At 41.8% G+C, this 72089-nt stretch overlaps 1 protein-coding gene across 3 annotated transcripts; it reads right to left on the bottom strand.

The window, feature by feature from the left end:
- Positions 1 to 35437: 35437 nt before the first annotated feature.
- Positions 35438 to 65071, bottom strand: PLEKHF2 (pleckstrin homology and FYVE domain containing 2). 3 transcript variants are annotated; one of them, XM_044928546.2, is made up of 3 exons: positions 55708 to 56017; positions 44888 to 45198; positions 35438 to 37995 (listed from the first exon to the last, which is right to left on the bottom strand). In XM_044928546.2, the coding sequence occupies exon 3, from the start codon at positions 37979 to 37981 to the stop codon at positions 37232 to 37234; it is 750 nt and encodes a 249-aa protein (XP_044784481.1). In that variant the 5' UTR covers positions 37982 to 37995; positions 44888 to 45198; positions 55708 to 56017; the 3' UTR covers positions 35438 to 37231. The 3 variants fall into 3 exon arrangements, with proteins under 3 accessions (XP_044784481.1, XP_006076317.1, XP_025120839.1); XM_006076255.4 differs by lacking the exons at positions 44888 to 45198; positions 55708 to 56017 and adding an exon at positions 65050 to 65071; XM_025265054.3 differs by lacking the exon at positions 44888 to 45198 and having other exon boundaries at positions 55708 to 56015.
- Positions 65072 to 72089: the final 7018 nt, after the last annotated feature.

Raw genomic sequence — 72089 nt, 5'->3', positions numbered from 1 at the left:
GATTTAACCTGAAGCCCGTGTACTTTCCACTGCCTGACACGGGCCCTCTTACCAAGGGAGCTTGTCCGTGTGGAAGGTCCCCAGACAGAACACAATGCTAGTTGCAGCCAGCTCTTCCACACTCCTCCTCCACCCAGATAAAGGAATCCATATCAAAACACAGCCTCACTTCCCTTCAGGGGCAATCCATCCTGGAATAAAAACTTCAAAACAAAGTCTGGGCCCTATAACGCCTCTGGCAGATCAATATCCTTGGGAGTGCCTCTGTGATCCCCACAGTTTCTAGCCTCTTCATCCATAAACCAGCCTTAGAGAGTGCCTGTGTGGTCTGGTTTGTACCTTTCTGTTGAGATCAATTTCAGCTCCATGCCCTTTGACCGAATTCAATTAATGAACTAAACATTATGACTGAGAAACCCATCAGTTCAGTTCAGTTCAGTTCAGTCGCTCAGTCGTATCCGACTCTTTGCAACCCCATCTATCGCAGCACACCAGGCCTCCTTGTCCATCACCAACTCCCGGAGTTCACTCAAACTCATTCCATTGAGTCAATGATGCCATCCAGCCATCTCATCCTCTGTCGTCCCCTTCTCCTCCTGCCCCCAATCCCTCCCAGCATCAGAGTCTTTTCCAATGAGTCAACTCTTCACATGAGGTGGCCAAAGTACTGGAGTTTCAGCTTTAGCATCATTCCTTCCAAAGAACACCCAGGGCTGATCGCCTTTAGAATGGACTGGTTGGATCTCTTTAAAGTCCAAGGGACTCTCAAGAGTCTTCTCCAACACCACAGTTCAAAAGCATCAATTCTTTGGCACTCAGCTTTCTTCACAGTCCAACTTTCACATCCATACATGACCACTGGAAAAACCATAGCCTTGACTAGATGGACCTTTGTTGCAAAGTAATGCCTCTGGCTTTTGAATATGCTATCTAGGTTGGTCATAACTTTCCTTCCAAGGAGTAAGCATCTTTTAATTTCGTGACTGCAATCACCATCTGCGGTGATTTTGGAGCCCAAGAAAATAAAGTCGGACACTGCTTTCACTGTTTCCCCATGTATTTCCCATGAAGTGATGGGACCAGATGCCATGATCTTCGTTTTCTCAATGTTGAGCTTTAAGCCAACTTTCATCTTCATCAAGAGGCTTTTGAGTTCCTCTTCACTTTCTGCCATAAGGGTGGTGTCATCTGCATATCTGAGGTTATTGATATTTCTCCCGGCAATCTTGATTCCAGCTTGTGCTTCTTCCAGCCCAGCATTTCTCATGATGTACTCTGCATATAAGTTAAATAAGCAGAGTGACAATATACAGCCTTGACGTACTCCTTTTCCTATTTGGAACCAGTCTGTTGTTCCATGTCCAGTTCTAACTGTTGCTTCCTGACCTGCATATAGGTTTCTCAAGAGGCAGGTCAGGTGGTCTGGTATTCCTATCTCTTTCAGAATTTTCCACAGTTTATTGTGATCCACACAGTCAAAGGCTTTGGCATAGTCAATAAAGCAGAAATAGATATTTTTCTGGAACTCTCTTGCTTTTTTGATGATCAGGTTCCTAAAAATGAGAAGCCAAAGTTTCAGTCTTCCCAAGTTAATTTATGGCTTCATTAATCCCATTCAAAAATCAAACAGGACTTTTTGGTAAAACCTCACAAATTTGAAAAAACAAATGACCAGGGAAAACCAGGGCTTCCCTGGTGGCTCAGATGGTAAAGAATCTGCCTGCAATGTGGGAGACCTGGGTTCAGTCCCTAGGTTGGGAAGATTCCCTGGAGGAGGGAACAGCTAACCACCCCAGTATTCTTGCCTGGAGAATCCCCATGGACAAAAGAGCCTGGAGGGCTATAGTTCATGGGGTCCCATAGAGTCAGACATGACTGAGTGACTTTCACTTTCTTCTCTTAGGGAAAACCAAAAAAAAAATTTTAAGGGAAAAATAGTAATAATTGGGGACTGGTTCATCTTCATTTTAGCACTTCTTATTAAAATATCAAGTATATGCAAGTTATAAGCAAACATATTAGCAGGGAAAAATTAAGAATCCAGAAACAAACTTTATACAAAGAACCTGACAAAGGACACACCTCAAATATAAGGCTAATGGATAGATTACTTTAAAAAGATTCTGAGAAACAATACAATGGAGAAAGGAGTCTTTTCAACAGATAGTGTTGGAATAACCAGACATCCACCTGGAAAGGAAAAAAATCTAGACAAAGATCTTACATTCTTCACAATTCAAAACAAATCAAAAATGCAAAACTATAAAATTCCTAGAAGATAACAGGAGAAAATTTAGGTGACCTTGGGCACGGCAATGATTTTTTAGACACAACACCAAAGGTACAGCTCATGAAATATCTGATGATAAGTTGAACTTCACGAAAATTAAAAATCACATGGTGAAAACGACACTGTCAAGATAGTGAAAAGACAAGCCACAGCCTTGAACAAAATGCTTGCAAAAGACATATTTAATGAAGGATTGGGAATCTAAAATGCACAAAGAACTCTTAAACCTCAACAATGGAAAAATGAGCAACTTGATTTAAAAGCTGGCTAAAGCTCTGAACAGACACTTTATCAAAGAAGACAGAAGATATACAGATGGCAAGTAAGTATATTAAAAGATGCTCAACAAAAACAAAAGGATGGGGGGACTTCCCTTGTGGTCCAGGGGCTAAGACTCCACATTCCCAATGCAGGGGGCCCAGATTTGATCCCTGGTCAAAGAACTAGATGTCACATGCTGCAACAAAGACCCAGCACAGCCAAATATATGTATACATATGTACGAAAGATGCTCAACACCATATGTCATTAGGGAAATGCAAATGAAAACAGCAACGAGATGCCACTGTACACCTATAAGAATGACTGAAAACCAGAACACTGACAGCACCAAAGGCTCACGAGGATGTAGGGCTGAGAACGCTCTTCCCTTTTGATGGGACTGCAAATTTTTACAGTCCTTTTGGGAGGCCGTTTGATGGTTTCTTACAAAACTAGACATACATACTCTCACCTTAAGATCCAGCAGTTTTGCTGCTTGGTATTTACCCGAATGAGATAAAAACTTACGTCGTGACAAAAATCTGCACGTGGATATTATAGCAGCTTTTTTATAATTGCCAAAACTTGGAAGCAACCAAGATTTTTCTGCAGGAGAATGGATAAACAAACTGGTACATAATGGTCAATACAATGAAATATTATTCAACACTAAAAAACAACAACAACAACAACAAAAACAAGCTACCAAGACCTGAAAAAAATACACAAGAAAGTTAAATGCACATTACTATGTGAAAGAAGCCAATATGAAAAGGCTACAAATGGGATGATTCCAACCTCAATATAGGATTCCAGCTGTATGACACCTTGGAAAAGGAAAAACTATGGAGACAATAAAAAGATCAGTGGCTGGGGATGGGGAGGGATGAATAGGTGGAGCGCAGAGGATTTTCAGAGCAGTGAAACCACTCTGCAGGATGCTATAAAGGTGGGCACGTGTCATTACACATGTGTCAAAACCCGTAGAACCTACAACACCAAAAAGAACCCTAATATAAACTATGGACTTTGGATTATAATGTTGTGTCAATGTAGGTTCATTGATTGTAACAAATGTACAACTCTGGTGGGGGATTTTGATAGTGAAGGAGGCTGGGGGTAGGGGGTGAGGGGGAAATAAGGGAACTCTGTGTTTTCTGCTCCATTTTGCTGTAAATCTAAATCTGCTCTAAAATATAAAGTCAATTTTTTTCTTAATTTAAAGTCATGGGGAAATGGAAACTTGGAAAAATATTTAGAACACCATGTCATTTCATACTCAAAAAATTTTTAAGTTAAAATGTAAAAAAAAAAAATTGACACCAAATATAAGAAAATATGGTTACTTCATCTTATACCTGGATAGGGAAAGACTACATAAAGCATAACATCAATAAAATAAATTATAAAGGAAATGATCAATCAATTAAACTACTTAGAAGGCTGAGCGCCAAAGAACTGATGCTTTTGAACTGTGGTGTTGGAGAAGACTCTTGAGAGTCCCTTGGACAGTAAGGAGACCAAGCCAGTCAATCCTAAAGGAAATCCATCCTGAATATTCATTGGAAGGACTGATGCTGAAGCTGAAACTCCAATATTTTGGCCACCTGATGCAAAGAACTGACTCACTGGAAAAGACCCTGATGCTGGGAAAGATTGAAGGCAGAAGGAGAAGGGGACAACAGAGGATGAGATGGTTGGATGGCATCATCAACTTGCTGGACATGAGTTTGAGTAAGCTCCGGAAGATGGTGATGGACAGGGAGGCCTGGTGTGCTGCAGTCCACAGGGTTGGAAAGAGTCAGACACAACTGAGCAACTGAACAACAACAATTAAACAACTTAAAGTGCAAGAAAGTGAAAGTGTTAGTCGCTCAGTTGTGTCCAACTCTCTGCGATCCCATGGACTGTAGCCCTCTAGGCTCCTCTGTCCATGGAATTCTCCAGACAAGAATACTGAATGGGTTGCCATTGCCTTCTCCAGGGGATCTTCCTGACTCAGGCATTGAATCCAGGTCTCTTGCATTCCAGGCAGATTCTTTAATGTCTGAGCCACCAGCGAAGTCCAAACAACTTAAAACTCAAAAATCTTACTATTAACTCAAATTTTAAAAATATTACTATGACAAAATATTACTATATCTGTAACAGTTAATTAAAAGTTAAACAGCAATACTTTAACAGAAAAATGCATATGATATGACTAAAGAATTTACAGAAGTATCTTCTTGAGTGACTAATCTGTAAAAAATGAAATTCAAATAAAAATAGCAATGGAATATCATTTACTCCCATTAATTTAGCAAATATTATCCAGAGTAATAATACTCAATATTGATAAGGGTGTGATGAACAAAGCTATTCAAATCATTTCTCAGAAATGATTTAACAATACATATCTAGGGCTTTTAAAATGTTCATACCTTTGATCTAGTAGTTTCACTCCAAGAAAATAATCATAAATATGAACAAACATTGTGCACAAAAAAGTTCATCACAGCGCTATTTGTAACACTGAAAATTTAGAAAAATGTAAATGCCTAACAATAGAGGAACTGTTATTATTTTACAATGATTAAAAATATTCGTGAATAGTTTTCCCCCAAGGAAAACTGTTATTTTGATGATAAAAATAGTCTGTGTTCATCATAATTCCAAACACTAAAAATGATAAGCAAAAAAATAACAACTATGCCAAATTCTATCATCAACAGGCAATCACTACTAATATTCTAGCAAATTATCTCACAGACATCTTTCTGGGCATATAATTTTACAAAATGGAATCCTGATATCCATTTTTTTCAAATGCTTATTCCACTGAGTCTCTAATAGACATTTTTACATAATAATAAATAGACATATCTTTGGGCCATTAATCTGAATGGCCATATTGTATTCCAGAATACAACTCATTTCCTACTGGTGGCCATTTCCTACATTTTTTGCTATTACAAAAATGTAGGAAATATCACAAGGAGCACACTCATGCAATCACCTTTACACGTATGTCCAATTATCTCCTTAGACACAATCAGAAACCAGCCTCAAAGAATATGCCTGTCCTAATAATAACACATACTGTCAAGCTCCCCTCCAGAAAGTCTGAACCAATTACACCCCCAGAAAGAGTTTCAAAAGCCCATTGCCCACCACCTAATACTGTCCCTCTGCAGTTTGCCACCAGTTACCACAAACAAGGACTATCTTTATTGCTTTAATTGGTATTCTTTTAATTATGAGTGAGAATGAACACATTTTCATATATTTACTTCTCATTTGCATTTAATCTTTTGTGAACTGCTGTTTATGTCCTTTGCTCATTTTTAAAGGCCTTGCCTTATTCATATGAATTTGTAAATGTCCTTTGTATCTTAGAGATATTAACTCATTGTCATAATTGCTGCAAACCTATTTCCTTCATTTGTCATTTGTATTTCAACTTTATTATTCTTAATCTTCAAGCTGTTTTATTTAATTGTATGTACCTGAATCTATAAAATATTCCTCTATCATTTCCCTTTGGTATCTTACCTCCTGCATTTCAGGACAATAAAAATAGTTACCCATATTTTAGTATTTTATGGTTGATTTTTAATCTTTGAATTTTTAGTATTTACAACTTATTTTGGTATAAAAATTGAAGTAAGGATCAAGCTTTATGGTGCTTCTGCTAGGTAGCTGTCAAGGGTTTGAAATGCCAGCTTTATCTCATACATATAAACACTGTCCTAGCTTGTTAGGGATAACAAGCGGCAGACTGAATGGTTTAAACAACAGAAATTTCTTTTTTTTTTTTTTTAACACCAAAAACATCTTGTATTGGAGTGTAGCCGATTAACAATGTTGTGGTTGTTTCTAGTGAACAGCGGAGGGACACAGCCGTACATATACATGTGTCCATTCTCCCCCAAACCCCCATCCCATTCAGGATGGCACGTAACAAGAAATTCATTTTCTTATAGTTCTAAAGCTAGCAGTCTGAGACTGAGGTGTCAGCAGCGCTGATTCTTCTGAGTCCTCTCCCCTCGGCTCTAGACGGCGGTCTTCCTGCGTTTTTGCACGGTCTCCCCTCTGTGCACAAGGTCGTGTCCCAATCTGCTCTTACACTGACACCAGTCATATCGGATTAAGGTCAGCCTAACAGCTTCAGATTAACTCAATGACCTCTTTAAAGACACTCCAGTATCTCAAATCCATCACATCCTGAGATACTGGGGGTTAGGACTTTTAATTTTGAATGCTGGGGGGACATAACTCAGTCCACAGCACACACACACACTCCCGTCTGCACTATCTTGTTTCATTGATCTGTCTGTTCCAGTATTGATATCATACACGTAGTTGCTATAGCCTTGTAATACCTTCCAACCCACTCCAGTATTCTTGCCTGGAGAATCCCCATGGACAGAATATCCTGGCGGGCTACATTCCATGGGTTCACAAAGAGTCAGACATGGCTGAGTGACTAAGCACAGCACAGCACAACACCTTTTAGTACTAAGTGGGCAAGTACCTCCTCGTGACTTGCTTTTTCCAGAATTATCCTGGCCATTTTCTTATTGTTCCTCTCCCCCTATGAGTTCCAGAATTCATTTGGAATCACTTGGGATTTTTATAGAGATTACATAGGATTTACAGATTGGCTTAAGAATGTGCATCTTTCCATGTGTCCCAACCTTTTTTCTCTCAGCAGAGTTTCATACAGATTTTATTCTATTTTGTTTGGGGTTTAGTTACATGTATTCCTAGGTATTTCATTTTCTTGATACTTTTGTAAGTAGAATATCTTTTCCATTACATTTTCTAAATGGTTGATGCTGAGATATAAGAAACCATTCATTTTATATATATTTAACTTGTAAACTACAGGGAATTCTATTACTTCCAAAGCTTTATAATGATTCTCTTGGTAAACAATCATATCTTCAAATGAAGACAATTTTGCCTTCTTCTCTCCAATATTTAGACTTGTTTCATTGTCTTGCTCACTATATTGACATGCACTTTTAAACAAGGAGAAAAAGGTACCATTTATTTTTCTTTGACTCTAGCAGAACTGTTTTCTGTGAGTATGGTTTCAGTGTGTTTGTCCTCTGATGCCCTCTTGCAACACCTACCAGAGGAGGAGAAGGGGACGACAGAGGATGAGATGGCTGGATGGCATCACTGACTCGATGGACGTGAGTCTCAGTGAACTCCGGGAGTTGGTGATGGACAGGGAGGCCTGGAGTGCTGCGATTCATGGGGTCGCAAAGAGTCGGACACGACTGAGCGACTGATCTGATCTGAACAGAACTGTGTCCAATCAAGGTATTACTATTAATTTCAGATTTTTAAAAATCATGTGAATTTTCATATGACTTTTCAGTATCAAAATGATCATATAAAGTGCTCACATAAGACTGAGTAACAGATTTCCTAATATTCTTTATCTCTGCATTCCTGAAATGAAATTCACTTGCTCATGCTACATTTCTTCAAGCAGACTGATAGATCTTATACCCAATATTTTATGATATTTTCCATCAATGTTTATAAATAAGACTGAAATGCGAAATATGTGTGTTCCCCATGTGCTATCATTTCTATCTAGTACAATTAAAGTTTGTGCTATGATTTTTGTTTGGGAAAACGCATATTCATTGCTTGCCTATATGTACAGGGCAGAAAACAAAGGTAACAACGTGGTAAAGTAATAATGGTAACACTGGTTACCTTAAGGGGGAATTATAAAGTTTTTTCCTTCGATTTTCTATAACAATTGAGCATCATATTTATAACAAGATGTTTTAAATATATGCCACTAAAAAAGAGTGGGTGAAAGTGTATCAGCAGTTATCTCTGGAAGGGGGAATGAAACATGATTTTTATCTTCTCTGTCCTGCTATGAATCTGTCTATCCATCAGTATTCCCCCTTTCTGTCCATGCCCCGACCCTGCTGATTAAAAAATACAAATATACATATTTGCATTATTACTTTCTTTTTTTAAGAAACTACAATGAACTTAAGACTACTCAAATTATAGTAAACCAGTGCAAATAGATGTAAACTCTCCTCAGGATAAAATGAATAGGAAATTACATGGCTATTAAGTAGGGTCTAGGAGAAGGCAATGGCACCCCACTCCAGTACTCTTGCCTGGAAAATCCCATGGACGGAGGAGCCTGGTAGGCTGCAGTCCATGGGGTCGCACAGAGTCGGACATGACTGAGTGACTTCATTTTCACTTTTCACTTTCATGCATTGGAGAAGGAAATGGCAACCCACTCCAGTGTTCTTGCCTGGAGAATCCCAGGGACAGAGGAGCCTGTTGGGCTGCCGTCTATGGGGTCACACAGAGTCGGCCACGACTGAAGTGACTTAGCAGCAGTAGCAGTACTAAGTAGGGTCTAATTAGAGAAGGCTCTCAGCTGTGACTATCTTATTTTGGTAACTGGAGTCAGGTATGAGCTACTTCTCTGCTTATATGAAAACAGTTGATTTGTCTGGGATCTCAGCAAAACGAGGACGTTTTGCTCCTTTAGGAAGTTAGCATCTTAGCTTGAGTGGTACAAGAGGGACTTTAAACAGCCTACAGCCTCACAAACGAAACCTTCAGTCTCACACAAGGCACCAGCGCATGGATATTGGCATCCTTCTTCCAAATAAGCCTAAGCACTCCACCCACTTTGACTAGAGTTCTTAAACTGTCTTTAAAAAAATGGCTGGGGACGTCCCTGGTGGTCCAGTGATTAAGACTGGACCTTCCAATGCAGGGGGTATGGGTCTGATCCCTGGTAGGGAAGCTAAGATTTACACATGTTCACAGCCAAAAAAAAAAAAACCCACAAAACATAAACAATATTGTTACAAATTAAATAAAGATTTTTAAAAACATGGTCCACATAAAACATCGCTGGAATTTATGAGGGAAGATGCCTCACTCCATCCGCCCCGTGGCCGCCTCAGGCTGTTGCGCCTTCCCAGCTGAGGTCCCAACGCTGCAGGACAGACAGGGCGGCACAGACCAGCAGACAGAACCCCGTCGGCCCTCTGAGTCACAAAGCGGGGGACAGTGGTTACACGGCAAGAGATAACTAGATGCTTACTCTAGGTTTATTGGAAAACAAGCTGTCTTGCAACTGCTCAGGATAAAGGATTCCCCACAGCACTGCGGAACTTCGACAGGAATCACAAGAGCCAGATAAGCCTCAAGGCCACACGCATCCTGCTAAACAGCCGCACCCCGGGAAGCAGGGGTTCAGCTCTGACTCCTTTCGTAAGAGCCCAACAATGGGTCCCCATTAATCATCAGGTTTCTCAGAGATTAGTGGCGAAGGGACAAATCTGGTGAGGGTTTTCAAAAAATAAAATAAAAGATTTACATCATCCTGCCAAAAAAAAAAAAAAAAATGATCAGAGTTGTGAGTCTTGGAAAAGTTTCATATTGTCTTCATGCAGTGATAGGTTAGCCCTTGACTGAAGGCAAGAGCAGGGCCTGGACCAGTGGGGGCTCTGGCCCCTGAGGACATTTCATCAGCCAGCCATTGGCTACACTGACTGTTAAAGGAGAAAAATTAATCATTCAATCAACAGCGGAATTCAGTTTCCAAACAATGATCTTGTATGTATGCCCATCTCCAGCTTTCCAAGTGCTTTTGTAAACCTTGCTTCATTTGATCCGAAGACCTGCTTACAACAGAGATGACAGATACCATCATTCCTGATAAAAACAGCTTCCATCTTATGCGTGACTGCTATGTGCCCAGTACTGGCCTAAGAACTTCAAAAACCTTGTTTCATTTATCCTCACAACAACCCTCTGAGGTTAGAACAATTGGTTTTTGTTTAAAGGGTTTGTTTTTTTGCTTTGGGGGTTTTATTTATTTATTTATTTTTGGCTGTGCTGGGTCTTCGTTGCTGTCCACGGGCTTTTCCTAGTTGCAGAGATCAGGGGCTACTTTCTAGTCGCAATGCTCGGGCTTCTCGTCGTGGTGGCTTCTCGATGCAGAGCACAGGCTCTTGGCATGCAGGCTCAGTGGTCTTTGAGGAGGGGCTCAGCAGCCCTGTGGCGTGTGGAATCTTCCCAGATTCCTAGGGTTCCAACCCACATCCCCTGCATTGGCAAGTCAGATTATTAACCATGGGACCACCAGGGAAGTCCCAGGAACTGTTGTTATCCCCAGTTTACAGCTAAAAGAACCAAGGACTTGAAGAAGTTAAGGAAATGCAAATTCGGTTAAACACTTATGTCCCCAATTTCTGAAGGAAGGAATCGAGGCCTTAGCAAAGTCGAGTGACTGCAAGTTCACAAGGTTCGTAACAGTGCAAACTGACTCTTAACCACAGGTCCACCTTATTCCAAAGACCACAATTTTAACCGTTTGGCTGTCCACTCTCCTGGGGTCATCGTTAAGTAACCACAGGGACGGGAAGCCTCCGGTCAGCAGTCAGCGTGGCAGAAGAAGCCTCACCATTCCTGTGTAGACACCATGCCGCTTCCCAGTTAGAACCATCACTGCTGATTCTGAGACTTTGGGGGAGAGTTTTTACATTTTTTCCTGTGAAAAGTTTCCCTTGGGAAAAGTCAGATGCTATCACCTTCCTCCGCCGAAACGGTCTGACTCTAAGGGGCCCATTGCTACTTCCTCTGTCAGGCTGCCTGACTTCCTAAGTGGATTTAAGAACAGCCCCCCCAGAGGCCAAACCAGCGGCACAAAGTGCCAGGGGTGCTGGCATGTGGCTGAGAGAACCAGTGGGAGCAACCCAGTCCATGCTGTGGCCAGTAAGCCTCAAAACAAGGCCGCAGCAGTGGGGAGCTGTGCCCTGGCCTCAGCCCCCGAACAGGGAGGTTTTGCTTGCAGTCCTTCCAGCTGGCTGGTGGGGACCAGCCGCCTGAGTCACACGGAAGGGACTCAGTGGCCTGGGCTTACCACGTTCCCCCCTCAGATGTGTCCAGAAACGCCTCCACCTACAGCTTGCAAGGAACCCTGGGCCAGATGTTCTGGAAGGCCTCCCAAAGCCGGAGTCAGCATTTATTTATTTCGCAGGCTCAAACGGATGACAGACAGTGACACCAACGTGGAACACGCTAAGCTGGGATGAAAGACAGGAAGCAGATCAGCAGGGACAGATCTCGTGATAATGGCAACTCAAGGATAAAAACGAGCCCCACCCCCAGGGGTCCACCGCTCCCGCTCCGGCTGTGACCGCCGTGGAAAGGGAGGTAGGCCGGAGCCCCTGGAAGAGCACGTGCACCCTTGGTTGGCCAGGCTTCGGGACGGGGGACCTGAGACACAACTTCACCACTCTGTTGTGGCAGGTGGATCTGTATCTGAAAGACTTTGATCATCCCCTTTTCTTCCCAGGCAAGAACTGAGGGTAGAGGGACCTTAGAGGGGTCACCTGGGCACCCAGAGCAGAGGAAGACACAACAGATGAACACGGTCCAGCCCCAAGTCTTTCTGGTATTTCATCTCCTCCTCTGAGAGCCAAGTCAGTATATTTGTTTCAGCAACAGGCCTGAAGCTACTTTCGCATAAATAAAGTGGGACCAAGCTACTGCAGTTGGAGAAGGAAATGGCAACCGACTCCAGTACTCTTGCCTGGAAAATCCCATGGATGGAGGAGCCTGGTAGGCTGCAGTCCGTGGGGTCGCTAGAGTTGAACATGACTGAGAGACCTCACTTTCACTTTTCAGTTTCATGCATTGGAGAAGGAAATGGCAACCCACTCCAGTGTTCTTGCCTGGAGAATCCCAGGGACGGGGGAGCCTGGTGGGCTGCTGTCTGTGGGGTCACACAGAGTCGGACACAACTGAAGCGACTTAGCCGCAGCAGCAGCAGCAAGCTGCTGCAGGGGAAAGAATATCTCAAGCTTTTCTAGAAAGAAAAAGAAGTTTGAACTTGTTTCTGGCAGTAAACCTATAGGAGAGAAACTCTCCACACTCAGTCCTCTCACCCAAGAGTAACGGTGGGGCCATGGCCAGGGTAAGATCCCCAAACAGATCCCTTCAACCTTGGCTATGTGTTAACTTTACCAGTTCAGTTCAGTTCAGTCACTCAGTCATGTCCGACTCTTTACAACCCCATGAATTGCAGCACGCTAGGCCTCCCTGTCCATCACCATCTCACCATCCCCCGGAGTTCACTCAAACTCACATCCATCGAGTCGGTGATGCCATCCAGCCATCTCATCCTCTGTCGGCCCCTTCTCCTCCTGCCCCCAATAAATTCTGATATCCAAGCTCACTATTGGATAGTGACTATTAAACCTCAATCTCAGGGGTAAGGCCTCAGTGTTGGTTATTTTTAGAGAAGCCTCCCTTCCCCATCCTCACCCCTTGTGTGCAGCCCGTTGTGTGCAGAACTTCTGGCCTGAAGGCTAAGAAGGAAGAGGCCTCAGCAACCTGGAGTGCCTGCAGCAGCCACTATAATGTTCAGACACAAAATACGTCCGCAGCATCCCCAAGCTACAGACCCCAACTTATGAAATCATGCCCAGGGGTGTGGTTAGTTTCATGTTGCTTTCCTCTCCATCCACCCCTCTAGGCTACTCCGAGAGTGCACAAGCAGTGCTGGTAGATGTCTGTTGCTTTTGGAAACAAACGTCTCCATGTCTCTTTGTGGGCAGTGCTACTGTCCATCAAGGTCCTCAGCTCCTGGCTGAGGAAGCGGCATGCATGTGTGCTCAGTCACCCAGTTGTGTCTGACTCTTTGCGATCCCGTGGACTGTAACCCACCAGGCTCCTCTGTCCATGGGATTCTCCAGGCAAGAATACTGGAGTGGGTTGCCATGCTCTCCAGGGGATCTTCCCAACCCAGAAATCAAACTCACGGCTCTTGCGTCTCCTGAACTGGCAGGCAGGTTCTTTTGTGTTAGGGGAAGCACACTCATTGGAACCTCCCACCCTGGCCAGGCAGCATAGTAACCATTTGCATGAGTTATGACAGGAGATCCTGATAAGGAACACAGGAACCAATAAGCCACCAGCAACCGGAAGAGTTCGGGAAAGGTCAAAAGGATACACCGCATGTCCGTCCACTTCCCAGAATCCCTCTCGCTAGCATCCATCTTGGCTGAGCGATGCGTGCGCCACCAGCAAAGACTCTGAATTAGAATGATTGGCCAAAGACCACCCGGAAACTAATCCCATCACCATAAAACCTGAGACTGCGAGCCACGCCCCAGAGCAGTTCTCCTGGGTTCCCTTACCCTACTGCTCTCCACCCGGGTGCCCTTTCCCAATAAAAATCTCTTGCTTTGTCAGCACATGTGTCTCCTCAGACAATTCATTTCTGAGTGTTAGACAAGAGCCCAGTTTCAGGCCCTGGAAAGGGTCCAGGTGCAACAATTGCACCACCTGGGAAGCCCCAAGCGAGGGGGCAGATTATCCAAACTAAGATGATCCAGCTCTCTCTCCCAAAAATCTGACTCTTGGGTGGGGTAACAAAGGAGCAGAAAACGGCTGGAGCTGAGTTGTGCTGGTATCAGCCTAGGAATAACCAAGAGTGTCCTCGTGTTGTCTCGCTGCCTAAGACCCAGACTTTTCTTCAAGTCTGTGAGTTGCCCCCAGAATCTAACAAGTGCCTATTTGCTTTAGTTAGCCAGAACTGGCTTCTATTGCTCACAATCAAAGAACTCTAATTGACAACTTCATTGATCAGAGCAGGTGAGGTTATGCTCTGATAAAGTTCCATGCCATCCCAGTCCACAGAGGCCCTGCTGTGTCACCCCCTCCCTGGTACCCAGGCTGATGGGGAGCCATTCCTGGAATACTGCCAGTCACTGTGGCAGAGTTTCCCTCAGAGGATCTCACACTGTCTATTAGACACTGGCCTTGGGTGACACGTGCCAGGGCTCAGGGTTCATTGGCCAGAACCAATCAGAATTCACACGCTCCACCCAATAACTAAGTGGAATCCCACAGTGCAAACAGCACTAATTGTCTTTAGCTCCTCTAATCCAACAGCTCAAATACACTGAAGACAACCTGCCAAATTATTGTTTCAGTACATTTTTCAGGTCTAGCTTGGAGAGCCGACCGTGATTCAAAACAATGTTCCCATGAGAAATTAGGTGCCAAGTTCTACGTAGTTGACTTGTAAAAGAAGATGGATTCTTGACTGGGAAATCCCATGGACAGAGAGGCCTTGAAGACTGCAGTCTATGGAGTCCCAAAAGAGTCAAACACGTCTTAGCCACTAACCAACAACAACAACAGAAGGCGGAACACAATCTGCTGGTAACTTTGGCTACCTGCTTCTCAGGTTGCTTAGCGCTAAAGCAGAAGACTTGGGTTCAATCCCTGGGTCAGGAAGATACCCTGGAGAAGGAAATGGCAACCCACTCTGGTATTCTTGCTTGGGAAATCCTATGGACAGAGGAGCCTGGCAGGCTACAGACCATGGTGATGCAAAGAGTCTAACACACTAAGCGACTATGCACAGCACAGCACAGCAATTAAACAGCAGTGGAAACAATACTTACATAATTATTTAAGAAACAAGACCCCAAAATTTGATAGACGGGACTGGATTACTCAACCATAGCCGTGACAAACAGGGCCAGCTAATTCATTTGTGGGACCCACTTGTGGGTTCCCATGTTCAGCACCGAAGAATTGATGCTTTTGAACTGTGGTGTTGGAGAAGACTCTTGAGAGTCCCTTGGACTGCAAGGAGATCCAGCCACTCCATCCTAAAGGAGATCAGTCCTGGGTGTTCATTGGAAGGACTGATGTTGAAGCTGAAACTCCAGTACTTTGGCCACCTGATGCGAAGAACTGACTCATTTGAAAAGACCCTGATGATGGGAAAGATTGAGGGCAGGAGGAGAAGGGGACAATAGAGGATGAGATAGTTGGATGGCATCACCGACTCAATGGACATGAGTTTGGGTAAACTCGGGGACTTGGTGATGGACAGAGAGGCCTGGCTGTGGTTCATGGGGTCACAAAGAGTCGGACATGACTGAGCGACTGAACTGAACCGAACTGTACTTGTTCAAAAAGCAAGAGAAAGTACCATTAAATGTACTAAATGTAAAGCTTTTTCCTTTCTTCCCTGGATGTTTTATTTGCTAGCTAATGTTCTCAGAAAAGGTAAGGTAAAATTTTAAAGTATCAGCATGAATTTTACAGTTTACAGTGTGCAAAGTCTGTTTTAAATGCAAACACAAGCCTGTTTTAAATGCAAACACAAGCCTGTTTTAAATGCGCCTTGGACAAAACTCCCATTTCAGAATCAGTACGGCATATGTCTTGTGTTCTTGACAGAACCGTGGCAATGCTGCAGGTCACTCACTCAGCTAATCTTAATTTTCCTTCGGACTCGACTGAGCGACTTCACTTTCACTTTTCACTTTCATGCATTGGAGAAGGAAATGGCAACCCACTCCAGCGTTCTTGCCTGGAGAATCCCAGGGACAGGGAAGCCTGATGAGCTGCCACCTATGGGGTCGCACAGAGTCGGACACAACTGAAGCGACTTAGCAGCAGCAGCAGCAGAGTGCCAGCCCGGCCAGTCATCTGACTGACAAGTAAGGACCGGTGGCGTGGAGGGCTCTGTCTCCATTTCCTTCCACGGTGTCATTGTCAGAGCAAGCGGTCAGCTCACCAGGAGACGAACAGGACTGAGACAGGATAACCAGCGTGTTCCTTGCCTTTTTGCTTTCCAAGCAGGTTCTGATGCAGACGGCTTCTCAGGCGGTGGGAGCCTCTGCAGGCCTCGGCAGAGATGCCACGCGCTCAGCCCGCCACGGCTCGCATCTTACCAAGCGCGCATGCGTGGCACACCGGTCCACAGGCGCCCGGGACCCTGCAGAAATGTGCGACAGGCACTCGCAGTGCACGGGCATGCTCCGTGCTCCCTTGGGACTTCCCTTACAAAGCAGACGTTCAAAGAAAAAAATTATTAGCGATTTTGAGAACGGTGACCACAGAGCGTCAAAGCAGAGGCCACTTCTGAGCACAGGTCCCTGCGATGGCACAGCACACGCCCAGGGAGCCTGCCCTGTGATGCCACTGCCTTCAGCCTTCGCTCTGCCACGAAACCAGCGAAGCCCGTGTTCAGCGATTCTGAGCCAGTGTCCTTAGAGCTATGAAGAGGGCCTGAACGGTAGGGCCTGCCACTATTCTTTTCAGGCCACAGATGTTTCAGTCAGTTCAGTTCAGTTCAGTCGCTCAGTCGTGTCTGACTCTTTGCGACCCCATGAATCGCAGCACGCTAGGCCTCCCTGTCCATCACCATCTGCTGGAGTTCACTCAGACTCACGTCCATCGAGTCAGTGACGCCACCCAGCCATCTCATCCTCTGTCGTCCCCTTTTCCTCCTGCCCCCAAACCCTCCCAGCATCAGAGTCTTTTCCAATGAGTCAACTCTTGGCATTAGGTGGCCAAAGTACTGGAGTTTCAGCTTTAGCATCATTCCTTCCAATGAACACCCAGGACTGATCTCCTTCAGAATGGACTGGTTGGATCTCCTTGCAGTCCAAGGGACTCTCAAGAGTCTTCTCCAACACCACAGTTCAAAAGCATCAATTCTTTGGCACTCAGCTTTCTTCATAGTCCAAATCTTGCATCCATACATGACCACTGGAAAAACCATAGCCTTGACTAGATGGACCTTTGTTGGCAGATGTTTACTCAGCAGCTATTATGTGCCAGGCACTGTTTTAGGTGATGGAGATAAGACAGTAAACACAAAGGAAAAGCCCTGACCTCAAGAAGCTGACTTCCAGCGGGAGAGACAACAAACAAAATGTGTAAACAAAGTCAAATAGTGTGTTGGATGGTAGTTAAGGGCTAAGGAAGGAAAAATAAACCAGGGAAGGGGCAGGAAGGATGGGATTGAGGGTGTGGATACCTAACATTTTACAGCCGTTTACTGTGGTAGTGAAGAACAGAGAAAATATTACAGGAGAAAGCTGATGGGGAATTGGCAGGTGCTGGCAGTCAGAGACAGGAAAGGTTTTCTGAGGAGGGGCTGGGTTGTGCTCACGCAGACCCCACCCCCAACCCCCATCCCACTCCACCCAGCCTTGGGCAGGGAACCTGCACAGGGAGCTTCCTGCCACCTCCAGCCGAGCTGGTCTAGTCTGTGCAAGTGTGAAATGAGGTTCATTAAAGGACTGTTTCCCTGAATGCAACGGCTGGACAGAGGATGAGCTCTTATAGCCTCAGAAAGTTTAGTAGCCCACATTTAAATCAGCTTTTCAGTCAAAGCTTTCACATTTATGGTTAAATGAGCCGGTTGACTAGGAGCCATAACTTAGGCCGAAAGTGGAGGGGATTCCCCACCCCCAGCCCGTAAATCAGACGTCCAACTTGCCTAAGTGAAAGCGAGAGGGTGAAGTATATTCCCCCAGGGTTTTACTATGTCAGCTGAACCCAGACCAACACCAGGCCTTCCACAACACTGTACTTGTCAGCCTATCTTTTTGAACATCTCCAGAAACCATTCAGTTTCCTCTCCAAGAGAATTGCTTCCTAACTTCTGATCACTTTTAAAATGAATTTGTAATGCATTTCCTGACAACTATAATATTTGACAATAGGCATTATGAGGGCTTCCCTGATAGCTCAGTTGGTAAAGAGTCTGCAATGTAGGAGACCCTAGTTCGATTCCTGGGTTGGGAAGATCCACTGGAGAAGGGATAGGCTACCCACTTCAGTGTTCTTGGGCTTCCCTTGTGGCTCAGCTGGTAAAAAACCTGCCCGCAATGCGGGAGACCTAGGTTCGATCCCTCGGTTGGGAAGATCCCCGGGATAAGGGAAAGGCTACCCACTCCAGTATTCTGGCCTGGAGAATTCCATGGACAGTCCATGGGGGTCACAAAGAGTCAATCACGACTGAGCAACTTTCACTTCAGACATTAAGATGGAAAGGTTTAGGAAAAAATGAAGATATTCTCTTTATCCCTCGCTTGTGTGATGTTTGTCTCCCTCTTTCAGTAAATCAACAAAGATAATCAGGAGGCTCTCGGGACCTTGTTCTTGAGTCATTTTCACATCCCAGGTTCAAATTCCACTTCTATTAATTTTTAAGATGTCCATTGGTTTGGGGAGAAGAACTTATATTTTCACTTCTATAACTAAAACATGGTGACCGTGCAAAAAAAAAGTCAGCATCAAATATGCTAACCATCCAGACACAGAGCCACGTGTCCCCTTTTTAATTTGGGCAGAGTTTAATGTGAAAGTTAATGTCTAGCCAGATCTTCCTGCCTGGTTTTCCAAGCATGTCCGCACAGGCTGGCAAGGGGAGCAGAGTGGGTAGCCTGGTTGAGGAAACAGTAACGGGAGGCCGGGATGCTCCCCAGCCCGGCCTGGTTGGCTTTGGACTCCCAGGCAGAATGAAGAGGGCTGGTGGGGACGCTCCTTACCCATTCACCACTCCCACGCGGAACTCCGTCTGAATGGCCTCTGGTGTTATTATTTGTTGGCGGATTCTGCCCACGTCCCCTCAGCATTACGCGCTGGCGTCTCTGAAGCTGGCTTTGTCTCCCACCCATTGTTGGGTTTGGGCTGCGTTTCTGCATTTCAAGGCCCTTAAAGAACCTCACGAAGTAGAAGAGAAAAGAAAGGGAGCAGTCAGACAGGATACACTGGTTGTACTATTCTTACCATCCATCCAGTTCCAAGAAGCTCCTGCATCTTGAATAGATAATAAAAGGTTGGTGTGCAGCTGGGCCCCATTGACCCGCTACCCTTCCCTTAAATGCCAGATAAGGGAGGCTTTAGGATGCCTCATGGAACACAGAAATGACTACCTTAAGAAACAATCTATACTTACAGGTAACCTAGTTAAAAAAATAAAAGGCCAATGTGGGTCCATCAGCTGTAACAAAGATACCACCTTGGAGCTGGATGTTGAAGGTGGGAGAGAATGTGTATGGCGGGGAGAAGAGGGCATATAGGAACGCACTGTACTTTCTCTCAAATGTTTCTCTGAACCTAAAACACTCCAAAACATAAAATGCATTAAAAACTAAAAGCCATGAGGAGATCTATTTATTTAAAATAATTTTCTTAGCCAAACCTTATTCACATATACTGTGGGAATGAAACAAAGTGAAATTTAAATGAATAAAAGTATTCTTTATCATTAGGCAGCAGATATTTGCATGTTATTTAAAATACAAGTACTAAATTAAAACACTGATCATCTCGTGCTTAACTATTCATTAAACATCTGCTGAACGATGAACTTCTTAAAAACAACTCTGTCCAGAAAGTGCTATTATTATCCCTTCTTCCCACAAGAGGAAACAGGTTGAAGAAGGTTAAGAAAATTGTGTCCAGTCACACAGCCAATAAATGAGCAGCTGGGAAATTAGCATCCACTGAAAAGAGGAAAAAATAAAGGAGAGGGCATTCACCCAATATTCTTTTGCCTAAAAAGACACAAATTAAGCACATTAAAAAAATTTAAGTAAAAAAAAAAAAAGAACCTTATCCTTACATCTAAGAGATAAGCTGTAATTAATAAGTTTGGAGGAGCAGAGTGATAAGGAAAAAAAGAGGGATATAGAAAATGGATACTATTTTTAGGGGTTTTGTTGTTCAGTCGCTCAGTCGTGTCTGACTCTTTGCAACCCCATGGACTGCAGCACGCCAGGCTTCCTTGTCCATCACCAACTCCTGGAACTTGCTCAAACTCATGTCGATCAAGTCAGTGATGCCATCCAACCATTTCGTCCTCTGTTGTCCCCTTCTCCTCCTGCCTTCAATCTTTCCCAGCCTCAGGGTCTTTTCTAACTTTCAGAGGAGAGAGAGTTAAAAGAATTCTGCTGGGGCAGGGGGTGCGGAGGGTTGAGGAGGGAAGCTAAGTTTGGAGACAAAAAGTGAAGTGGGGAAAGGGAGAACGTGAGAGAAGGGAGGAAGAAACATATTAAAGAGTGGGACAATTTAATTTATGTGACTGTCATATTGGAATGAATTGGTTTCAACAAAATGATAGTCTATGGTGGCATGACATAGGCAAATATGCTTTCAAATGAGTCAGAGTCAATTGTGACTCAGTTAAAGACCTTTAAATAGTTTTCCATCTTTGTTGCGTAGAGATGCTGCTGCCTCTCTAGGACCTGAGGCTGCTGTCCCTTGTTCCTCAGGCTCAGACCCCTGAGGCCTCTCATGGGGGAACATCTCATGATTCACTATCTTAAATATGTGTTTGGGGTACACCATGGCCCCCAGAGTGCAACCCAGGGACTTCATTTAGTGCTTAAAAGAAGAAGCAGCCAATGGCGGGGGAAACTCGAGCCTGTTTGTCTTGACTGAGAGCCTGTGAGCCAGTCTCTTCCTAAAGGATTTTCAGAAGAAGCCTTAAGTTTGCTGGACATTTGCCTCATGTGCTAGTGTAGAAATTAACCCCATGCACAGACACACTCGAGGGGCTGCTGTCTCTCTACACCCCCCCCACCTGCACCCAAACCCCAGAACCATCCAGGTGGGGGAGGTGAGCCGTTAGGAGAGGCCGCTCCCCAGTATCAATGATGAGTCCTCCTCCTGCACTCTGTCCTCTTCATTAAAACATTCATTGTAAATGAATGACGCATCTTCAAGTCAGCATTTTTTATATCAAGGTTACACTGGTGCCTGAATGATTGATCCTGACTGGCAAATGGCTATCACGAAACTAGGCAGCTGAGTTCTCCGTGGGCCTCCAGCTCATTGCTCTGGGCGACCTTGGGCAAGTCCCCACCAGGGCCCAAATTCCTCAACTTGACAGAGTAAGGCAGATGACCTGACCCTTCCAGCCACAAACTTCCATTATCCTGCTCACCTGCGGCCTCACAGCAGGGGCAAAATTGGAGTTTAAAAGAATCGATCTTGGATTCTGACCAACGCATGAGCCACACTTACGTGTTAGAACACACATTTCTGTGTGCCTTTATCTCACATACCATATGCAGGCTAAGGAAGGCATATCTCACAAACAGGAGAGAGCGAGATAAACAGTTTTTATCACTGCATGGGACTCCCAGGGAACATCCAAGGACAAGTTGATGATAAGGAGGTAGAATAATCCATCCTTTACCTAAAATATGACCGAACTGCTCAATATCTATAGACTTTTAAAAGGGCAAAAAAAATTGAAGTGATGAGTTAATATTTAATTGTTGAGCAATCATAAAGAAACCCAGGGAATATTGAGAATGATTAAACATCCAAATGGTGGACCACTCTGAAATTGTCACATCTAATAACCAACTTGTAATGCATCTGACAGAATGTGGTCCACTGGAGAAGGAAATGGCAAACCACTTCAGCATTCTTGCCTTGAGAACCCCATGAACAGTATGAAAAGGCAAAATGATAGGATACTGAAAGAGAAACTCCCCAGGTCGGTAGGTGCCCAATATGCTACTGGAGATCAGTGGAGAAATAACTCCAGAAAGAATGAAGGGATGGAGCCAAAGCAAAAACAATACCCAGCTGTGGATGTGACTGGTGATAGAAGCAAGGTCCAATGCTGGAAAGAGCAATATTGCATAGGAACCTGGAATGTTGGGTCCATGAATCAAGGCAAATTGGAAGTGGTAAAACAGGAGATGGCAAGAGTGAACGTCGACATTCTAGGAATCAGTGAACTAAAATGGACTGGAATGGGTGAATTTAACTCAGATGATCATTATATCTACTACTGTGGGCAGGAATCCCTTAGAAGAAATGGAGTAGCCGTCATGGTCAACAAAAGAGTCTGAAATGCAGTACTTGGATGCAGTCTCAAAAACGACAGAATGATCTCTGTTTGTTTCCAATGCAAACCATTCAATATCATGGTAATCCAAGTCTATGCCCAACCAGTAACACTGAAGAAGCTGAAGTTGAACTGTTCTATGAAGACCTACAAGACCTTCTAGAACTAGTACCCAAAAAAGATGTCCTTTTCATTATAGGGAACTGGAATGCAAAAGTAGGAACTCAGGAAACACCTGGAGTAACAGGCAAATTTGGTCTTGGAGTACGGAATGAAGCAGGGCAAAGACTAATAGAGTTTTGCCAAGAGAATGCACTGGTCATAACAAACACCCTCTTCCAACAACACAAGAGAAGACTCTACACATGGACATCACCAGATGGTCAAGACCAAAATTAGACTGATTATATTCTTTGCAGCCAAAGATGGAGAAGCTCTATACAGTCAGCAAAAACAAGACCGGGAGCTGACTGTGGCTCAGATCATGAACTCCTTATTGCCAAATTCAGACCTAAATTGAAGAAAGTAGGGAAAACCACTACACCATTCAGGTATGACCTAAATCAAATTCCTTATAATTATACAGTGGAAGTGAGAAATAGATTTAAGGGACTAGATCTGATAGACAGAGTGCCTGATGAACTATGGACGGAGGTTCGTGACATTGTACAGGAGACAGGGATCAAGACCATCTCCATGGAGAAGAAATGCAAAAAAGCAAAATGGCTGTCTGAGGAAGCCTTACAAATAGCTGTGAAAAGAGAAGCAAAAAGCAAAGGAGAAAAGGAAAGATATACCCATTTGAATGCAGAGTTCCAAAGAATAGCAAGGAGAGATAAGAAAGTCTTCCTCAGCTATGAATGCAAAGAAATAGAGGAAAACAACAGAATGGGAAAGACTAGAGATCTCTTCAAGAAAATTAGAAGATACCAAGGGAACATTTCATGCAAAGATGGGCTCAATAAAGGACAGAAATTGTATGGACCTAACAGAAGCAGAAGATATTAAGAAGAGGTGGCAAGAATACACAGAAGAACTGTACAAAAAAAAACTTCATGACCCAGATAATCATGATGGTGTGATCACTCACCTAGAGCCAGACGTCCTGGAATGTGAAGTCAAGTGGGCCTTAGAAAGCATCACTATGAACAAAGCTAGTGGAGGTGATGGAATTCCAGTGGAGCTATTTCAAATCCTGAAAGATGATGCTGTGAAAGTGCTGCACTCAATATGCCAGCAAATTTGGAAAACGCAGCAGTGGTCACAGGACTGGAAAAGGTCAGTTTTTATTCCAATCCCAAAGAAAGCCAATGCCAAAGAATGCTCAAACTACCACACAATTGCACTCATCTCACACACTAGTAAAGTGATGCTTAAAATTCTCCAAGCCGGGCTCCAGCAATACGTGAACCATGAACTTCCAGATGTTCAAGCTGGTTTTATAAAAGGCAGAGGAACCAGAGATCAAATTGCCAACATCCACTGGATCATCGAAAAAGCAAGAGAGTTCCAGAAAAGCATCTATTTCTGCTTTATTGACTATTCCAAAGTCTTTGACTGTGTGGATCACAATAAACTGTGGAAAATTCTGAAAGAGACAGGAATACCAGACCACCTGACCTGCCTCTTGAGAAATCTGTATGCAGGTCAGGAAGCAATAGTTAGAACTGGACATGGAACAACAGACTGGTTCCAAATAGGAAAAGGAGTACGTCAAGGCTGTATATTGTCACCCTGCTTATTTAACTTATATGCAGAGTACATCATGAGAAACGCTGGGCTGGAAGAAACACAAGCTCGAATCAAGATTGCCGGGAGAAATATCAATAACCTCACATATGCAGATGACACCACCCTTATGGCAGAAAGTGAAGAGGAACTCAAAAGCCTCTTGATGAAAGTGAAAGAGGAGAGTGAAAAGTTGGCTTTAAGCTCAACATTCAGAAAACGAAGATGGTGGCATCTGGCCCCATCACTTCATGGGAAATAGATGGGGAAACAGTGGAAACAGTGTCAGACTATTTTTCTGGGCTCCAAAATCACGGCAGATGGTGACTGCAGCCATGAAATTAAAAGACACTTACTCCTTGGAAGGAAAGTTATGACCAACCTAGATAGCATATTGAAAACTAGAGACATTACCTTGCCAACAAAGGTCTGTCTAGTCCAGGCTATGGTTTTTCCAGTGGTCATGTATGGATGTGAGAGTTGGACCGTGAAGAAAGCTGAGTGCTGAAGAATTGATGCTTTTGAACTGTGGTGTTGGAGAAGACTCTTGAGAGTCCCTTGGACTTTAAGGAGATCCAACCAGTCCATCCTAAAGGAGATCAGTCCTGGGTGTTCTTTGGAAGGACTGATGCTGAAGCTGAAACTCCAATACTTTGGCCACCTCATGCAAAGAGTTGACTCATTGGAAAAGACCCTGATGCTGGGAGGGATTGGGGGCACGAGGAGAAGGGGATGACAGAGGATGGGATGGCTGGATGGCATCACGGACTAGATGGACATGAATTTGGGTGAACTCCGGAAGTTGGTGATGGACAGGGAGGCCTGGTGTGCTGCAATTCATGGGGTCACAAAGAGTCGGACACGACTGAGTGACTGAACTGAACTGAACTGAATGCATCAATCTCTGTTGCACTTCAGAGCCTCAAATCCTACCTTGGGTCCATACTTTCTTCCTTTTCTCTAGTCTGTTCTTGTGTTTCTGAATTACTTATTCCCAGGATTTTTAATTAAAGAAGTCCAGGCATGAATGTTTATTAATTAATAATATCAGTGTCTCCTTTGAGGACTGTCAGGTGGTGAAGCCACAGCAACACCAACAATGTGCGTATATTCGGTGTCTAAGTGAGTCCAGGATCTTAGATTCAATTGCTAATACAAGAGATTTATCACAGTTGATCAGTTCAGTCAGTTCAGTCGCTCAGTTGTGTCCTACTCTTTGCGACTCCATGGACTGCAGCATGCCAGGCCTCCCTGTCCATCATCAAGTCCTGGAGTTTACTCAGACTTGTGTCCACTGAGTCAGTGATGCCATCCAACCATCTCATCCTCTGTTGTTCCCTTCTCCTCCGGCCTTCAGTCTTTCCCAGGATGAGGGTCTTTTCAAATGAGTCAGCTCTTCATATCAGGCGGCCTAAGTGTTGGAGTTTCAGCTTCAACCTCAGTTCTTCCAATGACTATTCACGACCAATTTCCTTTAGGATGGACTGGTTAGATCTCCTTGCTGTCCAAGTGAGTCTCAAGAGTCTTTTCCAACACCACAGTTGATAATCACCATTTATAAAAAGGAAAGATAACAAACAGCGACTACATCTACTTGCTTACGTTGAGTCCTAAAAAAGCAAAATGAACAAAAAGGTCTGTTCCTTAGTGTCCATGTTAATATTTACCTCTTCCTCTTGCAGGCTGGGGTCAGTGCAACAAGGGTCAGAACCTCATGTTCTGAAAGTCTCCTCTCTCTCCCCACCTTCTCTCTCCTCCTCTCTCCTCATTACGTCCCATTCCCACTGAGCTACTTAATCATGGCCCCTGGAGCATGAAGTGTCCTCTTCTCTGTATCTCTGAACATGCCCTTCCCTCTGGCGAAAACTCTTCCTTTCCCGTCCAAGGAAGGTTGTCTCCTTCCAGAAAGACCTAAGGCCCCCTGCCATCTCCTAGGGGGCTTCTGGGTTCATCCTTTGGATCACTTGCAGTCTGCCACTCCCTCCAAGCACCAGGTTTTCATCATCTTTGGTCAACAGCCAAAATGGGAGTCCCTTTGTCATCTCTTCAGTCAGTTCAGTTGCTCAGTCGTTTCCGACTCTTTGCGACCGCATGGACTGCAACACGCCAGGCCTCCCTGTCCATCACCAACTCCCAGAGTTTACCCCAACTCATGTCGATCCTGTTCGTGATGCCATCCAACCATCTCATCCTCTGTCATCCCCTTTTCCTCCTGCCTTCAATCTTCCCCAGCATCAGGGTCTTTTCCAATGAGTCAGTTCTTTGCATCAGGTGGCCAAAGTATTGGAGTTTCAGCTTCAGCATCAGTCCTTTCAATGAATATTCAGGACTGACTTCCTTTAGGATGGACTGGTTGGATTTCCTTGCAATCCAAGGGACTCTCAAGAGTCTTCTCCAACACCACAGTTCAAAAGCATCAATTCTTCAGCGCTCAGCTTTCTTTATGGTCCAACTGTCACATCCATACATGACCACTGGATCTCTTAGACACACTCTAACCTCCAAAGAGCTCTCAGTTTCCTTGTCCTTGATCACCTCCTCCGCCTGCTCCCTTCTCTCCATAACCTTTCCCCACGAGTCCTCTGGAACTTCATTCCATGATAAACTCTCTCTTGTTCACAACCATGTCACAGTGGGTCTCCCCTTCACCTCTTCGGGCTAAATGAGTCCCAGCTCATCACTGCAAGGCCACCACTCCTCCCCTGTCACCTTCCCAAGGAGATGCCATTCATGCAGACTGGACCCAAGAGCGGGAGGAGAACCACAGTGTCGGCTCCCAGTGACAGCTTATGCATTCATGCTGATGCGGAACTAGCCTGTATACTGTCCTCTGTCTATGTCAGATGCCAACCCGCATCATTCTTCGTCCTCATTTAAGAAGCCTTTGGCACCTTGCTCAATCTTCCTGTCCACCCCTAGTCCTGCCATTGTCCTGAGTAGCTTTTAGTTCTTTGCTCTCAAAAGAGAATCCGCTCCATGGCATTTAGGCTGCCCTTCCCTTGGCCACCCCTGGACCTTGCCATCACCCTGAATTGTTCTACCTATGACATCTTAAATCTGATAGCTTACTGTGATCAAAGGACACCATTTTTCACTCCAGCCATCATCATCACATCTGTATTTTATTTCAGCAAGACCTTCTGTATCTCAACTCCTCTGCTTTTTCCTTCTCTGTCAACCCAAGCCTGGTTTCACTTCATCCCTGTCAAATCCCTCCCTTCCTGGGTTTCCCTAGCAAACCGAGACTCCATAACACATCACATCACTGTCTTACAGATATCCTCGCTCTTGGCTTCAGGAACACTCTTAATTTCCCTCCCCTAAATCCCCTTTTCAATATGTCTTTCTCCTTTCCCTTAAGTGTCAGTTTTCTTGAATGCCTACTGGATTCTTCCCACTCTCCCCTGATAATCTCATGTACACTGCTTGCCTATTTCTGGCAATTAATTTTTTTGTCTAAGATTCCAAGTCATTTGCTTTGCAGTTTCTTTTCACAAGGAGACTACACAAAATTGGCCTGTATGCAGGTCAAGAAGCAACAGTTAGTACCGGACATGGAACAACAGACTGGTTCCAAACTGGGAAAGGAGTACATCAAGGCTGTATGTTGTCACCCTGATTATTTAACTTATATGCAGAGTACATCATGTGAAATGCCAGGCTGGATGAAGCACAAGCTGGAATTAAGATTTCCAGGAGAAATATTAATAACCTCAGATATGCAGATGACACCATCCTATGGCAGAAAGTGAAGAGGAACTAAAGAGCTTCTTGATGAAGGTGAAAGAGGAGAGTGAAAAGCTGGCTTAAAACTCAACATTCAAAAAACAAAGATCATGGCATCTGGTCTCATCACTTCATGGCAAATAGATGGGGAAACAATGAAAACAGTGACAGACTTTATTTTCTTGGGCTCCAAAATCACTGCTGACGGTCACATGAAATTAAAAGACACTTGCTCCTTGAAAGAAAAGCTATGGCAAACCTAGAAAGCATATTAAAAAGCAGAGACATTACTTTGCTGACAAAGGTCCATATAGTCAAAGCTATGGTTTTTCCAGTAGTCATATGGTTTTTCCAATAATCCAGAGATTATTCCGTGCTTGTGCCAGACATTTTAAAATATTATATAGTTTCTTTTATTGAAATATATTATATCCAGATTTTGTTTATGAAGTTTACTTGTAAGGAAATCAATCCTATTGAGTCAGTTCTCAACTTTCTTTTTTGCCTTTAGAAACAAGAGTGACACCAAGTTTTAAAACTCCTATTTTTCAAACTCAGATCACTGCAATATTTTGTGAAAAATTTATAAGATCTTGAATTTTTTTCAGCCATACAGCCTTCAATGGAAACTGACTAAAACTTAAAAACCTGGGAAAAGATGGTATTTTTTTTACCATACATCCCTATACGTGCATGCTCACTCATTCAGGTCCAACTCTTTGGGACCCCATGGACTGTAACCCACCAGGCCCCTCTGTCCATGGAATGGGTTGCCATTTCCTACCCCAGGGGATCTTCCCAACTCAGGGACCAAAACTCGAATCGCTTGCATCTCCTGCACTGGCAGGCGGATTCTTTACCATTGTGCTACCTGGTAATCCTCAATACATCCCTATAATATGCCATATTTTGAAGATATCAATTGATCACAGTCTTGGCCTCTGCTGATCTAAATCCAGCCATTGGCTTCAATAAAGAGACAGCTCTTGGTCTCTCATTTCATAGGAAAATACAGCAATATGTCCTCTAAATTTAAATACATATTCAAATTGTTTCCAAAGAAAAGTTACTAGGAAAGTTTTTCCTGCTGAGAGGCAGTGGAAGTCCACCAGAAGTCTGCCTGAAGCTTAGTATTTATCCTTAGACTGGTTTGAGAAAGGATTTGAGTAACTTCAGAGATTAGCAAAGAGGTCATAATGAGTAGGGGCTTCCCAGGTGGCTCAGTGGTAAAGAACCTGCCTGCAATGCAGGAGGCTTAGAAGACTCAGGTTTGATCCCCTGGAGAAGGAAATGGCAACCCACTCCAGTATTCTTGCCTGGAAAATTCCATGGACAGAGGAGCCTGGTGGGCTACAGTCCATGGGGTGGCAACAAATTGGGCCATGACTTAGCGACTAAACAACAACAGCAAAGATAAGTAGACAAGTTCTTCACCTTTACTAGAGCAGATTCGATTTTCAAAGCTCACTTGCAAAAGGAAAAACTTATGTGACTTTCTTTTGCAGAAACGTGAAAACCAAGAAAGGCTCTTGCTCAGCAAAGGCGGGGTGCAGACGGTGAAGAGGCACAGACTCCTTTCCCAGGGCAGCCCCACGTGGGCTCGTCCTGGCACTGGAGCACAAGCCAGGCCGCCCCCCTGCCGGCGCACCCTCAGAGCCAGCCAGTTCAGCTGGAGCAGGCGGCCTGGTGTTCCTGGGCACACTCAGGAAACATCCTCCCAGGAGAGGATGCTCCAGGGGAGACATACCGCAGTCAGTTCAACAGGCAGGGATGTTGAGCGCTTACTATGTATCAGGCACGGGGTGAGACATGAAAGGCTGAACAAGGCCGCCTTCTGCCCTTAGCCAGTCCCAACGAGCCCAAGAAACAGGCAGTGGAGTCACAACTGAGCTGGGTTTCCTCCAAACCTCCAGAGCCAGGGAGCAAACCCCCATCTTTTCTTCCAAAGCTCGCTGTTCTAAGAACTGGCAAAGGCTTGGAAAGAGCTGCATTCTTTAGATACATAATGTCCTAATTAGTGGCTATCCTCCAAGGCCAAACAAAGCAGCCTGGGAGCAGACTTCAAAGCCACTCATCTGATGACAGATCAGGCCACAGAATGACTTGAAATAAGAATAAGCCCTGGCTGAGCTACATTTTGCCAGCCTTCCAATTATCACCGCTGCTGGCATGCCCGATTTATTCACTCAGAAGAGCTTTCTTCTCTTTGTCATCCCACAGCAAGATAAACTGTTCTTCCGTAGACCCCAAAGTGAAATATTAACAAAATCAATAATTAAAAGATGTGTGTAAATTTGACCCTGAAAAATACCATTCTCCTTGAATTCAGGAAGAGAGCTTTTAAAAGCTAGAAACCTGTGAAACTGAGTCATTATATCCCAAAATATGCTTTACTATACCAAGTTAAAAGTAAGCTGGTCTTTTAAAAAATCCAGATATTCTAAAAATATAATCTCTTTTAAACTCATTGTCCTTGCCCCCGGCAGTTTGCACTGCTTTTCCTATTTCTTGATGACATATTAATTATTTTCATTTAATTAGCAACATTACCTTTACACATGTGACTCATGTAATTTTCTGAAATTATATCATGGTTTACCATCCTGGCTCACATATAAATATAGAATTGTGTATAATAGTAGCCACTTTTTTATATCAAAGAAATACATTTTCAAATAATTTCTGGAGAATTGTGTGCTTCAAACCCATTCCTCTGGTTCCTTTCACTAAAGCTCTCTTAAAATTCAATATATTCCATTGATAGATTCTTCATTGAAATTGAGGTCTTAGGTCTCCCTCAAGCTTGTTCTAGGTTTAGGGTCACAGCACTGTTAAAACAAGTTGATTATTTATTTATAAGTTAAACTAAAGCCCTGAACATTTGTTGTTCAGTCATTCAGTCGTGTCTGACTCCTTGCAACCCCGTGGACTGCAGCACACCAAGCTTCCCTGCCCTTCACCATCTATCGGAGCTTCCTCAAACTCCTGTCCATCAGGTCGGTGATGCCATCCAACCATTTTATCCTCTGTCGTCCCCTTCTCCTCCCACCTTCAATCTTTTCCAGCATCAGGGTCTTTTTTAATGAGTCAGCTCTTTGCATCAAAGAGTGGCCAAAGTATTGGAACTTCAGCTTCAACCCTGAACACAACTTTACAATTTTCCAATCATCATTAAATAAGAACTGGAAACCACGTGGGTTATCTTGGGCAACATACAAATGTCAGCTGACTTGGTTTAAAGCCAGGGTTTGCAAATCCCCAGGGGTCTTAGCAAGGTGGCGGGAGGGCAAGCCAAGGGCTGGACTGCTTCTTGGCTCCACACCCCGTCAGCCAGAGCAGCTCAGAGTTCTTATCTGTACATCCCATCGGGTGAGTTGTTTCAGATATCCCCCTGCTCGCTTGCTTGCTTGCTTTCACCACCACCCCGCCTTTCTTCTTTTTCTAGGAGGTGTATCGTGTGCATAGGTCCTTCCCTTCTCCTGAGCATTCAGTCTTAAGCCACTGGATGGACCACAGGGAGGGAGGGGTCTGTACAGAGGAGCCTGGTGGGGGTAGGGGGTCAGAGCCAGAGAGGAGAGTGCACTGGGGAGGGTGGTGATGGGGTGAGGAGGGTAGGCAGCCTGGTGAGGTGAGTCAAAGCCCAGAGCGGGCAAGATGTCCACATGCAGGGAGCTGGAGCCTGGCATGGGTGCGTCAGTTGGAGCCGGAGTTCCTAACCCAAGCACACTGAGAAGGAAGGGCGTTCACACAACGGTAAGGCTTCAGGCCTGGTGTCAAAGCACGATGGAGGGTGCTCGGTCAGGAGTGGGAGTGACCCAGGGAGGGAGTCAGAGCCCACGCGGAGTCAAGTGTCCCTGTGTGTGGATGGCTCAGAATGGGATGGCTAGGCAGGGTGAGGAGGGCATCCTCACAGGTCCCCTGAAAAAAAGCAGGTCACCAAAGACCACATAATGTATGACCTGATTTGTGAAATGTCCACGCAAGGCAAATCTATACATAGAAAAGTAGGTTAGTGGTTGTCTGGGGCTGGGGAGATTGGGGAGTTAAAGGGGAGTGACTGCTAATGTGTACAGGGCAACTTTTGAAGTGATGAAAATGTTCTGGAAATGGTGGTGATGGTTTTAAGATTATAACAAAAACCATTGAACAGTATAACTTCAGCTTATTTTTTTAATTGTATGCTTTAAATGGATGAACTCTATGGTAAGTGAATCATATCTCAATAAAGCTAAAATTAGAGTAAAGCACATTATTTCCTCAAAACATTAAGCTGACTGGAGTGAGTCTGATTAAAGCAATACTGACTACAGTACTCCTTTTTTCTTGATAAACTGTTAGCTAATACCATCAAAGCTTTACAGCAATCATTTCAACTAATGTGAATAATCAAATTTAACAATGGTTTGGATGGTGAAGACAACATAGCATTAGCAATGTCATCAACCAACTTCCACTACCTTTTCTATTACTACTCAATTAAAAGGATAACATTATCAAGCCAAGCAATTCTGTTGCCAACTTATTTTTGACAAACACTACATTTAGAGTGGATGCAAAGTGCAATACTGTTGGTTAAAAGGCTTAAAAATTCTTTCTAGGGTTGAAATTTGGTATGATATTGTTGCAAAAAAATTTTCTTACTTCAGATGCCAAAGTAATTTTTAAGAAATTTTATATTTTTAAGAGAATGCCATTAAAAATAACCATTATAGAAATGACCCTTAAGTTTAAAGTATAACAGATACTTAATAAATATTGTTGTTCAGTCACAAAGTCGCATCAGACTCTGCAGCTCCATGGACTGCAGCACACCAGGCTTCTCTGTCCTTCACCATTTTTCGGAGTTTGCTCAAACTCATGCCCATTGAGTCGGTGATGCCATCCAACCATCTCATCCTCTGCCGACCCCTTCTCCTCCTGCCTTCAATCTTTCCCAGCATCAGGGTCTTTTCCAATGAGTTGGTTCTTTGCATCAGGTGGCCAAAGTACTGGACCTTCAGCTTCAACATCAGTCCTTCCAATGAATAGTCAGGTTTGATTTCCTTTAGGATTGACTGGTTTGATCTCCTTGCAGTCCAAGGGACTCTCAAGAGTCTTCTCCAGCATCACAGTTCAAAAGCATCAATTCTTGGGCGCTCAGCCTTTTTTATGATCCAACTCACATCCATACATGACTGCTGGAAAAACCATAGCTTTGACTATATGCACCTGTGTTGGTAAAGTGATGTCTCTGCTTTTTAAATGCTGTTTAGGTTTGTCATAGCTTTTCTTCCAAGGAGCAAGTATCTTTTAATTTCATGACTGCAGTCACCATCTGAAGTCATTTTGGAGCCCCAGAAAATAAAATCTATCACTGTTTCCCCATCTATTTGCCACGAAGTGATGAGACCGGATGCTGTGATCTTAGTTTTTTGAATGCTGAGTTTCAAGTCAGAGTTTTCACTCTTTTTTCACCCTCATCAAGAAGCTCCTTAGTTCCTCTTCACTTTCTATTAGAGTGGTGACATCTGCTTATCTGAGATTGTTGATATTTCTCCCAACAATCTTGATTCTACCTTGAGCTTCATCCAGCCCAGCATTTCACATGATGTACTCTGTATATAAGTTAAATAAGCAGAGTGACAATATAGTCTTGACATACTCTTTTCCCAATTTTGAACCAGTCCGTTGTTCCAGGTCCAGTTCTAACTGTTGCTTCTTGACCTGCATACAGATTTCTCAGGAGGCAGGTAAGGTGGTCTGGTATTCCCATCTCTTTAAGAATTTTCCACAATTTGGTTGTGACCCACAAAGGCTTCAGCGTAGTCAATGAAGCAGAAGTAGACATTTTTCTCGAATTCCCTTTTTCTACGATCCAACAGATGTTGGAAATTCAATCCCTGGTTCTACTGCCTTTTCTAAATCCAGCTTTTACATCTGGAAGTTCTAGGTTCACGTACTGCTTAAGCCTAGCTTGAAGGACTTGAGCATTACCTTGCTAGCATGTGAAATGAGTACAACTGTTTGGCATTGCCCTTCCTTGGACTGGAATGAAAACTGAATTTTTACCATCCAGTGGCCACTGTTCAGTTTTCCAAATTTGCCAGCATATCAAGTGCAGCACTTTAACAGTGTCACCTGTTAGGATTTGAAATAGCTCAGTTGGAATTCCATTACCTCCACTAGTTTTGTTCATAGTAATGCTTCTTAAGGCCCACTTGATTTCACACTCCAGGATGTTTGGCTCTAGGTGAGTGAGCACACCTTCGTGGTCACCTGGGTCATTAAGACCTTTTTTTGTGTAGTTCTGTGCATTTTAGGCACCTCTTCTTAATCTCTTCTGCTTCTATTAGGTCCTTGTTGGTTTTGTCTTTTATTGTGCCCATCTTTGCATGAAATGTTCCCTTAGTATCTCCAGTTCTTTTGAAGAGATATCTAGTCTTTCCCATTCTATTATTTTTCTTCTATTTCTTTGCATTGCTCACTTAAGACTTTCTTATCTCTTCTTGCTATTTTCTGGAATTCTGCATTCAGTTGGGTGTTTCCTTTCTCCTTTGGCTTTTGCATCTCTTCTTTCCTCAGCTTTCTTTTTTTTTGTTTTTTGAGATGGTTTTGGCCACTACCTCCTGTACAATGTTACAAACTTTTATCCATAGTTCTTCAGGTAATCTACCAGATCTAATCCCTTGAATCCATTCATCACCTCCACTGTATAAACATAAGGGATTTGATTTAGCTCGTATCTCAGTGGTATTCATTTAACATTTAATACATGTTGAATGGTTCTAATTTAGCTTTTAAATAAAAACTTTGGTCACTACCAATAAACACAATTTCATGTACTTTCATCCTAGTCGTTACTATTCAATTTTATTTATCTTCTACAATGTACAGCAATCTAGTGTATTTGTAGATAACTAATACTTTACTGTATAAGGCAAAAACATGTATTTGAGAACAAATTAGAGAAAGAAGACTGCAGCTCAACTACTGGGATCTTTCAGGAATAATGGTATAGTTCAAAACTACCTGTTTATAAGAATTTCAGCATAAAAGACATATATAAACATTTGATTTTGTACAAAACTGGCCATTTTATGTACTTGACCCAAAGGCATGAACTCCTGTATTAAGGTGTATTCAATTTAATGTTTTTCTTTGGCATCTATGGGATTTTGTTTCCTTTATGCCAACAGTTATCAATTTCATTAATGTACTGGGGATCCAGTACAGTCCAAGTAAGTTTCATTAAAGAGAACAGGATGAGAAATTGGGACCAAAATGATCTCAGGTTTATAAGTAAAATGCTTAAGTTTTACAAAAAAACACAGAAAAAAGTCTGGAAGAAAACAGTCTGGATTCTACTTGCAGGTAAATTCCATGAAAAAGAGGCAATTTCTGTTCACTGCTTTACTCCTAGTGCCTAGAATAATGCCTGAACCACAGAACAGCGGTCCCCACCCTTTTTGGCACCAGGGACGGACCAGTGTCGTGGAAGACCATTTTTCCACAGATCAGGGTACAGGGTGGGGTGGGGACACGGCTTCTGTATGATTCATAAGTATCACACTGACTGTGCACTTTATTTCTAATATTATGACATCAGTTGCACCTTAGATCATCAGGTATTAGATCCCGGAGGCTGGAGACCCCTGACATAGAAGACACTCACAGCTCTTGAAACGAGGTAAAATATGCATAACGTCTCTGTTAACCTTAGCAAGGGATAAAAAATCTTCAAGTTACAACATGCACAGAACAGAAGATAAAGTTGTAAAATACTTTTTATTGTAAAAACAGAGTCAATAGAAGTGGACAACATAAATGTTATCTCAGAACATTTCCCCTTGGTTCTTGAATTTGCTAGGTTCCTATGTACCACCAAATCTCCATTAGCACATGTCAGGTTTTATGGTTCTTTTCAGATACGTTTATTGATTATGTGTAAATATTGCTTAGAAACAAAAGTCCATATGATATTAAAACAAACAAAATGCCTGCTGTGCCTTTCTTTCACATTTCCTACAGGGAGACCTATCTCAGGCGCTTCCACAATTTAAAAGTTAAGTTAGTGCCTTAACCAAACCAAAGAATCCCCTGTCACAAATTATTAAATCAAACCTCTCATGACATCTGCCTTACATCCAGATTTAAAGATTTTAAAACAAAAGAATTTAAAATTTAAAACAAACTTCAGGCTGATTTTTCGTATTTGAAAGATTATTTGCAGCATACAAATGGAGAGAGTAGTGCAAAACGCATCAAGTTTTATGTGATAAATATACTTTCAACCTAATGGCTGCCTCAAAAGCAAAGAGTGAAAAATTACCCCTTCTCAAAAGCAATCTAGACGGACTCAATAAAGTTCACAATTTAGAAAGATCAACTGCTGCTCTACTCCCATAGATTGCAAAATGATTTCAGAAACATATTAAAACATACAATTGTTTTACAAAAATAGAAATATTGTTTGGGACTTTACAAAATTTTATAAAATATAATACTATATTTGTAAATTTGAGATAGCTTCACACTGAAATAGAAAATACTTCCACAGATATGAAGTCTACCAAACTTAACTGGTCTGTACTGACCATCCTCCTACATTATTTCTTCCAAATCTTTATCTGTGCTCTAGCATGAGATTTTTTTATAGAGATTGTTTATATTTTGAGAAATTGTGTAAGATTTTTCATTCTAGAAACAATGTGAAAGCAGATAAATTTACACCTTAAAAATATGTCAGCGGATATAATGCAATAACCATATGTCCTTGGTAAATTTCAAACCAAACTCCTAAGAATGACAATTATAATTTGGTACCTATAAAGTAAAAATATAATCACAACAATAATGTTTTATGAAAAAATATTCATACAGAATGAAGGACCTCAAAATTTAGTTACTTGTAGCTGTCAAATGAGAAGTATTTCCTAATTACACCCATCTATAACATTCACTTTATTACCTCAGAAAGCACCAGTGTAGTTTTAAAACAAACTAGAAAGTGAGAAGGTAGGGGCTTATTTCATGCAACAGTGCTATTATGATAAGGCACCACCTGGTATATGAAAAAGTATTTCCAAAACATGTATTTCTGTTACTGGTATCTTAACCTTTAGATAGGATGGTTAGAAAAAAGCTAATAACATAATTCACTAACCATATCTTACTCCTTTCTCCATCCTTTGCTTTTAGTTTTTCCATATAACAGAACATATAATAAACAACAATGCAGCACATGATATGTTAAATGTCTCTTCCCAACCATCCAAGAAAGTAGTCTAGAATTAAAACAAGAAACCAAACATTTGTCTGATATATTTGCAATAGTCTGTCCCTGTAGAAGAATAGGGAGCTGGGGGAGGTGAGGAGAGGTGGCGGGGGGAGGGGGATGATAACAGGACCTATTTTCTATAGAGTATACTGAGGCACATAGGTTGAAAGTTTCTCAGGCAAATTCATGGCAAGAGCAAAACTGAGAAAAAGCCCAGAATTTTACATTCCCCCAGAGCTGATTTCTCAGATAGTCACACCCGATTAAATATTTATATATGCCCTTAGTCACTGCTATCATCATCATCATCATCATCAGATACATCATTTAAAGGAGGCTTCAGTGACTGACTGTAAGAGTCCGATCTAGCAGGCTGGCACGTGGCCATGTCCCCAGTAGAAAGCAGGTCATAGCAGAAGTCACAAATCCGCACAGGCTTAGAGGACTGGCTGGGAAGAAGAAATCTCTTTTCAGAGCAGGGCCCACAGACAACAAAACCACATTTGCGGCAATGGTGACGACGATTAACAGGTGTGAATTTTGCTTTCTGACAACGCATACATACAGTTGCCTCAGAGTCAGGAACCCAGACGGCAGCATGTTCATTACTGGGTGTCTTCCCACTTTTGGAGAGTAAATCAGTGACACACTTATTTATATGATTCATCCATTCTGACTTCTCAGTGGCAGTGGCAGCATAAACTGCAAATGATTTCGTTGGTGTCTTGATCAGCCATCCATTCCTCAAGTCTCCCTCATCTTTGATGGAATCAATTGTGACATTTTCCAGGGGAATAATATGTTGTTTGTTATATTTTTTCTTCTGGATGACAATATTGCCATATACAAGAATATCATTAAATAAGAAAAACTGCCTTGCTTTGGGCTTTTTTCTGCACAACTTAGTCAATACGCCTTCGCCAATAAGAACACGTCCAGGTATAGTTAAGGGCTGGCCAGCTGCTCCAAAACAGTTTTCTACTATATTTATACGTCTAGTATTTGCTTCACTGTTTGCCAAGCGATCCACCATCTTTTGCTAATAGCCTTAAAAAAGAGAGAGAGAGAGAAATCAGCACATACAAATTATAAATGCATGTAAGTTTTTAAAAGTGACACCATCTAAATTTAATCTAACAAATCATTGCTTTTACCCCAAAGCAAAGTTCTCCAATTGTTTCTAAAATAATCACTAAGCACACCAAAAGAGGTAATCTCTCTCAATTTTCATAATCATCAAAAGCACTTATTAACCATCTCTATATAGTACCATACTAGTTAAGAGGATATTTATGCAAGAATAAACTTATTACAGACGTAAAACAACAAATAATTATAAAATTAATAAGTCATCAGTTCCATAAAATTTAATCTCAGAGGTATTCTGAACAAGAGGGTCAAATATTATATTAATATAAACTAAGAGAAGTGACTAATTTTTCCAGTAAGCTCTTACCACTGAGCTGAAGCCTCAGTTCTCTCACCTGGATTACCAGAATGGTTTCCCAACACATCTCACTGCCTGAGGTCTTGCCCCTTAATCAATGTTCAGGCAATAATTTCACAAATGCAAATCTGATCATGCCATTACTCAAAATTACTCCCCTTACCCTATAAAATGCAGAATCTTTAGTATGGCATTTAAAGCCCTTCATTATCTGGTTCTTCGTTATCTTCCCAGACTCATCCTAAGTCACTCTTTACCTCAAATCCTATGTTCTAAGAAAACCCTATCAATGGCAGTCCACTTCAACCACCCATATCTTCTCTCACGCTGCTGCATCCTTTACCATTCACTACCCCCAGCTAACTCTTATTATCCTTCCAAACTCAGGTTAGGTTTCATACCTACTCCAGGAAGCCTTCCTTAAACTCAGTTAGACTGAACACCTTCCTCTGTGCTCTTCATATTCCCTGTACCTTCTGGACTCACTCTTGTGGAAGGACTGAAATCTGTCTTCTCCACAGGCTGCAATGGAAACTAAAGGACAGAGATCATCCGATATCTGCCTTTGAAACTCACATCACCTGTCACAGCAAAGGCACTTAAAAATGTTGACAAGAACATCTTAGCAATATGCAAAACCCATATTAATTTAATTTTAAATGAGCATAGATTTAAGCTCTAGATCTAATTTTTCCCCCAATCTTGGGTCCTTATAAAGACTTCTTGCCTTCCACAAGAATGGACTCTGCCCCTGAAAGTTATTCCCAAGAATTAATGACAATGCATGGCTCCAAACTGTGATGGCCTCTCTTTCTAATTAGGGCAAATCTGCCAGCCAATTAACACAAGTGCATCACAGAAATAAAAAACAGTAAACATACAAAGAGGCTTGATTCCGTTTATAATTAAGTAAGCAAATAAAACATTAGGATATATTTTCATTCAGCAGATTACCACAATTATTTAAATTTCTTAGGAAGCAGTTCTATTACGGATATAGGGACAGTTACCCTCATATACTACAGAAAACATGTGCACCTGTAGGTCCAGGCGCTTAAAAGAAAACTGACTTGAGGGCATAAAGATATGTACAAGGGTATTCAATGCAGCACTGTAACAGAAAAAAGGAAAAGCTCCAATGTTTTAAAAAAGGAACTGGTTGAACAATTAATATGCTAAATATCTGTTAAGAATATGACAGATCTAAATACAGTGATATGGGAAAATGTTCAAGATATTTAGGTGGGGAAAGCTGAACATAATGATCTCATTTTTGTTTCAAATATATACCAAATTTCATCAAATCTAAGATCCTATTGATTTTTAAGATAACAGTCTCATTTTATGTGCTATTGAGAATGAAAAATGCTGCCAATTAAATCATAGTAAACTCCTGATTATAAGACATCCCAATTTTAAAGACACAAAATATAGTAAAACCTGTTCATCTTTAGACTCAATGAAATATGATATAAGTTGCATAATCATAGAAACTAGTTAAGTATGTAAAATTAGAAAACTATACACTATAATATCCACAATGGTTATTTAGCTCTGGGAAGTACAATTATGGATAATTTTTCATAATTTACATTATAGTCAAACACTCAACAAGTGTTTGTTAGGCACGGATTTAGGTACAGGAAAATAAATCTAAATACACAGGCAAGGTCCCCACTTTTCAAGGCTTACCTCCTAGTTGGGGAGGCGGTAAACAGGGAAAAAAAAAAAAAAATCAAGAAAATCTGTGCAGTGGTTTTCACATTTATTATTTTCCTATTTTAACTGTCTCAAACTCCTGTGAAATAACTAGAGAAGTTTTTCTCTCCCAAAGAAGCATCTAGTAATATTAGCTGAAATGTGAGCTGAAGCAGAATCTAAGGCATGAAGAGAGAGATTCAGGCAAACAGTCTGGAATAACTACTCACTGGGAGCCCAAGCAAGAGCTTTACTATACTTCCTACCCAGAACAACTTTATAATAGAATATGCACTATTAGCTCCATTTTACAGATGAGTAAATGGACACAAAGGAGTTAAGTACCATGCTCATGGCTGTCACAGAACCGGGGCTCAAAGCTGATTCCTCCGCGCTGTAACCAATGTATTACGCACACTAATTATTCCTTAAGGCTCCACTGACTCTACAAGAACTAAGAAAGTTACTGCTAGACTCTGGACCCTCACAGTAAACCCTAAACCTACTGAGGATAAAAGAATACTAATTTGAGAAAATAACCTGAAAGGATAGGTCATCATTATTTATTTGGCCAGTCTTCTGATTTTGCAACGTATGAAGCCTGAATCTCTGTTCATAAATTTCTTCCCCTGTTTAAAAATTATGCAATGAAAGTGCAGTTTAGGGCATTAACTGTTACTTGGCTAGAACAAATAGCTTTCAAAGTTTGACAGTGACACTGATATGAAATGTATTTCATATTGTAGTGTTACAAACATATATAATTCAACTATGTATGATGTATTCTGCTGCTGCTGCTAAGTCGCTTCAGTCGTGTCTGACTCTGTGCGACCCCATAGACGGCAGCCCACCAGGCTCCGCCCTCCCTGGGATTCTCCAGGCAAGAACACTGGAGTGGGTCGCCATTTCTTTCTCCAATGTGTGCAAGTAAAGTCGCTTAGTCGTGTGCAACTCTTTGCGACTCCATGGACTGCAGCCTACCAGGCTCCTTTGTCCATGGGATTTTCCAGATAAGAGTACTGGAGTGGGTTGCCAATGCCTTCTTCGGATGTATTTTAGCATCTTCATTTATTTCAATGACAGCTGTAGCCCATTTGATTGACTTCCGTAATGGACTGTAACCTATTAATATATTTGAAAAACAATGAGCACAAAGAACTTAAGGCCTTTGGCCTCCCTTCCCTTATCCCTGTCAGTCCTGAAATATTTTCTGACAAGAAAAGGAGAAGCACTGAGCTTGAAAACCCAGGAATATACAAATGCCACACACACACAAACACACACAGAGAAAAGAAGGTTGACCGGGCACAACAGGGAGGGACTGAGAGGATGAGAGACTATCAAACGGGAAATCAAAACACCACCTTTAACTGGATAATTGCTAGATACCCCAAAGCAGGTTCTCAATAAACTGGATTTATAAGGCATTACCCTTTGGCCTAGGCTGAAAGAGGACCTCTACCTTCTCCCAGAGTCCAAATTCAAGTCTACCACCTGAGGTGCCCCAAACAGTAAGAACTCTCAAAGAGTTTTGTGAGGGTATCAGAATACAAGAATACTGAGGCTAGCCAAAGAGCGAGCCCCTTGCATATCTGCAGGAAAAGAAGACAACTATTAATATAAAATGTGGCCCAACTGAACTTCTGTCTACTTTTCTTAGGCAGGAATACCAGTGAATACAGTAAGAGCTAGGAAGAATAAATCTTCTGGCAGAGAAGGCTTATTTAGGATTGATTCCAAGAAGAAAAATTACTGGGTCAAAAGGCACCAATGTTCAGAGCACAGGCTGCCTTTTACAGGGTTTCCATTCTGAAAGGCAATACCAATTTACCACGCAGCACAATGACTGTACCGACCCATCTTGTCTCACACAGAATATTTCCCTTTAAAAATTTCAGCAGGGTAGATTTTTTTAAATGTAGATTTTTTATTCATTTCTTTTACTTCTATTTATTATGTCTATCCATTCAAAAACTGTTTACTGAATACTTTCTAAATGCCGGATATTATCCTTTTCCTCTCAGAGCTCAGAGTCTAGTAGAGAATAAAGACAGTAAGTAAGTAAATGAACAGGTGATTCTAAAAGGTGAAGTGCAATGAAGGAAATCAGCAGTGTGCCAAGATATAGGGAAAAAACTCATTTATTCAATAATTCAAAGACTTCACTGAGGTGGTGCTACATACTGGGTCTTAAAGGATGAGGAGTCAGCTTTACAAAGGAACTAATACTATGAACAAAGGTCCTAAAACAGGAAAGAAGAGTACTTTCAATTTAACTGCATGTTTTATTTTATAGCTACCTAGTGAGGCCGGCCATTTTCTAATATGTTTACTAATCTGTACTCCTATGTTCATCTATTTAATTATTAATCTGTATATTATACAAAAAGGTTATTAACCCATTTACCTCAGTGATTTTCCTAGTGTATTATTCTGCAATTTTGTTTATGGTGTTTGACACAGAGGGAATTTTTCATAAGTAGTTATACTTACATATATTTTCCTTTGTGATTTTTTCCCATGACTGCTAAACTTTTCTTATCCAGACATCAGGTGTTCCTATTTACTATTCTGTTTTATTAGATGAATTTTACATTTAATGCTTTTATACACCTGAAATTTATTCTGGCATAGGTAAAAAACCCTTTTTTCTTTTCAAATATTCACACTCTAAAGATGTCAACTGCTCTAGAATCATCAAATACTGTGTGACCTCAGGTTTCCACACTTACAAATGGAAATAATAATAGCTACGTCAGGAGAGGATTAAAGGAGATAATGTATAAATACTGTTCAAAGCAAGTAGTCAACATGTGGTAGCTATTATTTATTGGTATTAATAATCTAATCTACTGATTTATGACGTTCTCTCATATTAAACTTTTATGCAGTATTATAACACTACTTCTGGGCTGTCTGGTCTAATCCTTTACTCTGTTTTTAATTCTTTTGTCAGTAACATGCACCTGGTAAAACCAGCCTAGAGTATTTCCCATTATTTAACATTTTACACGTTTTAGCTAATCTCCTCTGTTTATTCGTTCAGATGACATCTTCTCAGAACAGTGGTTCCCAACTTAGCTGCCTGAAACCACAAGGGAGCTCTAACCTTTAGAACACCAGAAAGAACAGTCATCTCAATGTACCATCTGGATCCAAAATATTATTTTCATTTACTTTTACTACATTAAGTCATTTTACAACCAACTTACAGCAATACGAATAAAGGGATAGTAAAAAATAACTTCAAGAACAATCTTTATAACAATTTAAACATAGCAAATTTCTTATTCCATGTTTTTGTTATTGAATGCATACAGATGCAAAACAATCTGTATGTTTGCAAATGATAAAAGATGTATCCTTTATATCCAACTAACTGCTCGTAAGTTATCAATCATGAATCTATAATATTTCCATTTGCTTTTAGGAACATTGTTTACTAATCAATTCTGAGTCTTGAGAAATCGTCGAGAAAATCATCAGTTGAAGACTTGCAGGCTGAGATTTCACTAATAATGCTTTACCATCATCATTAAGTCTAAGTGTAGCCTTTTTTTTCCACTTATCTTCTGACTTGCCTAATCGCTCTGAAATGTATAGTTTTGCCCTTTTATTGTCATTATATGGAAAAGGTAAAATTAAAAAAATCTATATTAGCAAATATGTTAAAAGAAAGCTTAAAATAAATAGAAAAGACTAAGAAGGGTATCTCCAAACTGCTCTTGTATCTTTTTGAAAAATGATGCAATCCTTTGGTTAATGCAATAATAAAACTGAAAAATGGTGCAATGGTGGTATTTTATCACTGTATCATCCTTCTAGGCAATTACTTCTATGTTCTTTTTTTTGGGGGGGGGGGCTGTTAATAATTCCTAATAGTAAAGTACTTCAAGATATAGGAAAAATAAGATCACTAAAATCCTGTACTGTATCTTAGATTTATACATGTCTAATAAGCGCATATGGTAATCACAAGCTATGTTATTTAGTAAGTAAAATTTCCTTTTTGTTTTGAAAAATCTCTAAGAAATAATAAAATATATAAGTATCATTCATTACAAATATTAAGAACCAATTAAAATAGAAATTCAAAAACCAAAATTGAAAGCAATAGACTGTGATGATGAATATAAAAGGTTAAGAAACATGGTTATCTAGATCTCTCCCCAATATGTTCTGATTTTATTAGTCTGAGGTATGTGGGGTATGGCCTACACTGCTGCTGCTGCTGCTGCTGCCAAGTCGCTTCAGTCGTGTCCGACTCTGTGCGACCCCATAGACGGCAGCCCACGAGGCTCCTCTGTCCCTGGGATTCTCCAGGCAAGAACACTGGAGTGGGTTGCCATTTCCTTCTCCAATGCATGAAAATGAAAAGTGAAAGTGAAGTCGCTCAGTCGTGCCCGACTCTTAGTGACCCCATGGACTGGAGCCTACCAGGCTCCTCCGTCCATGGGACTTTCCAGGCAAGAGTACTGGAGTGGGGTGCCATTGCCTTCTCCGTGGCCTACACTGATATCCTTCAAAATTCCCCAGGTAATTCTACTGTGCAGCTCAGGTTTAGAACCATGTTAAATTACAATAAATAAATGAAAAAAAATAAACAGACCAAATCCACTGAAATTTTGATGAATTTATATTATAGTCATAAATTAACTTGGATTAAATTAACATCTTTATAATTTCAGATGTTCCTAACAGGTTGATACTATCTCTTCCCAAGGTTTTAACCGTTGGGTTAATGGGCCTAGTAACTCTGTAGGTTTTGTATCACAAGATTATTATGTTACTTACATCGATTCCCAGGTACTTCATACTTTGGTTGCTATTTTGAATCTCTTTTCCACATTATATTTTCTAATTCATTATATGAAAAGTACTAATATTTCTGTTAGTTTCTTCCCATATCCAGCCACTTCAAGGACCTCTACATTCTAGCCCACTCCGGTATCCTGGCCTGGAGAATCCCATGGACAGAGGAGCCTGGCGGGCTGCAGTCCCCGGGCCGCAGAGGAGGACACGCCTGAGCGTGGCACAGCACACGTTCTAACAGTTCTCCACATGATTCCCCTTGTCTTCTTTTTCAGCAAATGGTGTCTGGCAGCCTTAATTCATAGTGTAAAACAGCAAAAGCATACCGAAAACAAAACAAAGACAAAAAAAAGAAATCCTCTTAACCTTTAAGAAGTCAGCTTTATAAACCAATTGTAAAAAATTAAACCCTCCAAAGTTTGAAAAAAAGTTTTCCTGTGGACAAGAACTGTATTTGAATTGTCCAAGTTCCACTCTAGTCTTTTACTAACCTTGTTTCTAAAGTTAGTATGTTCTTCAATCGAGTGTCTACCACCTGTTAAAAATGTAATACTAGATGAGGCAAAACTCTCTTAAAAAGAAGAATACTAGTTACAATTGAGAAGCAGTCCAACTGTCACAGAATACTATGGCCCAGTTCTTCTTAGTGAAAACCAATACTTCGTATCTCATCCTTGCAGGTGACTTTAAAACAAAAAATCATCTAATTTCTTACTTGAATCCAAGACATCTGATATCAGTGAGAATGAGTATTCATTCAACTGTGCACTATACCAGAAAAAACAATAAACTATGAACCAAAAGACCTGGATTCTAATCTCAGCTCAGGCACTAAATAAGAGATTTCATACAAACTACCTAACCGCTCTACACCCACCCACACCAGCCACCACCTTGAATAAAATAATCTGCAAAGCCCTTTCGGTCTTTAAAATAATGAACTCTGATAATAAATAAGTCATACTTCTGGTTTACTACAAGACTTTGTTGTTTTCGTTTTTTGTTTTTAGTCACTAAGTCGTGCCCAACTCTTCTGCGACCCTATGAACTGTAACCCACCAGGCTCTCTGTCCATCGGATTTCCCAGGCAAGAATACTGGAGTGGGTCGCCGTTTCCTTCTCCAGGAGATCTTCCCAACCCAGGGATTGAACCCGCAACTCCTGCACTGGCAGGCAGATTCTTTACCACTGAGCCACCAGGGAAGCTCACTACAAGCCTTACGTGCCTACAAATTAACTTTCAATCAAATTTTTGACTGTGTCTTAACATCAATCAACATTTTAAAATCTGTGTTACTGCTGAATTCAGACTACAGCAAATGTAGAAAGAAAAGAAGACACAAACAGGAAAGCAGGAAGGAAAAAGATATTTTTAAAAAGCAGCAACTATCAGAGGTACATCCTCCTTGGGCAAATGTGTAAGTGTTACAGCAGACTATCCCTCTCCTAATACACCTAAGTCTAATGAACAATAATTCTACACACCTAAGCAAAGGACAAAAAGGTTTTACTTTCGAAAGTTATATCAATTCTTATCTTGTTATTTCAATTCTTACCTGTATCAATTTACCTATATATAAAATCTTACCTAGAATTTCCTGATTATTATTATCAGGAAATTCTAGGTAAGATGATCAATAAAAAACTAGGATAATAAAGCAAGAAACGGTTGAACATGTGGCAAATTAAATTTGGGATTTTAATAAAATGTATTTATTCTATCAATAAGAAAAGACAAAGTTTTTCCCTCCCCTTTCCACTAGGACGCCATTTTTTTTTTTAATGCATGGTTTTCCATTATACTTTGCTACCTTCAGAAATATTTATTCCATTCATTGGACTTTACTATGCACTTGGGAAAAGCCACTGAAGACACAAGAAACCTAAAATATATGGTAATAAGTATTAAATATGCTCAAAATAATTATTCAAACACTAACAGGAAGTGAAAAGTAAAGCTATGACTAATTTAGCATCTCAGTAAAGGCAGTTTCAAATAGGTTAGGCATGATAGAAAAACTCACCATGGTATATAAAGAACAACTAAGCCACAGTTGAAGATTTTCTAAAATTAATTTAGAAAACCAGAAGGGTCACATTGTGAATTTTAAAAAACGGTCTTTAGAGAGGGGAAGAATATGACCTCAAGCTGAAACAAGTCTTCTAGTCTTTAACTTGCCTTTAAAACACACCACACAAAACAACATTAATATTCTTTAACTACAGCTATGACCAGGTAACTCTCTATTCAATAACCAAAGGTTCCCTGGCCAACTAAATCAAATCCAAAATCCTTAATCTAGTATGTAAAGCCCTTCAGTTAAGCCCCAGCCTGCCTATCTATTCAGTTTTGCCTCTTTCTGTATGTTCTCTTACAATCAAATCAGACTACCAGTTATTCCCAGGATATGCTCTGGGCTTCCTCCCCTCCACCTGCTACTCTGAAATCTTATCAGTCAGTTCAGTAACCTCACTGCCACGTGGTGTTTCACCTGTACCATTTGATGGCACTTACATTCTATTAAATTTTATAAAAATGTCTATGTCTGCTTATTTTCAACAGGTCTGGAGGTTCCTGAAAAAAAAGAACATCATTTCCTACAACTTTGTATTCCCAACAGTGCCTACAAAATCGCTTGCATATACATACCACCAATGTGCACTGAGCAGTTAAAAGTGGCAGCAACTTCTCAATCTTGGGTTTTATAAAAATCAAAGACATCACTTTTGACATTCATAGTACTAATTTTCACACAAAACAGGAACCACACCCCACACATCAAATGCTTCACTAGGCCCACAGATTTTAAATTTACAGCAAATGTTCTGGTCTATTTAACTGTAGTATCTAATTATGAATTCTAAGTGTTGAGCATAGCAGATCCTGTTTTTAAAGTCTCAATCTTATGATAATATATAAAAATGATTTCTTCTCTTGCCAAAAAGCACAGCTGTTTAGTTAGCAAATAAAAAATGATGATGTATGCGTATTTTCATCAACAAATTTCAGATTAAAAAACTGCATCATTTCAGAAAGTATTTGTACAGGGGCAGCTGCACAGTGCTGACAGCTGTTAAATCACTGTATAATATGTGAAGAATAAAGCCGGTGCCATCACAGCCCTAACAGTACTTACAACCTCATCACATTCAAGACTTTATGCTTTGTGTTAAAGGGAAAAAAAGAATGAACCAGACACTGGGAATTAAGACGTGTTTCCAAAAAGTTTTAATAAAAAACATAATGAAATAAATACTATAATTTAAAAAAGTGGTAAGGAAGAATGCAGCAGGTGAACACTTGAAACAGGTTGTGAAAAAAAAGTTGAACTTCAAAAGACAAAAAAATGATAAGGCATAAAGCCCTACAAGTAAAAATGTGTTGTAAAAAAGTTACATGTACTCCAATCCCTTGCTTTTAAAATCAGAAGAACTGTAAGGACTCCTAATTTTTAAAATAAAGTGTTTCCCCCTCTCCCCCAGAAAAAAAAAGTTACATGTACAGCTGCAGAAGAGGTAGTATAAGAGTTATTTAGCAGAAGAAGCTATTTAGTGGAAAAATAGTGGAGGAAAAACAGGGGAGAGATCTTGTTGATTCCTGAGGGTTCTTTTCAAAGCCTCAGGAATGAGTTGCCTGATTTGATCTGGATTCTTTTAAGATAACTGTGGAAACAATGAAAGATTTCACAAGAGTGAGACTGAAAGCAGGACCCAGCTGAAAATTTACTACAAAAGGGGAAAGCTGAGGCAAGGCTGAAGTTTGCAACAGGAAAAGAAAAAACTGGTAAGGTTCAGGACTGCCATAACTAATTAGATGTGGAAGAGCAAAACTAAAATTAAATCCCTGGGTTCTTAGTGTAAGCAATATGGAAGCTAGTAAAATCAGCAATTTTCAGTTAATTTCAAGTAAAAAAAAAAATTTACTGATCACTTTGTACAAAGGTCGAAGTACTCAAAACTCACACTTTTTGTGAAGAAAGGTAGTCACCAAGCTTATATACAGATATATGTAATTCATGTGTTATACATTAGGATATGTTTCCAAAAGGAAAGAGGATGATGGGAGAAACTGATAAGGAAGGAAACAAAACAAGAAAGTGTTTGGTACGCATATAATGTGCTATGAACAGAGGAATATGATTACCTCAAATCTGTGCACTCAAAGTCTAAAGGAGCAGAGGAAAAACAAACCAAAAGATAAATTTTTTTTAATTAGAAATATAAAAAGAGTGATGAAACCTCAGGCCAAAGATTATGGTTGGGAGGTAACTTTGATCAGAGGGAATATTTAGAAACAACTCTTAAATGACTAGAAATTCAAGCTAGGCCTTAGAGCAAAAGTCAAACTATTTATGGGAGAGAAAGAGATAAAGATGATGATGGTGTTCAAATACAATAAGGAAATAACTGAGCCCAGGCTGGAGGAAGCAGGGTCTGGGGAATGTATAGCGGTAAAGTAGAAATCTGACTTTACTATACAGGCAATGGGAAGACTAAGGTTTTTAACTAGGAAAATACTAATAAGTACACAAAGGCAGAACACATGACGAGACTACCAAAGAAGCAATACTGAAGGCAAAAAAAAAAAAAAAAAAAGGCAAGGGTATATTACAATATTCTCTAAATGAAAAGTACCAAGTCTAAGCCACAAATTTGACACCAGAAATAAAAAGGGGAAGATGGAAGTAAGAGAGAGTACTTCCTCTCTTACTAAGGTAAGGCAGATGGAAATAAGAGAGAGTGCTTCCTCTCTTACTAAGGTAAGGCAGCAAGGATTTAGCTACCAAGTGAATGTGTTTGAAACTGAATGTAAGACAACTTCAAAGGTTTAAGCACTGGGCAGATCAGATGCTAGCTTTGTTCCAGGAGGGAGAAGAAATCATTCTGGGACATACTTATCTTGAAGTACCTTCAGGGTATCCATCAGACAAACATCTATCAGACAACAGAAACACCAAGAAAAGCAGGAAGCTCCAGGACATAAAGGGATTTAGGAGTCATGTGTGAAGAGATGACTGTTGCTGCTGTGAATGAGAGAACAGGGGACTAACCTTTGGGGAATGCCTAGTTTAAAAGGAGGAGAAGAAGCAAGAGAAGAAAGAAGGAGACAAGAGAGCACAAAGCACCTTTTCAACATGCTCTCACATGTCCTCCAAGTCTCAGAGACTAAGTAAACTCATTGTGCCGGAAGGCCACAACAGGCACTGAAACGCGGTGGGAAAAAAATCAAGGACTAAAGGTAAGATATAGTAATATTTCAGAAAGCAGAGTTCTTTGACCCTGCAATTTTTAACCACAGTTTATCCTGAAAAATAAAACTCTTGGGGGTGGTAGAGGGGGCTGTAAAACACAAGTCTTCCCAGTGGCATCAACTCTAATAGCGATAAACAGAACCTAAATTTCTAGCCCTAGAAAGGAATGGCTAAATATAACATTTCAAAAGCCAAATATCAGGACTTCCCTGGCGGTCCAGTGGCTAAGAATCCAAACTAAGATACTGCATGGAGCAACAAAGCCTGGCCACTCTAACTACGGAGCCTGTGCTGCCGCAACGAAGTTCCCTGCATGCCGCAACTGAGACTTGATGCAGCCAATTTTTTTAAAAAAGCCAAATATCATAAAAGAAAACATTTTACTACATAAACATTTTAAACTTCAACACTGGGGGAGGGAAGAATTAAAGTTAAAGAAAAACTGTTGCACAATGTGGCAAAGGATCACATTTTTAATATATAAAGGGCTCCCATAAATCAATGAGATAAAAGGAAAATATTCCCCCCCAAAATGGGTAAGATACAAATGGCAATTTCCAAAGGAACCAATGAAGTGAAAAGTGAAAGTCACTCAGTCATGTTCAACTCTTTGGGATCCCATGGACTATAGAGAGCATGGAATTCTCCAGGCCAGAATACTGGAGTGGGTAGTCTTTCCCTTCTCCGAGGGATCTTCCCAACTTAGGGACTGAACCCAGGTCTCCCGCATTGCAGGCAGATTCTTTACCAAATGAGCTATCAGGGAACAAATGAAAACAACCAGTAAATTGAAAAAACATTGGCTCTCAGTGCTAATCAATGAAATAAAAATTTAAATGATGTATTACTCACCTAAGATGTGGAGAAAATGAACATGCATTGTCTTGAGAGTGCACTGGAAAAGTTTTTCAAAATGCCATTTTTGGCAATGTAAGCACTTTAAAAAGTTTTCACAATTCTACTTCCAAGAAAAATGCAAAAAATAATTAGACCAGTGTACAAAGCTGTTCACATGAAGATATATACTGTAGCTTTGTCTATAATGCTGAAAAGTCAGAAACAACCTAAACATTCAACAAAAAAATTATGGCAAATCCATACAACAGATTTTTAGATAGCTCTTTAGAGAACACAGATTAATATTTAACATGGAAAATTGTTAAATATGGCAGTTTATGAAATAAAAGCTTCTAAACAGCACATACAATATAACTCTTTTTCTTTAAAGTCTGGAAAGACACCCACCAAAAATTCAGTACTACTGGTTATCTCTAAGTATTGATACTAGGGTGAAATATTTTGATACTGCCTAATTATTTTATATTGAACATATTCTCATAAACAAAGAAATGGGTTTTAAATTAACAAAATAGAAAGAATATTTAGAAAAATGAACACAAAATTATGGGTATAATTAGGGCCTTCCCAGGTGGCTCAGTAGGTAAAGAATCCACCTGCCAATGCAGAAGAAGAATACAAGAAGTTTTTTTTCTTCAACTACTGTTTAAACAAAACAAAATATAAAGAATTAAATGGAATTGTAAAGAAAAAAAATGAAAGAGTTGATGCAAAGAAGAAAACAGAAAATTCACATCATAAAATCCATAGAAGGAAGCAAGGTCATCTGTTAAGAGCCAAGTGTTTCAAGACTGGGTTTAGCAACCTGAGTTAGGAGTGAAAAGGCAATAAAGAAAATGAGTCAACTTTGGGATGAAAAAAGATTAGAAATGAACTAACACACAGTCAGCTGGAAAACAAATATTTAAGTCATGATAGATGTGCTTTTTTCGGGGGTGCTAGGCAGGGACAATGGAGAAGGAAATGGCAACCCACTCCAGTGGTTCTTGCCTGGAGAATCCCAGGGACAGGGAAGCCTGGTGGGCTGCCGTCTCTGGGGTCGCACAGAGTCGGACACGACTGAAGTGACTTAGCAGCAGCAGCAGGCAGGGACAAAAGAAAAAGTAAAAGGTGATATTTACAAGTTGAGAATTGACCAGTAATATAAGGTCAAGGAGAGGAGGACTGTGTGGGACTAGTGGGTTCATAGTATATGAACTACAGAATTCAAGATTGGGAAAAAGGAAGAAAACTAACAGCCTGGGAGGGACTGCAGGTAACCATGAGGACAAAAAGTTGGTTCCCTGGATAGGATGGAAAAATACAAAGACAGGCCCTGGAATGACAATCTCTGGCCACAGTTTGAGACCTGAGGTCTAAATGATGACAAGGTTAAAGAACACAGTCACTCATGTAGGTCATTAATGTAAAATGGAGATGAAGGTCACTGGACTTTTCTAGTGAAGTGTAGCTCTGAATGTGGCCTTTCTGGCCTGAAATAAAGGTAACTATTACTTTAATCTCTGTGCACTTCACTTTCTTCCAAATTCATTCTTTCTAACCTGACAGGAATTTGGCTGGTACTTAACCTCTCTCTGCACTTTATTCAACCACAAAATGAACAGAATAAGAACATGAGAGACTGAATTAAATGAATGGTTCTTAACCCTGACTGCACATTAAAACAAAGAGACCAAAAAAAAAAAAAAAAAAAAAAACTGGCAAAGCTACCTATACTTTGATTCCAAAGCCAGTAATTGTAATTAATTTGTTGAAGGGTGGGGTTCAGGCATCAAGTATTTTTAAGAAGCTACTCGGGGAATGCTAATGTGCAGCCAAAGTTGAGAACTGAACTAGGTATTTCTAAAGGTTCCTTCCCTTTTAAAACTTTTAACTCACTGCCACTGTGCTCATTTGCTGATTAACCTACTGAACATCCTGCACCAAGCACTTCCACAAACATCTTAGTAAACACTGGGAGGCAAAGTTTGTGTCCATTTTACAAATAAGTTCAATGAAGGTTAAAGAAATGAAGTGACCTGTTCAAGATTCAAGAGTCACAAGCTAGAATGGAGCCTTGCTTTCTCTAGCACTCACAGCAACTAGTTGAATGCCTTCTGTTCTCTTCCCAGGACCTGCTCTCCTCCCACCCCCAAGCGAAGCACAAAATTTGTGATTTACGGGTTGACTGGAGAGAAAATTATGGAAACAAGGAATTAACCCCAAATTTTACAGTGATTTTATTACAGAATTACAGACCACCACCTAAGGAGGGTTTGCAATTTAAAACAGCACTGTGAGAGTGTATCCACAGAGTACATTTTATTCACTTAAGCCAACATACACCTTGCTATTAAGCACGCAGCTGGTTCCAAAGATAAATTCATAAACAGAAAAGCAATGTTTATGTTTTCCAATAAGATGTTCTAAAACAAAATTCTAAGACAATTCTAAAAAAACAATAAGTGACAAGAGAAATGAGGGTGTTCTATCAAATAACTTAAATGTATAAACATGATCTTCAAATTTTTAAGGCATTAACTATTTCTACCCAGTGCAAACACTAAATACAGTTGCACTTTAAAAGTATGATTACTATCTTTTTGTTGATCCACTGTTGCTGCTTCTTTGATTATACTTCAGTACATTATCTACTTGGAAATTTCATAAACATTCAAGTTCTGCACCCCAAGTCCAAATTTAGTTGAGTTACTAAGATAAAATCTCAAAAAAAGGGGGGGGGGCAATTAGAAAAGATCGAACTACTTTCACTCTTGAAAAGTGCAACTTAACAAGAAATTCATGAAGTATATTTACAAAAAGTGTATGTGTATTCATCCATTCAAACCTTTTCTGAGCATCATGTTCTCAGCACCCTGAGGATGAAGAGGCAAGTCAGAACTCAAGTAACCCTTGCTGTTGAGGAAGTGCCATGGCAGAAAAAATGTAATATTTACTGGGATGCATCTGAATAGATAAGTGACTTATTCTTGGGGAGAAGAGGGGGTGGGATAAGGAGAACTGTGCAAAAAAGTTTTAAAGAGCATAGGCTGAGTATTTTTAAGAGGAAAAATTTCAGTATATAAAACCTTGGAAATGAGGGAAATTCCTAGGAAATACACACACACTAAGGAACTAAATTAAAATCAGAAAGAGCAGCTAGGACAGAGAAAACAAAATGGACAGAAACTGCTCCACGGGAATGAGTTAAGTATCCTGCAAAGTTACGCTGTAAGAAAACTGAGAAGGCTTCAGTTATAAGACCTCAGTTAAATACCAAGTTGTCCGCTAGATTTGTGACATTAGTTAAATCACCTCAACTCCAGGTAACTTTTCAGCCCGAAAAACACATATGTATAATGGCAATCACCTGACAATGAAAAAACAAAACAAAAACTAGGAATATTAACAATCAAACCTGAGCAGAAGTTCTATTTTAACCTACAGATTAAGAAGAGAAATTCTCCAAGACATGTTGAAGTATTTATCTTATTTGTGATTAAGAATGCTCTCAACACAATCAACAGAAATCTGGAAGCCCAGATGCCTTTATTAAAACTAGTAACTGACATTCATTTACTGGGCTGATTCAAGCTGAATCTTTTCTGATGCCTTGGTCAGCGCACCAGTTTTATTTTTTGAGGCGATTACATGTGCTTTCCGAATAAGTAACTTAATACTATTCACCTCCAATGCTGTGAGGACCCGTAGAGATTAAAAACAGAAGCCTTCCTTAATACTGAATTAACCCGAGGACCCCACGAGCTACCAGAGTACAGAAAAATGTAAATGCTCAGAACACGGTAGGCATGCACCTTTATAAACCAAACGGAGGAGGAAAACTTCACAATGTCAAGATCACTTCACCTTACTCTTAAAGGGAACAACACACGCCTTTCTCTCAGTGAACGGTCCTGGCTTTCTTTGCTGAATTTCTTCAGTAACGCACTAAAAAAACAACAAACCTTGAGTCTATGAATTACAGAGAAGGGCTTGGTTAGCTGTAACCTTCATACTACTCGTTCTTTTCACCGCACACCAAGTTACTATTACAACGTAGTAAGAGCGCACGGGGTATTCAAGCCGCAGGAACAGCAAGCTGTCGGCCTCCCAACAAAAATTTTAAAGAAAAACTTTGGCATACGACTTTAAAAGACTCCAAATAAGAAAGGCATCGGAGCCAGCACTTCTATCAGGGCAAATTGTGCGGTGCCATTTTTTTTTTTTTTTTTTTGGCCTCAAATCACATAAAAAGACGCTGTTTAAGTTCTCAAATCCCGTAAAAAGACGCTGTTCAAGTTACAAGGTCCCTGATGCCCAGACCCTGCAAACTTTCTGGACAGAAAGACGCTGGCACCCCAAAACGCCAGTGGCCACGACGGACACCCGTCTTCACGCCCTCACAACTTCTCGCCGGACTTCGGGGTCCCCCTCCCCGCGGGCCGGACGAGCACCGGCGCGGCCCTCCCTGCGGCCCGCGAGCCCTCCGGCGGGCGGCCGCGGCCCCCTTAGGGCGCGGGGAGCCGCCCGGGAGCGCCCCGTTTCTCACAGACCCCAACATGGCGTCGGCCGCCGCCGCCGCCCGAGACGACGACACCTCCCCGCGCCGCCGACGGTCCGGGGACCGCGGGGGGGAAGCGCCCGGAAAGTTTCGCTGCTCTTCTCCCGGCCCTCCGGGGGGCCGCCCGACGACCAAGCCCGGGCTTCACCTACCCAGCCGGGCGCGGACGGCCGCAAAGGCGAAGGTCCGACTTCTCGTCCCGGGGGCCGCGCGCGGACTCTCCTCGCCTCCCGCCCCAGCTTCGCAGGGTGTGCAGCCAGCGGCCCTGCGCAGCCGGCGCGCTCCGGACGCGGCGGGCGGGCGGGCGAGCGTCGCAGACGCTCGCAGGTGACCCTCCCGCCCCTCCAGTCGAAGCCCACAACGGCCGGCGGGGCTGGCCTCTCCCCTGCGCGCGCGCGCACAAGCGCGCCGCCACCCACACGCCGGGCGCGGGCGCGGGCACGATCACACCCCTAGCGCTCGCTCCCCTCCCTTTCTGGCCTGCTCCCTCGCCCCGCCCGGGCAGTCCCGCGCGCCAGGCTCGAGGGGGCGGAGCCAGCGCGGAGGCCACACCCGCCTGGGCGGCTGGGGCTCGGGATTGGCTCCTTTGCTCGGAGTCGGGGGCGTGCGCCCTGACGCGGATTGGCTGCACGTGCGACGTCTTTTACCTGGGCTGCCGGGCGCAGGCGAGCCCTCGGAAAAGACGGTTCACCTCCTCGCGAAGTGCTTAACGACGCTATAAAAATGGAAGGAGGGCTGGGCCCCTTTCCCGTCACCCTGAACGGGCCTCTGCGGGGAATTCAGGAACTTTTCGCAACCGGGAAATGAAAGCTTTGGATTTAGCTGCCCAAGGCGTCTGGCTAGACATCTGTTTGCTACATCCCCCTAGCGCGCCCGTTCCTGCCCCCTCACGTGTTCCACTTGCTTGCCCTAAAAATCCTACCGCTTGAAACACAGGAAACGACGGCGGCAAAACATACCCCACATACTCCGCGCAGCCTTTTAAGTGATGCCTTTATTCCCTGACTTAGAATTCTGGTCTTTCCCAAAATTTTCTGTGATACCACAAACGTACTTCACACACCTGGAAACAGTGATGATGGTATATAAGGTTGAACGTGCCCTTCATTTATACCACAGCTAAGTGTGCTGGTGGGTCCGTGGAAACGTAAAATATGCCTAAGATAGACAAGGACTGCGGGCCTGGTGCGGGGGGGAAGACTGCATATTCACTTCAAACAAAAAGTGAATAGGCAGAAATTAGATTTGAGTAAATTTTATCTCTCCTGTTGATCTATTATATCAAGATTTTGAAAAAATACCTCTTTTATATTTTTCTTTTTTGTTTTCTTCATTTTTGTTTTTTCTTTTCTTTGAAATAGTAACTTTTTTTTTTTTTTTTTAACCTTTGTAGCCACCAGAACCCAGGCCACATAAAAGAGCACCCACCTAGGGAACATAAAGCAGGTCTTGGTTCCAACCAACTTTCTTTTGGTCTGGGATTTGTCCTCTCCAGATCTTCCACCTCCCATCCTCTTCTGTTTGAATATATCAGAAACAAAATTTAAAAAAAAAAAAAAACTAAAGCAAATGGCAATGGTGAATTTTTTAAATAGGAAAACAAGAAATCACCATCACAGAAACCTTTACAAGTGTTAGCTGTAGTTATCTGTAGACAAGTACAAATGTTCCTAGAACTTTCCTCTCAACCATCACCATACCCCAACTTCATTTTGCCTCATTCCCTCTCTGCATACAGAACAGCCTCTGTCAGTGGAAAGAAGGATGGATTTACCTCCAAAATTCCTTTAAAGTTTGAGATTAGGAATTGCTATGTCAGATCAGTTGTCTAAGGTCTAGTCTAAAGTGATAGGAAACATTTTTAATCACTTACCTATTAGTAAAAATGTTTGCCCTCTCTCACCTCCCATTGTATTTATTTATCTTACCATAAATGTCATGGGGACTTCCCTCCTGGCTAAGTGGTAGACTCTGTCTGTCAATACAGGAGACATGGGTTTAATCCCTGGGTCAGAAATATTCCCTGGAGAAGGAAATGGCAATCCACTCCAGTATTCTTGCCTCGGAAATTCCATGGACAGGGGAGTCTGGTAGGCTACAGTCCATGGGGTTGCAAAAGTCACATGACTTTGTGGGTAAACAACAACAAAAGGCATGGACTTAGCAGCCAAAAGGACTACTCAAAGTTTGGCTTTGCCACCAGCTACACAGTATGAAAAGGTAAAAAGATATGACATAGGAAGATGAGCTCCCCCCCTCCCAGATTGGTAGGTGCTCAATATGCTACTGGGGAAGAGTGGAGAAATAGCTCAGAAAGAATGAAGAGGCTGGGCCAAAGCAGAAATGACGCTCAGATGTGGATGTGTCTGGTGGTTAAAGTAAGGTCCAATGTTGTAGAAAACACTATTGCATAGGAACCTGGAATGTTAAGTCCATGAATCAAGGTAAGTTGGATGTGGTCAAGCAGGAGAGGGCAAGAGTGAACATCAATATTTTAGGAATCAGTGAATTAAAATAGATGGGAATGAGCAGATTTAATTCAGATGAGCATTATATCTACAACTGTGGGCAGGAATCCATTAGAAGAAATGGAATAGCCCTCATAGTTAACAAAAAGAGTTCAAAATGCAGTACTTCAAGAAGCAACAGTTAGAACCGGACATGAAATGAACTGGTTCCAAATTGGGAAAGGAGTATGTCAAGGCTGTATATTGTCACCCTGCTTATTTAACTTATATGCAGAGAGTACATCACGTGAAATGCCAAGCTGGATGATTCACAGGTTGGAATCAAGATAGCCAGGAGAAATACCAACAACCTCAGATATGCAGATGTCACCATTCTAATGCCAGAAAGCAAAGAGGAACTAAAGAGCCTCTTGATGAGGGTGAAAGAGGAGAGTGGAAAAGCTGATTTAAAACTCAACATTCAAAAAACCAAGATCATGGCATCCAGTCCCATCACTTCACAGCAAATAGGAAAAAAATGGAAACAGTGACAGACGTTATTCTCTAGGACTCCAAAATCACTGCAAATAGTGACTGAAGCTTAATGAAATTAAGACCCTTGCTCTTTGGAAGAAAAGCTATGACAAACCTAGACAGCATATTAAAAAGCAGAGACATCACTTTACCAACAAAGTTCCGTCTCGTCAAAGCGATGGTTTTTCCAGTAGTCATGTATGGATGTGAGAGTTGTACCATAAAGAAGGCTGAGCAACGAAGAATTGATGCTTTCAAACTGTGGTGCTGGAGAACTCTTGAGAGTCCCTTGGACTGCGAGGAGATCCAACCAGTCCATCTTAAAGGAAATCAGTCCTGAATATTCACTGGAAGGACTGATGCTAAAGCTGAAGCTCCAATACTTTGGCCACTTGATTCAAAGAGCCAACTCATTGGAGAAGATCCTGATTCTGGGAAAGATTGAGGGCAGAAGGAGAAGGGGATGGCAGAGGATGAGATGTTTGGATGATATCACCAACTCAATGGACATGAGTTTGAGCAAGCTCCAGGAGATAGTGAAGGACAGGGAATCCTGGCATGCTGCAGTCCATGGGGTCGCAGAGTCAGACATGAACAGCGACTGAACAACAACCCGTGTCCTTGGCCACACCCAAATTTTGCCTTAGTTTCTTCACTTGTAACATTAGGATATTTAAATTATCTACTTCACAGCGTCATATGAAGATATTGAGTTAATATTTGTAAAGCATAGTGCCTGGTACATCGGAAGGGCTATAAATGTAAATTTATATATATAATTAATTATGTATAAAATTATATAATATATGCACACATGGGCGGGGGGCTTCTCTGGTGGCTCAGACAGTAAAGAATTTGCCTGCAATGCAGGAGACCTGAGTTCAATCCCTGGGTCAAGTAGATTCCCTGGAGAAAGGAATGGCTACCGACTCCAGTTTTCTTGCCTAGAGAATTCCATGGAGGAGCCTGGCGGGCTACAGTCTGTGGGATTGAAAAGAGTCTGACACGACTGAGCGACTAACGCTTTAGCCAAGTATCGTTATTTAAATTAAAATGTTCGTTCCTGGGGCGATTTCCCTGGTGATACAGTGAATAAGAATCCACTTTCCAATGCAGGGGACACAGGTTGGATCCCTGATCTGGGAAGATATCCCTTGCCTCGAAGTAACTCAAGCCCATGCATGGCAACTACCAAGCCCACACTCTAGAGCCATGTAGCGTCAACTGCTGAAGCCCATGCCCCTGGAGTCTGTGCTCTGCAAAAAGAGAAGCCACTGCAATGAGAAGTCCTGGCACCGCAACCAACAGTAGCCCCTGCTCGCCGTAACTAAAGAAAGCCCGAGTGCAGCGGCAGAAGAACCCAGCGAACCAAAAAGAAATAAAACAAAAATTTAGTTCCTGGGACTTCCCTGGCAGTCCAGTGGTTGCAACTCCGTCTTCCAATGCAGGAAGCTTGGGTTCAATCCCTAATTGGGGAACTAAGATCTACATGCTGCACAACTTGGCCGAAAAATAAATAAATAAGTAAATAAAATCACTTCATTAAAAAATTAGTTCCTCCATCATATCAGCCACATTTCAAGTGCTTAAAGGTCACATAACTACTGAACAGTGCAGATATATTTCCATCTGCAGAGACTCCTATTGGATAACACTGACAAAGCTGAAAAAAGCAAGCGACTCCGGCAGTATGATCAATTCTTGATTTGAACTTGTGACTGGGGCACCCTGTTCAAATCGAGTGATAAGATCTCTCTCTGAGCCTCACATCTCTATAAAATGAAAATAAAAAGAGGAACTACCTCATGGATTGCCACACAGAGAAAATGAGATAGGGTGTGTAAAGTCTGGCAGAGTACCTAAGAGGAACTTGGAAATGCTAGTAAAATTTGAGTTTAACCCAATTCTACAAGCCTGAAGGGCAAAGATATTATCCTTGACTCTAAGTTTTTCAAGGATATGTATTTTGGAAAAGACAAGAGTTTGGTTAACTTTTAGTTGAAAACAGAACATTCAGAGGATGATGACAAATACCTGGATTTTAATTACTATTGGATTTCTTTTTTTTGGTTAAGAATCCACCTGCAATGTGGGAGACCTGGGTTCGATCCCTGAGTTGGGAAGATCTCCTGGAGAAGGGAAAGGCTACCCACTCTAGTATTCTGTCCTGGAGAATTCCATGGACTGTATAGTTCATGGGGTCGCAGAGAGTCGGACACGACTGAGCGACTTTCACTTCTTTCTTTTTTACTTTTAAAAAAATTTTTGGCTGCATTGGATCTTCACTGCTGTGAGGGCTTTTCTCTAGCTGCGGCGCGCAGGGGCTACTCTTCGTTGCGGTGCACGGGCTTCTCATTGCGGTGTCTTCTCGTGTTGTGGAGCACGGGCTCCAGGCACACGGGCTTCAGTAGTTGCAGGGTTTCGGCTCAGTAGTTGTGGCACACGGGCCTCGTTTCTCCGCAGCATGTGGATCCTCCCAGACCGGGGATTAAACCCACGTCCCCTGCCTTGGCAGATGGGTTCTTTACCACTAAGCCACCTGGGAAGCCCACTACTGGATTTCTTTGTTCCTGGTCTTTTCCCAGTGGTACCCATTTCAGTAACGGCACCACCACCCACAAACCTGATGAGTTGTCACTACACCATCCCCTTTCCCATCTTCTCTAACCAGTCCTTTTGCCTCCAAAATATTGTAGGATCTGCTTCCAAAACACTTTATCTGATCTCTTCCCCTCTCTTTGCGTCCCCTCCGCAGAGAGACCATACAGGCTGTATCAAGCCCGGCCCAGGCGGCCATATACTGGGTACAGGTTGTAGTAGTAGAACAGCCTTGCGGAAGAGCACCTTTCCCTCTGAGGCAGTGTAAGTTTTATATTCATCACCGATGTCCTCTGGCAGCTGGCAGTAAAGTGTCTTCTTCTAATAAAAGTATTTTACTGCAGTTTTTCAACAAGATGAAAATGTCTTGAGAAGTAGATGCCTCTTCTAATTTGCCCAAAGGTGCCATATGGGGTATAACATTCCTCTTTCACTTAGGACAAAATGCCAGCTCATCACCAGGTCCTACAAGGCCTAGCACAACCCAGCCTCTACTAGTCTGTCTCTATTAAAACAATGCCCCACTCCACCAAATTCCAGTGATGTTGACCTTCTGTTGTTTTGAAAATAGATCTTGTTCTGTGGGGTCCACTGCCTCAGCCATTTCTCTACCTCAGTTAAGTCTCAGTTCAGTTCAGTCACTCGATCATGTCTGACTCTTTGCAACCCCGTGGACTGCAGCACTCCAGGCCTCCCTGTCCATCACCAACTCCCTGAGTTCACTCAAACTCATGTCCATCAAGTCGGTGATGCCATCCAGCCATCTCATCCTCTGTCGTCCCCTTCTCCTCCTGCCTCCAATCTTTCCCAGCATCAGGGTCTTTTCAAATGAGTCAACTCTTTGCATGAGATGGCCAAAGTATTAGAGTTTCAGCTTCAGCATCGGTCCTTCCAATGAACATTTCTCTACCTAGACAGTCCCAAGTCCACCCCACCCTACCCTTCACAGAGCTGCGGCCCTCTGTTTTCTGTCAGGCCTCTGAGCCCTGAGAGAACGCCCTGTGTGTGTTTCCCTCTCAGTACCCAGAGGTCTGTCTGGAAAATGTAAGCTCCTAAAGGCAGGGCACTCACTGTCTTGTTCCCCTTCTGTCCCCAGGTCCTAACAGGACAGGACGTCAGCAGTTGTTCATTTTAGCATCGTTGCCACCCCTTTCTACACTCTGCTCTGCAGGTGGGGAGAAAACCTAGAACTCTGTTTTCCCCGAGGACTTTTCCCTGAATGGTTCCAGGTTGAATTCTGCCATTGGAGACACATATGTGAGATCTGAAAGGCAGAAGAAAAGGAGAAATAATTTCTCTCCAGTATAGCTTCAGGCAGCTCAGATAACAGGGGACTGTTTTCCTAGACTCGTGGAAAAATATGAGACAAACCTGAAAAAAAAGGCCATTCTATTTTCTAAAGGTGGGGGAGGGGGCCAAATTCTGAAAAAGGGCAGTAGAAATGTTCCAGATTAAAAGAGGCAGAAGAGACATAATAACTAAATGCAATATAGTCAGCCCTCTAGATCTGCAGATGCCAAGTCTGAGGATACAGGGGTCTGACTATTATGCCATTTTATACAAGGGACTTGAGCACCTGCGGATTTCAGTATCTGCACACAGCAAGGTGGGGGAGGGAGGGCTTCCTGGAACCAATGCCCCCTGCGGATAAGGAGATATGACTGTATCTGACCATGTGCTGGGTCCTGAACTGACACTGAAAGGGGAGAATGCTACAGAGGATATCATTGGGTCAACAGACAAAATTGGAATGTGAACAGAAAACTAGGTAAAAAGTGTTATATCAGAGTTAAATTTATTGTTCTGGGCTAAGAATAATAACCAGAGAATATCCCTACTTTTAGGATATACACACTGAAATATTTAGGGGTAAAGGACTATGATATGTATAACCTATCTGCAAATAATTCAGAAAAAAATTTAATATATATAACTTAGAGGTTAAATATAAAAGAGAGAAATCACCTATGTAAGTGATAAAGTAAATGGAGTAAAATATTAGCAGGTGAATTTGTGTAGAGTATATGAATATATAGGTACGGTTTCTATTCTTGCAAAATGTAAATTTGAAGTTATTCCCCCAAAAAACAATAGTTAAAATATCTATATGATGAAGTATTAAATAAACTAAACCAGTCCATTCTAAAGGAGATCAGTCTTGGGTATTCTTTGGAAGGAATGATGCTAAAGCTGAAACTTCAGTACTTTGGCCACCTCACGTGAAGAGTTGACTCATGGGAAAAGACTCTGATGCTGGGAGGGACTGGGCAGGAGGAGAAGGGGATGACAGAGGATGAGATGGCTGGATGGCATCACCGACTCGATGGACGTGACTCTGAGTGAACTCCGGGAGTTGGTGATGGACAGGGAGGCCTGGCATGCTGCGATTCATGGGGTCGCAAAGAGTCGGACACGACTGAGCGACTCAACTGAACTGAACCGAACTGAAACTGATTAATGCATGACAAACTAGAATAATTGTCTTAAATATCCGATCTCAAAATAGGCCCAGACTGACAGCTACAATTAAAAAACAATGCGTTTTATACTTTTTTTTCTATTAGTAATTCACCAGTGAACAAAAAGTAAATTTACTTGAAGAAGACAAGGAAAGAAGAAGACATAGCTCCTTGGCTATGGGAAAATGACCTATCATGCACAAGGTGACTTACAATGTAAAACACTTAAACTTTTTAATTAAAAAGCCATATAAAATACTTAACTATCTTTGGTAGGATTATGCATGATTCTTTTTCTTCTTCTCTGTAATTTACCAATCTTCTATAATAAGTACATATTGTTTTATTTTTGTAAAAAACATTCAAGGCATAGTCATGGGTAAGTATTTGAATGAAGTATGAATCATATTCAAATACTTGTACACAAAGAGACACAATGGCTGCTTTCTTTGATAGAAAAATTCCTAAATGATTTACATATTACCTTCTCTGCCAGTGGTAGGAAATTATATAACGAATGCCTTATTTCTCAACATTAACATCTGTAAATGGCAAATAAAACATTAACTTCAACATGCAGTTATCGAGTAAGCTTACCATTTATAGAACTAGCTCAAAATAAGTATAGAATGTGCAAAGTTGGAACAAAAAATTCATCCAAAACTGTAAATCCATATATTATCAAGGGAATCTACTTTAAAGAGCAATATATTTTTTCTAGAATACTTGTATAAATAGGTGGCTCATAGTTTACATGAACATAGTTTATAATAAGTTTATATAAAGAGAAAAAAATTTAAGCATGATTCATTAAAAATTCATTTTCAAATAAAAATTACAACTTTTACAATTTGGAGCCAGATAGACCTGGGTTCAGATTCTGATACTGCAACATATTAACTAAATAACCTTGTGTAAATGGGTTAACTATTCTGTACCTCAATTTTCTTATTAGTAAAATTTGTAAAATATGAACAATAATCCCTGCTCCCTAGGACTGTAAAGATTAGGGGTAATGTGAGTAAAGCACTTAGCAAATAACAGGTGCTCAGTACACAGTGGATGTGGGGTTAATAGTTGTAATAGTAAATGTTTTCCCTTTTTTTTTGGACCTTAGCATGTGGCTTGTTAGATTTTAGTTCCCCAACCGGGGATGGAACCCAGGCCCTTGGCAGTGAGAGCACTGAGGACAACAAGGGAATTTCCAAGTTGTTGTTATTGAAATGATTAACAAAGTCAAAATTTTACCACTTACATGAAAAGGCAGAAAGTAGTATATTAAACCTTGTTGTGCCTGATTCACAGATCCCTGGCCAATACATGCAAAGAGACCTCCTCCATATTTGTGCCTCTCTGTACACTTACAACTGAGAACAAACAAGGAAAGTTCACAAGCAGCATACATCTTAAGTGACAAGTGGTCATTCAGCTGCAGTCACCAGACTGTGCTTCTCACCTGGTCTCCCTCGGACTCTGTGTGAAGTCACCCCCAACACTCTTCTGCAGCCTCTACTGCCCACGCCACCCACAGGTTTCTTTACTTCTTACTTTTTTTCTTCTTTCTTTACTTCCAGCCACCAGGCCTGGTAGGCACCAGGACAGGCAGGACAGATAGAACAGGTTCTAGAAGAGAGGCAAGGTGGCTGGACCAAGAGAAAAGGTCCAAACTGCTTGCAGCACAGTTGCCTTGCTCCACTGCAACTGGGCCTCAGCACACACAATCAGTGCCCATTTTGTTATGACTCACGCATAAGGAAGTCCAAATTTGGAAGTGAAACTGAGTAGCAAGGGAGCCAAAGCATCCGAGAAGCAGGGAACAGAGCAAGAGATATAGGCTCACAGCAGGACTTGGTGCAGAGGTCAAAACTCCTAAGGGTTGGAAAGGATGTTTTGATCTGGAAAACACTGCACAGCTTTTTGATGGTAATGCAAAGTTATGAATGGCCTCATCCCATCACGCAGTACCTTCTTCTCACTTCCTCCAAGTGCTGAACTTTTTTCCACTTACTTTTCCTCCATAGCATTTCCAGCATATCTTTTTATTTTCTCCCAGCCTCTACTTTTCTGTAGGAGGATCCTGATACGCAGTCTCCTTTCCCAGAAATGAAGTACTATCTATGTACACATGCATGCTTAATCACTACAGTTGTGTCCGACTTTTTGTGACCCCATGGATTGTAGCTCACCAGGCTTCTCTGGCCATGGGATTCTCCAGGCAAGAATACTGGAGTGGGCTGCCATGACCTCCTCCAAGGGATCTTCCCAACCTAGGGATAGAACCCACATCTCTTAAGTCTCCTGCCTGGGCAGACAGGTTCTTTACCACTAGCGCCACCTGTGTTTATGTATAAGATAGTGCTAAGTCGTGTCTGACTCTTGCGATCCCATGAACAGTAGCCTTCCAGGCTCCTCTGTCCATGGGATTCTCCAGGCAAGAATACTGGGATGGGTTGCCATTTCCTTCTCCAGGGGAACTTCTCTACCCAGGAAGTGAACTCAGGTCTCCTGCATTGCAGGCAGATGCTTTACCAACTGACCCACATGGGAAGTCATGTCTATGTATAGAAATACAAATATGTACATCATCACGGATTTGAAGACCAAAATAATCCACAGACACCTTCCACTTGAGGAAATGGTCCAGGTGGGAAGTGAATTAGCCTTATTTATTTAAATGGCAATTCACTTGTTTACTCAAAAACTACTCTTGACTGCTATAAGCGAGGAATTGTTCTTAGAGTGGAAGATGGCATAGGGTATGTAGAGAAGACAAACAAGGACCATGTACATTCCAGCAAGGGGAGAAAAGACAGGTAATAAACATGACAATTGCAGACAGTGATAAAATGCAATAAAAGAAATACACACGGGAAGTACCATGACATCACCCAGGACTATTTATGGTGTTGTTGTTGTTGTTAAGTCACTAAGTTGTGTCTGACTCTTTTGCAACCCCATGAACTGTAGCCCTCCAGGTTCCTCTGTCCATGGGATTTCTAAGGCAGGAATACTGGATTGGGTTACCATTTCCTCCTCCAAGAGATCTTCGCAACCTAGTGATTGAACCCATGTCTCCTCCATTGGCAGACATTCTTTACCACTGAGCCACCAGGGAAACCCAGTGGGGGATACTTTAACTTCATAATATTCATCAACCCCACCACCATTACTCATCCTTGCAAAGGACAATTGGTAGCTTCTCAATATTATGTAAGTCACTGTGCAAACACATCTTCAAAACAAGTTTCTTAGACGAAAGCCACCACCAACTCCTCCCACCTTCACATACTCTCAACCAGATTACTGTCCCTAAACTAATCTTCTATAAAAATTTTGGAGCCATCTACAGAGTTTTTAATGGAAAATAATTGGCTATTTTAGAAAGGATGATTCATTCAGCCTCACTAAGGAGATGACAATTGCATTGAAGGATGAGAAAGAAGTAGCTCTTGAAAGAGCTAGAAAAAAGATCAGTGTGGCAAATGCGTATGTGTGCTCAGTCATGTCCAACTCTTTGCAACCCCAAGGACGGTAGCCTGCCAGGCTCCTCTGTCTATGGGATTTCCCAGGCACGACTACTGGAAAGGGTTGCCATTTCCTCCTCCAGGGGATCTTCCCAACCCAGGGATAGAACCTGTCTCTCGAGTCTTCTGCATTGGCAGACAGGATCTTTACCACCAGCGCCACCTGGGAAGCCCAGTATAGCTCAGGGAGAAGCAGACGTATCAAGCTTAGTGAGGTAGACAAAGGCCATAAGAGTTCTTACCTGAACCAGAAGGGCTCGAACTGAAAGGTGGTAAGCAGGAGAGTGTGTTGTTGTTTAGTTGCTACGTCATGTCTGACTCTTTTGGTACCCCATAGACTGTAGCTATATATTACAATGTGAGGAAGACACTAAATTTGTTTATATGGCATGATAACTATATAAAATTAGGGACAGAAGACAATAAGGAAACTTATGAAAGGTTAATTGTTGTTCTACTTTAATCTTTCTAATATTTTCTGCAATTTCTATTCTTTTAATCAGCTTTATTGCTGTTGTTTAGTCACTAAGTCATGTACAACTCTTTGTAATCCCATGGACTGCAGCACACCAGGCTTCCCTGTCCTTCACTATGTCCCAGAGTTTGCTCAAACTCATGTCCATTGAGTCAGTGATGCCATCCAACCATCTCATTCTCTGCCATCTTCTTCTTCTCCTGCCCTCAATCTTTCCCAGCATCAGGCTCTTCTCCAAAGAGTCGGCTCTTCATATCAAGTGGATAGTTTTGGAACTTCAGCTTCAGCACCAGTCCTTGCAATGAATATTCAGGGTTGATTTCCTTTAGGATTGAACTGGTTTGATCTTCTTGCTATCAAAGGGACTCTCAAGAGTCTTTTTCAGCACCACAGTTTGAAAGCATCAATTGTTTGGCGCTCAGCCTTCTTTATGGTCTAACTCTCACATATGTACTTGAGTACTGTAAAAACCATAACTTTGACGATATGCACCTTTGTCAGCAAAGTGGTATCTCTGCTTTTTTCTTTTTTTAATATTTATTTATTTGGCTGCTTTTTATTTATTAAATGGGCTTTCTTTGCAGCATGTGGGATCTAGTTCCCTGACCAGGGATCAAACCCAGGTCCCCTTCATGGGAGTTTGGCATCTTACCCACTGGACCACCAGGGAAGTCCCAGTATCTCTGCTTTTTAATACATTGTCCGGGTTCGTCATAGCTTTCCTTCTAAGGAGCAAGTGTCTTTTAATTTCATTGCTGCAGTCAACATCCACAGTGATTTTGGAGCCCAGGAAAATAAAATCTGCCAGTTTCCATTTTTATCCCATCTATTTGCCAGGAAGTGATGGGACAGGGTGCCATGATCTTGGTTTTTTTAATGTTGAGTTTTAAACTAGCTTTTGCATTCTCCAGAAAATTTCTGCTTTATTGACTATGCCAAAATCTTTGACTGTGTGGATCACAACAAACTGGAAAATTCTTAAAGAGATGGGAATAACAGACCACCTGACCTGCCTCTTGAGAAATCTGTATGCAGGTCAAGAAGCGACAGTTAGAACTGGACATGGAACCACAGACTGGTTCCAAATTGGGAAAGGAGTATGTCAAGGCTGTATATTGTCACCCTGCTTATTTAACTTATATGCAGAGTATATTATGAGAAATGCTGGGCTGGATGAAGCACAAGCTGGAATCAAGATTGCCAGAAGAAATATCAATAACCTCAGATATACAGATGACACCACCCTTATGGCAGAAAGTAAAGAAGAACTAAAGAGCCTCTTGATGAAAGTGAAAGAGGAGAGTGAAAAAGTTGGCTTAAAACTCAACATTCAGAAAACTAAGATCATGGCATCTGGGCCCATCACTTCATGGCAAATAGATGGGGAAACAGTAGAAACAGTGAGAGACTTTATTTTGGGGGGCTCCATAATCACTGCAGATGGTGACTGCAGTCATGAAATTAAAAGACACTCCTTGGAAGAAAAGTTATGACCAACCTAGACAGCATATTAAAAGGCAGAGACATTACTTTGCCAACAAAGGTCTGTCTAGTCAAAGATATGGTTTTTCCAGTAGTCATGTATGGACGTGAGAGTTGGACTATAAAGAAGGCTGAGCACCGAAGAATTGATGCTTTTGAACTGTGGTGTTGGGGAAGACTCTCGAGAGTCCTTTGGACTGCAAGGAGATCCAACCAGTCCATCCTAAAGGAAATCAATCCTGAATATTCATTGGAAAGACTGATGCTGAAACTGAAGTTCCAATACTTTGGCCACCTGATGTGAAAAGCTGACTCATTTGAAAAGACCCTGAGGTTGGGAAAGATTAAAGGCAGGAAGAGAAGGGGACGACAGAGGATGAGATGTTGGATGGCATCACTGACTCAATGGACATGAGTGTGAGTAAACTCCAGGAGTTGGTGATGGATGAAGAGGCCTGGAGTGCTGCAGTCCATGGGGTCACAAAGAGTCAGACATGACTGAGCAACTAAACTGAACTGAACTGAACTTGCACTCTCCTCTCTCATCTTCATCAGGAGGCTCTTTAGTTCCTCTTTGCTTTCTGCCATTAGAACAGTGACATCTGCATATCTGAGGTTATTGATATTTCTCCTGGCAATCTTGATTCCAGCTTGTGATTCATCGAGTCCAGCATTTTGCATGATGTGCTCTGCATGTAAGTTAAATAATCGGGGTGACAATACAGCCTTAACACACTCCTTTCCCAATTTGGAACCAATCCATTGTTCTACGTCTGGTTCTAACTGTTGCTTCTTGACCTGCATACAGATGGGGAAACAGTGGAAACAGTAAAAGATTTTCTTTTCTTTTTTTAAGATTTTATTTTCTTGGGCTCTAAAATCACCGCTGAGAGCGACTGCAGCCATGAAATTAAAAGACACTTGTTTCTTGGAAGGAAAGCTATGACAAACCTAGACAGCAGTGTGTTAAAAAGCAGAGACATCACTTTGTCAACAAAGATGCACATAGTCAAAGCTTCCCTGGTAGATCAGATGGTAAAGAATCTGCCTGCAATGCGGGAAACCCGGGTTCAATCCCTGGGTTGGGAAGATCCCCTGAAGAAGGAAATGGCAACCCACTCTAGTATCCTTGCCTGGAGAATTCCATGGACAAAAGAGCCTGGCAGGCTACAGTCTAAGGGGTCACAAAGAGTCAGACAGGACTGAGCAACTAACACTTTCACTTTCATAGTTTTTCCAGTAGTCATATGTGGATGTAAGAGTTGGACCCTAAAGAAAGTTGAGCACTGAAGAACTGATGCTTTCACACTGTGGTGCTGGAGAAGATTCTTGAGTCCCTTGGACAACAAGGAGATCAAACCAGTCAGTCCTAAAGGAAATGAACCCTGAATATTCATTGGAAGGACTTATATTGAAGCTGTAGCTCCAGTACTTTGGCTAACTGATGCAGAGAGAGGACTCTTTGGAAAAGACCCTGATATTGGGAAAGACTGAGGGCAGAAGAAGGGGACAACAGAGGATGAGATGGATGGATGGTATCACCAACTCAGTGGACATGAGTTTAAGCAAACTCTGGGAGATAGTGATGGACAGGGAAGCCTGGCATGCTGCAGTCCATGGAGTTGCCAAGAGTCAGACAAGACTTAGCAACTGAACAACAACAAAAGAATGAAGCCCAGGAATTTTATTTGATAATTGAAAAAAGTGATGTACTTTCTCCTGGGAACATGAACAAGGAATCACATAACCTCAGGACTTTTGGTATCTATCGTAGGACCATGAAGGATGTCTCCCTAGGACGCAGATCACATAGTGGAAGCCAGAGAGAGGAAAAGAAATGAGACCTTGATACTGACAAGCCTCATCTACAGCCTGAACCACCTCTGGCCTCTTTAGGTGAGTTAATGAATTCCCTTCAGTGTTTAGGTCAGTGAAGCTGGGTTTTCTGTTGCATTCAACCAAAAGACTCCTAATTAATAATACCAACACAATGACCCAGCCACCTCGAGTGAAAAATACACACATTTTTTACTTCAAAATATAGTTAAACTGAACTCAAAATGTATAGAGCATAATCACCATAAAAAGAACAACCCAGCTGGCAGTTGAGCAAAATCACCATCTGCAGCATCTAGAAAACATTTTCACAATTGAGAACACTCCAGATTTCCAGCTGCTGAGGAGTGTCATTCCTCAAGTGTTGACTGGTTGGCATCTGCCGGGACAAATGACCATGGGCAGCTCTCCGCACTCCAAGCTTTTCTCAAAACCATCTGCCGAGCAATCGGGTTGGACGCCACTGAAAAGAAACCTTGGTGTCTTGTGAAAACCTCATCCGAGGCCTGACCACCCCTGAATGGAGAGCAGGCAGACAGAAAAACTCGTGTGGAGTCAAAGGCTTCTAACTTCTTGCCGTGTGGTTTGAATGGGGAAGTCCGAGTATGTGCTATGCAGCTCCAAACAGTGTGACTGAGTCAACCTAGAGGCTTCAAGGTAACATAAAAAGGGGAAATGGAGGAACATTTTTAAATCCAGGGAGTCATATTCTCCCTTTCATTCATATTTCTAATTCTCCCGTCCTCTTACCACATTTGAGCAACTGGAGAAGCCTCCAAGATAGGATGATGTAACAACATAAAATGTCAAGGGAGAACTTCCAGAGATTATGGAGTGAATGAAATACGTGGTTTGTGGTCTTCTCTATCATACAAACCCATCTTCTCTTGGGTCACCATATTTTCTTTTTTCCTCTCTACTTGGTGTTGACAAATACTAAGACATTAAAAGAAGAACTTTCTAGGCTTCTGTGGTAATGATGGGTAAAGCAGATCCATTAAATGTAAAAAAGAATTTTTAAAGATTTAGCACTTTGCAAGATGGGCACATGATCTGATAGGTCCTTCAAATGCAGGCCTATCTTGATATACACTTTTGCTTACTGCAAATCTCAGAAGGGCCTTTATGTTAACTTTTGGGTAATTTCAGAAGCCCTAGTGTCAAGGTTAGTTTTATAAA

The sequence above is a fragment of the Bubalus bubalis genome, chromosome 15, assembly GCF_019923935.1.
Source record: "Bubalus bubalis isolate 160015118507 breed Murrah chromosome 15, NDDB_SH_1, whole genome shotgun sequence".
Classification (NCBI taxonomy): domain Eukaryota; kingdom Metazoa; phylum Chordata; class Mammalia; order Artiodactyla; family Bovidae; genus Bubalus; species Bubalus bubalis.
The sequence above is the reverse complement of the archived record's forward strand: the minus strand, read 5'-3'. Positions and strand labels throughout refer to the sequence as shown.

Coding starts and splice junctions, on each gene's coding strand:
- PLEKHF2 (XM_006076255.4), bottom strand. CDS start 37,981: ATGGTGGATCGCTTGGCAAACAGTGAAGCAAATACTAGACGTATAAAT.